General features: G+C 38.8%; 4 protein-coding genes across 5 annotated transcripts in view; 3 read left to right on the forward strand and 1 right to left on the reverse strand.

Annotated features, from left to right (window-relative positions):
• The first annotated feature begins 5,741 nt into the window (after positions 1-5,741).
• LOC136233227 (DNA repair protein UVH3) lies at positions 5,742-20,827 on the forward strand. 2 transcript variants are annotated; one of them, XM_066022842.1, is made up of 20 exons: positions 5,742-6,005; positions 6,098-6,348; positions 6,670-6,857; positions 6,938-7,055; positions 7,862-7,933; positions 8,034-8,084; positions 9,578-9,693; positions 9,766-9,867; positions 9,937-10,054; positions 13,447-13,524; positions 13,629-13,682; positions 13,928-14,112; positions 14,259-15,951; positions 16,683-16,877; positions 17,128-17,213; positions 17,439-17,736; positions 17,846-17,982; positions 18,605-18,689; positions 18,922-19,458; positions 19,997-20,827. In XM_066022842.1, exons 1-20 carry the CDS (start codon positions 5,918-5,920, stop codon positions 20,639-20,641), a joined length of 5,097 nt encoding a protein of 1,698 aa, XP_065878914.1. In that variant the 5' UTR covers positions 5,742-5,917; the 3' UTR covers positions 20,642-20,827. The 2 variants fall into 2 exon arrangements, with proteins under 2 accessions (XP_065878914.1, XP_065878915.1); XM_066022843.1 differs by lacking the exon at positions 5,742-6,005 and having other exon boundaries at positions 6,210-6,348; positions 6,946-7,055.
• A 244-nt stretch (positions 20,828-21,071) lies between these two features.
• LOC136233228 (WAT1-related protein At5g40240-like) lies at positions 21,072-29,823 on the forward strand. Its single transcript, XM_066022844.1, has 5 exons — positions 21,072-21,404; positions 21,482-21,809; positions 21,895-22,053; positions 22,451-22,602; positions 29,524-29,823. The coding sequence occupies exons 1-5, from the start codon at positions 21,154-21,156 to the stop codon at positions 29,654-29,656; spliced, it is 1,023 nt and encodes a 340-aa protein (XP_065878916.1). The 5' UTR covers positions 21,072-21,153; the 3' UTR covers positions 29,657-29,823.
• A 37,090-nt stretch (positions 29,824-66,913) lies between these two features.
• LOC136231957 (WAT1-related protein At3g28050-like) lies at positions 66,914-69,689 on the forward strand. Its single transcript, XM_066020993.1, has 7 exons — positions 66,914-67,270; positions 67,354-67,419; positions 67,505-67,618; positions 68,398-68,635; positions 68,721-68,879; positions 68,964-69,115; positions 69,194-69,689. The coding sequence occupies exons 1-7, from the start codon at positions 67,080-67,082 to the stop codon at positions 69,348-69,350; spliced, it is 1,077 nt and encodes a 358-aa protein (XP_065877065.1). The 5' UTR covers positions 66,914-67,079; the 3' UTR covers positions 69,351-69,689.
• Positions 69,690-69,929: 240 nt separating this feature from the next.
• LOC136231955 (protease Do-like 9) overlaps positions 69,930-71,718 on the reverse strand; it is a 5,887-nt gene continuing 4,098 nt past the window's right edge. Inside the window, exons 6-9 of the mRNA XM_066020992.1 lie at positions 70,862-70,963; positions 70,684-70,734; positions 70,497-70,601; positions 69,930-70,419 (exon numbers count right to left, since the gene is read on the reverse strand). Of these exons, the coding sequence (XP_065877064.1) occupies positions 70,321-70,419; positions 70,497-70,601; positions 70,684-70,734; positions 70,862-70,963 (357 nt within the window). The 3' untranslated portion in view covers positions 69,930-70,320. The remainder of the gene's footprint in view (positions 70,420-70,496; positions 70,602-70,683; positions 70,735-70,861; positions 70,964-71,718) is intronic.

The raw sequence follows: 71,718 nt of genomic DNA on the forward strand, positions 1-71,718 counted from the left end.
AATTTAGCACAAACTAAATCTTGTTTCTATTTAGTCAACGCATGATGTATCTAGCCAAGAGTGAGAATAAAAGCAAAATTATTTCTCATTTGTATAATTTGTTTTATGTAAAAAAAAAAAAAGATATATGAGGTATTGTCTACATCTTACTTTGAAAAAGATAATAATTATATATTTAGATAACTACTTAATTAGATAAATGTAACTAATTAGGTAACTAATTACTAATTGGGTTGTTTAAAATATAAATGCATTATTGGTCACTGAACTTTTATGATTGTGTAAAAATGGTCACTCAACTTCAGTTTGTGTCGATAAAACCATTTAACTTTGAACACTGTCTCAATTAAGTCACTCTGACGACTTTAAGAGCAAAAAGACATTGAAAAAGTAACATGTTTACCATATCAATAGTAGTCAACTTTCATGGCCGTTGAAAATGACACTTGACTGTCTTCAAGTTGACACATGACTGCCACCTAACTGACTTAATCGACATGTGTTAGTTAGATGGAAGACATATGTTGTTTCGGCCAGTTAGGTGTAAGACACATGTCTTTCAGCCAACATTTGACTACTGTTAATGAGGCAGCTACGTCATCCGGTGTCCTTTTGCTTTTAAAGTCGTTGGAGTGACTTAATTAAGACAAAATTCAAAGTTTAATGATTTTATTGAGACAAATTAAAGTTGAGTTACTATTTTGAGACAACTATCAAAATTCAGCGACTAATGGTGCATTTAGTCCATTACTAATTAGTATAGTTGGATAAAATATAATTATATATAAAAAATATAAACGTAAATAAATATATATATATTTTAATATTAATCATAGGTAGAGATGAAGCTAGCCAATGTGAAGAGAAGAACTTTGGGCCATGGATGCTGGCCAAAAGGTCGATCCGAAGAAAGCCACGTGCTAATGCTACTCGGAATCAAGTTCCAGATATCAGCAAGGAGATGAACTCTCTCCAGATTGCTTATGAGATTAAGGCTAGGCCTCCTGTTATTAAGAGTGGTGCTGGTGTTGACTCAGTTTCTGGTTCATGATCTAGATTCGGAGCCCTATCTCTTGAGGATGGCCATGATTCAGATTTACCTATTGAGCATATGGAGTTAAGTATGCCTGGCCTTGAGTCTGCTGAGCCAGCTACCATCCTCAGTGACTCTATTAATTCTCTCTTCGATCCCAAAGCTTAGGCTAAGGGGAAATCCCAGATCACTGGCTCGACAGGGAAAGCAAAGCTTAATGAGGTTAGTGTCCTGCATCCTCTTGTAGATCCCTTAATTGGTAAGTCTATAGGAGTTAATAAGTTACCTTTGAAGAAACCTAAGGCTAACCTTAAAAAGAACTTTGGTTCTTTTGATTCTTGGGATAAAAGAGGGCCGGCTGGCACCTCTTTTAGGCTCTCAGGAGCCCCGAATAAATACCTGCTCTAGGGTTTGGGCCTGTGATCAGTTGTCTTCCTTCTGATGGACTTTTTTGTTTAGAATGTTAGAGGTGCGGCTAGCAAGGCGACCCGTATCCATGTTAATGATCTTATTAAGCAATTTAATCCTTCTTGTTTTGCTCTTCTGGAAACCAAGGTTAGTGGTTCTCAAGCAGATGAGGTGGTTAAAAAGTTTAAAAATTGGAAGTGTGTCAGGTCGGAGGCGACTGGTCGAGCAGGGAGGATTTGGCTTTTTTGGAAGCCAGGTCGTGTTAATATTGATATTATTACTATCGATAATCAATTCATTCATAGTAAGGTGTGTTATCCTAGCAACAATCCTTTCTTTATTTCCTTTGTCTATGCCGATCCGGTCCTGACTAACCGAAAGAGGCTTTGGGAGATCCTGTACTCTATTAGTACGAACATGGTGGATGCTTGGTTGGTTGCTGGTGACTTTAATGATATTGCCCTGATGAGGGATCAGAAAGGGGGGGGGGGGGGTAATCATTATATCAACCGGTGACTTAACCATAAACAGAATATGGATCTTTGCGGGCTGTCGGACCTGGGTGCGGCTGGCCACAAGTTTACTTAGAAAAGGAATAGCGTGTTTGTTCAGTTGGACAAAGTTTATGCGAACGTGGCTACGATCTATAGATTTCCCGAGGTAAACGTGCTGAACCTCCCTTTTCGCCACTTTGACCATTGTCCTATCCTTGTTAAGCTGGTTAAAGGTCATTGGCTCAAAGGGAATAGACATTTTAGGTACCTTGTTGCTTGGGATACCCATCCTGAGTTCAGAAATTTTGTTAAAGATAATTGGCAACCCCATTCTAATGTTCTCCTTGCTGCTGAGGAGTTTAGAAGGAATGTGGTGGGATGGAATAAAAACATCTTTGGCCATATTATCCGAAGAAAAAATAAACTTTTAAGGAGGATGGAAGGCATTCAACGCTGTTTGGAGATCCGTTTTGACCACAGTCTAAATTGTCATCTTAGATCTCTCCAGAACGAGTTGGAAGCGGTGCTTAGACATGAAGAGCTCCTTTGGTTCCAGAAATCTAGGAAGGCTTGGATTAAGGACGGTGACCGAAACACCAGATTCTTCCACATTTCTACTATTATTAGAAGGCAGAGGAACCAGATCGATGCTATTAAAGACTCCAATGGTGACTAGATTTATAAGGAGGAAGATATTCGTCGCCTTGCTCTTGATTTCTATAAAGACCTCTTTAAAGAGGAAGATGTGGTTCTGGACAAAGCCCATTCCGGGGTCACCTTTCCTAGGCTGGAGGAGGATGCTATTAAAGAAGCTTTTCATCCTATCGACCAGAAAGAAATTGATATTGCCTTCACCAGTATTAGAGCTACTAAGGCTCCAGGGATCGATGGTATTCCTGCTAGTTTCTACCATAAACACTGGGACACGGCGAAGGAATGTGTCTACAACTTTATCTTTGGAGTTTTCCGCGGTTCCAACGATATTAGCCTGGTGAACAAAACCCTCCTGGTTCTGATCCCTAAGGTTGAAAAGCCCTCCTCCTTTTTACAAATGAGGCCGATCAGCATGTGCAATGTGTTATACAAAGCTATCACTAAGATTGTGGCTAATAGGCTCCGGCGTATCCTTCATGAGATTATTAGCCAAAATCAAGGTAGTTTTGTTCCTGGTAGGCAAATGATGGACAATGTGGTTATTGCCCAGGAGATGGTTCATTCCATGAAAATGAGGAAAGGTAAGAAAGGGATCGTGGCTCTCAAACTTGATCTGGAGAAAGCATATGATCGTTTAAACTGGAGCTTTCTTATGGATAGCTTAAGGAGAGCTGGTATTCCTGAGAACTGGAGGAGATTGATTGAGGGTTGCGTTTCTTCTCCTGTTTTCCAGGTTTTGATCAGTGGAGATATGTCTGATGAGTTCTCTCCTTCAAGGGGTATCCGTCAAGGAGATCCTATGAGCCCCTTCCTTTTTGTGATAGCTATGGAAAGGCTGGCTCACCTAATTCAAGAGGCTGTGAGTAAGGGGATTCTCCATCCTGTGTCCATTAACAAGTTTTGCCCTCCTATTTCCCATTTGTTCTTCGCTGACGATGTGATGATCTTTGTGGAAGGGAATGAGGAGCAAGTAGGTGTGGTCATGGATATCCTTAATTGCTTTTGCGCCGCTTCTGGCCAGAAGATCAATGTCCACAAGTCTCGGATGCTTTGCTCTAAGAACATGGATAGAAGCATTTGTAAAAATCTTAGCGATCTTTCTGGCATCCCTCTTACTCACTCCTTGGGCAAGTATCTTGGGGTCCCCCTCCACAGCGACAGAGTTTCCAAAGCCTCCTTTAAAGAGACTCTGGATAAAACTAATGGGTTGTGTGCTAGTTGGAAGGCCAATTCTCTCTCCTTGGCAGGCCGTCTAACCGTAATTCAGTCTGTCAACTGCGCGGCTCCCAATCATATCATGCAAGCCTGTAATTTGCCTGAGCCGGTTCTCAATGAGCTTGAAAAAATCAACCGGCGTTTCCTTTGGGGAGAGTCTGGAGAGGGAAGGAAGATTCACCTTGTCTCTTGGAATGAGATCTGCCAGCCTAAAAGCAGGGGGGGTCTTGGCATTAGACAAGCTAAGGACAACAACAAAGTTTTATTAATGAAGCTCCTCTGGAGAATGTGGCAAATCCCTTCTTCTCTTTGGGTTCGTCTGCTTTGTGGCAAGTATCGAAAGGACAAAATCTTTGGGGGCCCTAAGGAGAGAATTGTCAATTGTTCTTTCCTTTGGAAAGGGCTCAGTGCTGTGTTTGCTGAATTCTGCTCGGGGGTTGGCCTGGAGGTGGGTAATGGTAAGTCCATAAGCTTCTGGTATGACACCTGGATCGGAGATAAACCACTTATAGATGTTTGTAGCTCTCCCCCGCATAGCAATATCCGCAACTGGAGGATTGCTGATGTGGTGGACTCTGATGGGGACTGGATTTGGTCTAAGTTTGATACCTTCTTGAGCCTGGATACTTTCCTCATAATCAGGGGAGTTAAGATTAGTAATCTTGAGGAGGACAAGGATAGGCATTGCTGGGCCCTGACTAACAATGGAGCTTACTCTTGCAAATCTTCCTTTGAAGCCTTTACTCTCGACAGATCCGGCCCTCTCTCGGATACTTGGAAATCCATTTGGGCTTTGAAAATCCCTTACCGAATAAGGAGCTTCCTGTGGCTAGGAGTTAAGGACAGGTTGCTTACTAATTCGGATAGACATAGACGACATTTTGCGGATTCAGGAGCTTGCAGTAGATGCAGAGGCCAAGTTGAAACTCAAAGGAGGTTTGGCAGAAAGTTCTCCCGCACCACATTCTCCCCTCCTTCTTTGCCCACTCTGAGAATGACTGGTTCTCTAATGGGGTTAATGGAAAGTTACTGGCTAACATGGAGCAGAGAAACATTTTCTTTGCTATTATCTGCCACCAACTCTGGAAATGGAGGAACGAGGAGATCTTTGGTGAGAAGATTGTTTTTATTCAGAACTTAACCGAGTTCTTCTCGAAAAAGCTCCTTACTATTACTGAGAGCTTCAAAGGGGACCCCCTTGCCAAATCTACCTAGAATAAAGAGGTTCACCTTGTTGGTTGGTGCAGGCCGAAGGATGGGATGGTGAAGTTGAACACGGATGGCTCCTGCCTCAACAATGGAAGAGTCGCGGCTGGAGGTGTTCTCAGAGACGCGGGGGGTGCCTGGTTGTCTGGGTTCACCCATAACCTGGGTTTGGGCTCATCTTTTTCAGCGGAGCTTTGGGGTATTCTTTCTGGAGTCAAGCTTGCCAGAAATCTGGGTATTAAAAGGCTTGTTGTGGAGTCTGATAATAAGGAGGCAATTAGTATGATCTCTAATAATCATGCTATTTGTCTTAGTAGCCAGAACCTTATCAAAGCTATCAGAAGTCTTGGCTCCTCCTTTGAGTCCTTAGAGTTTAGCCATATCTTCAGAGAACAGAATCGGATTGCGGATCGCTTGGCGGCGGCTGGGTATGAGGGGATGTTAGTTGTTACCACCCTGATCCTCCTATCTATCTTTCGTCTCTCGTTTTAGAGGATAAAGTTGGGATTAACTGCTGATCCACGCTAGTTTTGTTTTCGTGTTGTTTTTTCTTTCCCCGTTTCTACCCAAAAAAAATTGACATTTGATCGGTATAGCCATTAATAACTGTTTTTAAAATTAAAAATCGTACGGTTAACTTTTTTTTTGTTTTTTTGTTCGAGTTGGTTTTTGGGTTTCTCGGATGGTTGAATCACGAACAGAACGCATCATAGTCTAATACGGCGTCGTTAGCAGAGATGCGATGACCTCCAGACTTCTCGAGTTCCAAAAACCTTTCATTATTTGGCGGCAATGATCAATTCGGCATAAATGTGTAGGAGGCCAGCGGTGATCGATCTCATTTCCTCACCCCTTCAGAAGAAATTGTAGAACAAGAAGAAGGAAATAGAAGTACAACTGAACACATATGGGAGTTCAAGGTCTGTGGGACCTTCTGGCTCCCGTCGGCCGCCGGGTATCTGTCGAAACCCTCTCAGGCAAGAAGCTCGCAATTGGTGAGCTTCCAGTTCTCTTACCACTAAACAACATTAATAAAAATTTACAGAATCCCCATTTGACTTATTTGTTTTGTTTGACCATCTTGAAGATGCAAGTATATGGATGGTTCAATTTATGAAGGCGATGAGAGACGAGAAGGGAGAAATGGTAAGGAATGCGCATTTGCTAGGATTCTTTCGACGAATTTGCAAGCTCTTGTTTCTAAGGACGAAGCCTGTGTTCGTCTTCGATGGTGCCACCCCCGCTCTTAAGCGGCGTACTGTGATTGCGAGACGTAGACAGCGTGAGAATGCACAGGCTAAGATACGGAAAACTGCTGAGAAATTACTACTTAATCATGTGAGTTGATTGCATCTAGTAATGAGCTTCAGTTTTGATCAAGCAAATGTGTAGTGTGAGATTATTTGCTAGCTATTTATTTAGAAATTGACTTGGCCGAACCTGTGATGAGGATGCAACTATTGCCTTCATTGGGTGTCATGATTGTTGTAGTTTTGAGGAACATAAACTTGACCTGCTCTGTGTATCACTGTCATGTTGTTCATTGTCTTCTGGCTTCTTGCTAGCTTATAATTTGGTAATTTTTGTTATTCATCTTAATTTGATATGTCCATTAGCAATTCATTTTGTCCTTTTTTTGTCTTTCATTTTTGTGAATAGCTCAAGGCAATGAGACTTCAAGATTTGGCAAAGAGTCTCGAGAATCAGAGGAAAAATCAGAAGAATGATGCTAAGGGAAAGAAGATCCTGGTAGAAGACACCCGTGTGGAGGATAATAATATAGATGAACAAAGCAATACAGAGTTCACTGATGAAGAGATTAATAATCAGGAAAAATTGGATGAAATGTAGGATATTGGTCACGCTTTTAGCAAAATTTTGACTATGGATTAAAAATCTTGTTGACCATTGTAATGAGTTGGTTTAGGTTGGCAGCATCTCTTGCAGCTGAAGAAGATAGGCACTTAAATAACAATTTGTCAACTGCAGCTGTGGTTCCTGATGGGGAGGAGAGAGATAGCGAAGAAAATGAAGAGATCATATGGGTAAACTAATGTCATATTTAAAGCATGATATATTCATATCTTTTTCCTTATCATGCCGTATGTACTTCTTTGTGGTTAAAACTGTTGTTAGATAGACCTGCTTAAAGTGGCTGAATTGTTTTACTGTTTCCTGGAATTGTTAATTTTTGTTTGCTGTATAACTTTTAAATGATTAAGCTATAAAACATAAGCCGAATCTCCAATGATGCAGAAGGTTGAAAAATGATGAATTGTTGGATATTTAATTTGTTTAGTTTCTTAAGCAATTAATTTTTCTTTTATGGAATATTAAGGTTTATAGGTGATCAAGGTTGTTAAACTTTCTTGTGCCCCTGTACTGTATAATTGAGGGGTTCATAAACTTGTATTGTAAAAAGCGAGGTTTTAGAAACCACATGAAATCGTTTTTGAAATAAAAAGTAACATACGGAATATGTTGTCTATGCGTATTTATATAACAGCTCAAATAAATATTAAGATATCGGATTTGAATTTTAAACTAAATGGGTAAACTCATAACACGTATAGAGTTTACTGTTTGAAAATGGTGTTCATTACGCATCTAAATGGTTCTAAATTTTATGTACTTTTGGATCATTTATACAATTAAAATCTGTAGAACAGTAAAGCTCAAAGTCTGTGTATTTTAATAACAATGTGGAGGGTGCTTGCCGTATCATGTGCAAGTTTCTGTTTGAGTGGCAGAAGTGTATTTTTTTTGGGGTTGAAAGAGAATAGGCTTATATGTTAGGAAGGCATTACTATTTCATAGTTGCTGCACATTTTTATTTATTTCTTTTTCACAGCCAGCAATAGATGGCAGTGTGGATCCGGCTGTCTTGGCTTCTTTGCCCACAACTTTGCAATTTGATCTTATGGTAAGTCAGTGTAAGTAAGTTTGCAGGTCCTTATCTGTTTTTTTTTTCCAGCTTTCTTTGCTGACACTTCTGCTGGTTTGGGCGAATCTGATTGTCATAGATGAGAAAGAGGTCAATGGTGGATAATGGAAAAAACAATGGAGTCAATAAGGTTGGTATTTAAAGATTTACATGTACTCAGAATTGAATTGTTCTTAATATGAAATATGTATGCATGATGGCGAAGTGTGAAGATAAGCTGCAAACTCTATCACTGTCACTGACATTACTAGAATTGCATTTTGGATTTGATTTTAGCATCACCAATTTATGTGATTCCTAGTTTTGTTTTTTGTTCTTTTTGTGTTTGCCTTGAATTGAAACTTTATCCAATGAAAATTCAGCCCTACACAGTGATAGTTTTTGTAAGGTAAGTGATGGGATATGGGTTTGGATGCGATAGGGATCTTTTTGACTAAAGTTATCAATTCCATGCTTATATTGTTTTATTAGCATTTTCATTTTATTCTGATGTTCCAGTCATTTTTGGGAGGTTGGATGTATTGGTATTTGGGAGACATGAGAGATTCCCTTTCTGCTTCTGCATCTATGGGTTTATTTCTGAATTCTACTTTATCACCCATAGTTTTTAAAGGCACACTAAGGCACAGGTGGGAGCCTAGAACCTAGGCATGAGGCTCAGGCATAGGCTCACTAAGGAAAAATAATAATAAAATCATAAATAACAACAATTAACATCTCTAAAATGCAAAAAAATAGTCAAATACTAAAGCTCATCCAATTATCCATAACCTTAATCACACCACAACAACAACAACAAAGCCTTAGTCCCGAAATGATTCGGGGTCGGCTAACATGAACCATCATATGAAACCGTGCAATCAAGTCGTGTCAGCGACACAAATTCTCTCCCTCCACTCTGTCCTATCCACTACCATATTCTCCTCAATCCCTAATAAACTCATATCACTCTCGATCACCCTCCTCCAAGTTTGCTTAGGTCTACCCCTACCCCTTACCACTACATCCCTTTGCCACTCTTCAGTCCTCCTAACCGGCTTACATGGCCAAACCACCTTAGTCGGTTTTCCCTCATTTTATTCTCAATAGATGTAACCCCTACTTTTGTCCTAATTATTTCATTACTCACCCTATCCTTTCTCGTATGACCACACATCCATCTCAACATACGCATCTCCGCCACCGACATCTTGTGAATTTTGGCTATGTTGCACCAGCTATGTCTATTTGACTGATTCTCTAATTTTTTGTTTCTTTGTTTGTGCATAAACAAGATTGGCTTTGGCATTACTTTATTTAGCATGTATGCTTTGTTTATTGGTCATGCTTTCTGTATTTATGCGTCTGATACTATATACTTTCTCAACATGTCAATTGCTCCACGTATAGAGATTTATTCGCGTGAAACTCTTGCATATCCTATTTCTCGACCTAGTTTGTTGTTTATAATAGTACAGAACAGCAGAAGATTGCATTAGGTTATGCATTCCTGTTCTTTTTCTTTTTTGGAAATTTATATGATTCTCTTGGTAGCCTTGTCTTATTTTGTTTCTTTGAGTCTTATTTGCAATACACATGCTGATTTAGTTTTGTACTCTATCGCCAATGAATATTGGAAACTAGGATGAGGAACGAAAAGGTAATCCAAAGGTTAAGGAGTTTTTATCCGATCAAATGGACATGTTGGAGAGGGATAGCGTGGTAGCAAAGAGTTACAACCAAGGAAAGCTTGATGAAATGTAAGGTCCTTGTGGTATTGTGGTTGCCTTTTTTTTTTCGTTTCGGCAATTAAATGCTTTATTTTCATTTAGGTTGGCAGCATCTATTGCAGCTGAAGAAAGTGGGAGTTTAACTAAGATCGCATCAACATCTGGTGCTACAGTTCCTTCGAATTTAGAAGGTGTTGATGAAATGTAAGATCCTTGTGCGGTTGTGATTGCCTTTTTTTTCTTGCGGCAATTAAATACTTTATTTTCATTTAGGTTGGCAGCATCTATTGCAGCTGAAGAAAGTGGGAGTTTAACTAAGATTACATCAACATCTGGTGCTAAAGTTCCTTCGGATTGGGAAGGTGTTGATGACGATGAAGAAATGATACTTGTGAGTTTTTGCGGTGAAGAGATATTAGAATAGCTTTTAAATGAGAGTCAGTGTTGATCATAGCTCTTATGTCTATTTAGGTGTTAGTTTGGCTACTTTAATTGATCCATTTGTTTGTTTGTTTGTTGAGTGTTCCAAAAGATTAGCGAAGTTTGGGAAATGAGTTTATGTCAAGAGGACAAGTTCGCAATGTTGGATTCAAGTTTTCTGAAAATGATACATGGACCTGATAACTTGGTCTGGTTGATAAACTTAATAAAGTCTTTGGATAGGTTCATGACTTTGATACTTGTACTTGCTTAACTGAAAGCCAAAAATATGTGCACATGCACATTTGTGTTTTTTGTGCTTTGGTGTCATTTTGATAAAATTGAAAATTAAATACAACAACAACAACAACAAAGCCTTAGTCCCGAAATGATTCGGGGTCGGCTAACATGAACCATCATATAAAACCGTGAAAATCAAGTCGTGTCAGCGACACAGATTCGCTCCCTCCACTCCGTCCTATCCACTACCATATTTTCCTCAATTCCCAATAAACTCATATCACTCTCGATCACCCTCCTCCAAGTTTGCTTAGGTCTTCCCCTACCCCTCACCACTACATCCCTTTGCCACTCTTCGGTTCTCCTAACCGGCGCATCAAGCGCTCTACGTCTCACATGGCCAAACCACCTTAGTCGGTTTTCTCTCATTTTATTCTCAATAGATGTAACCCCTACTTTTGTCCTAATTATTTCATTACGCACCCGGTCCTTTCTCGTGTGACCACACATCCATCTCAACATACGCATCTCCGCCACCGACATCTTATGGATGTGGCAGTGTTTCACTGCCCAACACTCCGTACCATATAACAATGCTGATCTAATTGCCGTCCGGTAGAATTTTCCCTTCAATCTATTAGGCATGCCGGGATCACAAAGGAAACCCGTAGCACTCTTCCACTTCGACCAACCAGCTTTAATCCTATGGGCAACATCTCCATCTACTTCTCCATCCGTTTGGATAATAGATCCTAAATACCGGAAGCAATCCGAGGCCTGAACAACTCTCCCATCTAGGGTGATTGTCCCTGCCTCCCTACTCCTACGACCGCTAAACTTACACTCCAAATATTCTGTCTTACTTCGACTCAACTTAAAGCCTCTAGATTCTAGAGTTTGCCTCCATAGTTCCAACTTCATCTCCACTCCTTCTTTCGTCTCATCAACCAACACAATATCATCTGCAAACAGCATGCACCATGGTATACCATCTTGAAGTGAACTTGTTAGTTCATCCATAACGATGGCAAAAAGAAATGGGCTTAGTGCGGAACCTTGATGCACTCCAATCGTAATAGGAAACTCTTCAGTTTTCCCAACACTAGTACGTACACTCGTGCATACTCCCTCATACATGTCCTTTATGATGTCAATATATTTCCGCGAAATGCCTTTCCTTATCAAGGCCCACCAAAGTACTTCCCTTGGTACCTTATCATATGCTTTCTCCAAGTCAATGAAAACCATATGCAAGTCTTTCTTCTTATTTCGATAGTGCTCCATTAATTGTCTCATTAGATGGATGGCTTCCATAGTTGATCTTCCCGGCATAAAGCCAAACTGGTTTTCCGAGATCTTCACCGTCCTCCTTAGCCTTTGTTCAATCACTCGCTCCCAAAGTTTCATAGTGTGACTCATTAATTTGATTCCCCGATAGTTGGCACAATCTTGGACATCGCCTTTGTTCTTATACAAAGGGATTAAGGTACTTTTCCTCCATTCTGATGGCATCTTATTGTTTCTCCAAATTTTGTTGAAGAACGTCGTCAACCATTCGATTCCTCTTTCTCCCAAACATCTCCAAATCTCAATAGGGATGCCATCAGGTCCTACTGCTTTCTTCAACTTCATCTTACTTAATGCCATTTTGACTTCACCCTTTTGAATTCTCCGCAGGCATTCATGATTTATCATATCGTGATGGATACTTATATCTCCAACATCTTGTTGGCGATCTCCATTAAATAAGTCATCAAAATAGGACCTCCATCGTTCCTTGATATCCTTATCTCCAACTAGGACTTTCTGGTCCACATCCTTCACACATTTAACTTTTCCGAGATCTCGCGTCTTCCTATCTCTCATCCGAGCAATTCTATATATGTCTCTTTCCCCTTCTTTCGTATCCAATCTTGTATACAGATCCCGATTCACCTTTGCTCTAGCATCTCGTATGACCTTCTTTACTTCCCTTTTAGCCTCTTTGTATTTTTCGTAGTTCTCGTCACTCCTACATTTCCCCAATAGTTTATAGGATTCTCTCTTACTCTTTACTGCTTGTCGTACTTCTTCTGTCCACCAAGATGTGTCCTTACCCGGTGGCATGCTACCTTTAGATTCCCCTAGAACTTCCTTCGCTACTTCCCTTATACTATGCTCCATCTTATTCCATATTGAATCTATATCTGAATCCATATTGCAAGTCCAAAATTGAAAATTAAATGTTGAAATAAAAATAAGTATCAATTTTATGTATTGAATATTTTCAATGCTGAAATTGTTGGCTGACAGTTTTTTGGTAAACAATGAAAATAAAGTGCTGAATGTGAGGTTATAAAGGTTTTTCAAGTTAACAAAATGATTTTTCAGAAGATTTTAATGAGACATGGTAATCTATAAATGTTTTCGAAGGGTCCATAAATAATTTTTGTTATAAAATTCTATAACATTATTATTGCTAATCTTCAATATAAAATTTAGGTTAAATATATTTTTGACCTATTAGATTAAGTGATTTTCTGGCCTATTGAAATGTTTAAATTATGGTTATTAAACAAGTTAAAATATAATAAGCACTTCAATTAATTTTAAGTGCTGAATGAAGTTATCAAATAGCCCCTTAGTATCTTTTTAAGTTCAGTTCTGAAAATTGTACTAGTAGTGTTTGTTTACATCTGCCCTCTTATACTATAAAGGGCGGCCCGGTGCACTACGCGTCCCCACTAAGCGAGGGTCCGGGGAGGGGTCCCACCACAAGGGTGTACTGGGGCAAGCCTTTCCCTGCCAATTTTTTTTTGGCAAGAGGCCGCTCCTAAGACTTGAACCCGTGACCTCTCGGTCACACGACAACAACGTAATTTAAGTTGTCTTTTTAGTTGTAGATTGTAATAAGAAGGATCTTATTGATACAATAATAAAAGTATAATGAGCTTGGATAGACAAATATGAAGTGTAAGGATGTTATTATTCATTTAGGTGTGGTAGGTGAAATGAACCTGAAAAGTGGGCTTCTCTTTTGCGATCTGAAGTTAGGCTTGTGTGTTACACTGTGTGCATATATTGCTGGGATGCATTTTAATAATTTAATGTTTCACTGTACCTGGAATCAATCTATTTTTGCAGCCAGCATTTAGTGGGAAAGTTGATCCAGCTATTTTAGCAGCTCTGCCCCCATCAATGCAACTTGATCTCCTTGTTCAGGTAAATATTTTAATTTTACATATTTACCTCTTATGAGATGCAAGTTTTCTTTCTGCTTAATATTTTTTTCTTATTGGATTAGTTCTTGATTTTCCACTGCATAGATGAGAGAGAGATTGATGGCTGAAAATAGGCAGAAGTATCAAAAAGTCAAGAAGGTCAGTTCTTTAATTCTTGTACATTAATATGTTTCATATAAATGCATCATTGATACTTTATATAGTTTTAAGAATCTCAAATAGGTGTTGCTGAAAACTTCTTAAGTTGACAATTAGTTTTCCAATATTTCTATGATTTATTTCCTTCAACATGGGGTTCTACATTTTAGTATTTTTAGTTCTTTTTGCCTGATATTAATCAGTTGTTCTTCTTAAATCTTTTGGTTCTTTTTGTGTTCATCTAGGCTCCTGAAAAATTCTCTGAGCTACAAATAGAGGCTTACCTTAAAACGGTTTCTTACCGCCGGGAGATAGTTCAAGTGCAGAAAGCAGCAGCTGGGAAGGATATAGGTGGTATTCAGACTTCACGAATAGCCTCTGAAGCCAATAAAGAATTTATTTTCTCATCATCCTTTACGGGGGACAAGCAGTGAGTAATTCTGTTTCCATTGATTTTCAACCAGGAACCCACAAAAAGGAAAAGAAAAAAACTTTAGAATTCTACTCTTTTTTTCATTGTACTTATAATATGATAACGTTTGATTTTTATTGTTTATTTATTACATAATATGATAGATTGCTGACATCAGCTGGAGTGCAGCAAAGTGGAAAAAAGTCTTCAGATTCTGTGGATAACATTGCATCCACCAGCAAGTCTAGTACGGTTACAGCATTTGTTCAGGATGAATCCAGTAGGGCTTTTGATGAAGATGTTGAAACATATGTGGATGAAAGTGGTCGAATTCGGGTCAGTCGAGTGAGAGCTATGGGGATGCGCATGACCCGTGATTTGCAAAGGAACTTGGATTTAATGAAGGAGGTTGAACTAGATAGGATGCATATCAAGACTGCAAGTGCTCGTTCTGAGTTCTGTAGAAATGAGATTGGTTCTCAAAAAAGTATTCCTAGTAAAGAACATAATCCAGAAATTTCACATGACAACAATGCTAATGCTGTTGAATTGAGTGAGAGAAATGCACAGCCCATCTTAGATACCGAGAATTCTATACAGATATCATTTGAAGTTGATGGTGAAAGTAAACGAATGGAAAGTGATGATGACATATTTACTTCTTTAGTTGTAGGACAACCTATTAAGATCTCTTCGGATTCTGCCTCCGATACTGATTGGGAGGAAGGCATTATCGATAGAAATGATGGAGGTTCTTCTAAAGATGTGACACTAGAAACTAATGCCTCTCTTGGGGGGAGCAACATCAATGATGACAGTGAAGTGGAATGGGAGGAGGAAGTTTGTGATGTTCATGAAAATTCCAAGTCCCCGTATGAATCAGGAAAACCACCTTCCAGAGGTAACTTGATGGAAGAGTTTGATTTGCAGGAGGCAATAAGAAGAAGCCTCGAGGATTTTGGGGTTGAAGAAGTCAGTCATACACAAGCTGCCCATGGGGAAGTAGCGAAAACTTCCGAAGTTACTCATAAGAGTGTAGAGTTCCTTGATACAGAGGCTAAAACTGATAAGCTAAATCTGCTCGAGAGAGACAAGAACGGACAAAATAAACCCTTCTCTGAAATCTTGGCAACTATGAAGTTTGATGGTTTGGGTCCAAGTGATAATTCACATCTCTTTTCTCCTTCACAGGGGCAAATGAAGTTTTCTGAAGTGCACGATACCAATAATTTGGGCATCCTGACCAATACATCATGCCCACATTATCTGGGGTCAGATGCTAGACAACCAACCAACATTATGAATATAGTGGGGAATCTGGGTGTAGAAAACCATTCTGCAGACTTGGTTGAAGCAAAGGAGATTGACATGATTGTGGAAAGACCTCTGGATGGTTCTGTTGAGGATCTTGGGTTATCTACCTCAAGCAAGATATGTCCAGGGAATGTTTCTGTTGTTCATAGGACAAGTTCCCATGACATGAATTTTTCTGCATCAGTTGATGATGAGAGGAATAAAATGAAAACAGAAAGATCTTTGTTTGTTAACGAGGAGAAAAAATCTGATACACCATTTCATGCAGTTGAGTTGACCAACCCCAGTGAGCCATCCAAAGATTCAAGAATGAGGACTTGTGTTGAACCTGTTTTGGAAGGAGAAAAAAACCCTGTTCAGTTTAATGAGAATGGTGTGCATAAATTTGCAAACAATGAGAATCTACAGGCTGATTTCTCAGAGAACAATTTGCAGGAGGAAATTCTCATTCTTAATCAAGAACGCATAACATTGGGACATGAACAGAAGAAGCTTGAGCGCAATGCAGAATCAGTTACCAGTGAGATGTTTGCAGAGTGTCAGGTATGTGATTCAACTTCAGTAGCACGGCTTGCTCGTTCCCATAAAATATTTTTATTCAATTTGTTGGATGATTTGCTTTTTTTCTTAAGCAATTGCTATTCAATATCTTAAACTGATGTAAGCATATTTTAACTTTTTTGACCATATGTTTCACACCTTCATCTTTGTTATTGACATTTTTACACAAACCACACAATTGTTGTATAGTGTGCATGGGATGATCAACATCTTATGTGCGATATTTTTAGATGAAAAATGTTGAATGAAACATGAAATGACTGTTAAATCAGTGCTTTGAACACACCATCTTTCAGTTGTTAGATTTTTGCTTTGATCTTGTTCTTTATTTCTCTGAAGGATAAGTTGAGCAACCTGGTAGAGACCATATGGCTTTCTTCGTATGGCAATGAGCTTTGATAATTGTCTACAATGACAAAAACAATTCCCTTGGGAATGGATGTCTAGGTCTCCATTTTCACTGTTTGTTTGTGTTGACGGTGGGGGAAACTCTAATTTGGATTTGTTATTTTGGCTCAATTGTGGCCCATTTCTTAATGAGAGTAATTTGATTTCTTATTCCACATTTTGGGCTTATGGTTTGCTGTTTTGATTTCAATATTGTAGGACTAACTGTTTATGGGTCTTTTTGCCAGTTATATTTCATATAAGGTGACACTACTAATATAATTCAGAAAATAACAATGATATCATTGTTTGTTTTATAACCACAGGAAATGCTGCAGATGTTTGGTATACCATATATTATAGCACCAATGGAAGCAGAAGCGCAGTGTGCTTATATGGAACTTGCAAATCTTGTTGATGGTGTTGTTACTGATGACTCTGATGTGTTCTTATTTGGTGGGCGAAGTGTTTACAAGAATATATTTGATGATCGCAAATATGTTGAGACATACTTTATGAAGGTTTGTATGACAGAATAATTGAAGTATCATTGTTCCATCTCTCTAACACCCTCAGATTCTCTTTTAGAATGATTGGCAATTTAGAAACTTTTCCTTTTTTATTATATAATTCACAAACCTCGTCTTGGTGATACACATATATTATTTGTTTCTTTTGCTCACGTCCATACTGAATGACTCTGCAATTAAGGGTTCTACTTCACTCAGCCGCTTATAAACTCACATGTTCTCATGTGGTTTACTCTCTCAGGATATTGAGAAAGAGCTAGGCTTGACCAGAGAAAAGTTAATTCGCATGGCTCTACTTCTTGGGAGTGATTATACTGAGGGCATTAGGTAATTAACAGCAAACTATTTTGGTCTCCTATTACTTGAAGAAAATGCTAGACATTGTTCTAAAGTTCCAGTTTTTGTATACATGTGTTTCTATTGATAATTCTTTTTGTTGAAGTATCGTATGCTATTGTATCTGGTTATTATGGTGATAATGTAAGAGCTTTCTTGTGTTACTAGATCTGATGTTGTGTATGTGAACTTAAATGAGATGGATTTTTGGTGTAGTGGTATTGGCATTGTTAATGCTATTGAGGTTGTGAATGCATTCCCTGAGGAGGATGGCCTTCAGAAATTCCGAGAGTGGATTGAATCACCAGACCCAAACATTTTAGGAAAATTTGATTCACAAACGTGTTCGGGTCTGAGAAAGAAAGGGGCAGAGGTTGATGGAAATGATTCAGATTGTGCAAATAGCAACATGGAGGGAATCAATTTTTCAGGCCAGAAAATTCGCCAAACTCATGATCAAGAATCTTCTGCTGATCACAATCAAAAGATGAAGCAGATTTTCATGAATAAGCATGTAAGAACTCTGTCTCTGCTGCAAGCCTCTCCTTTTTGGTAAATACTTTGTAGTGAACTGGAAATTTTTCACATCCCTGTCCATCTAACTATTATCATAAGCTACACAGAGAAATGTGAGCAAGAACTGGCATGTTCCTTCTTCTTTTCCAAGCGAAGTAGTCATATCTGCATATATTTGTCCACAAGTGGACAAATCAACTGATCCTTTCGCATGGGGAAAGCCAGATATTAATGTTCTTCACAGGTATGCCTTGTTTGCTCCAGTGTTCATCAATGTTTGTAACTAGGAATGGAAATGGATATGCCTGTTTTTATCAAGTTATTGCATGCTCTGTTTTTTTTAAGATAGTGTGTGTCTGTATTTAATTTTGTACTCCTCCGTCCCAAAACGATACTCTATATTTTTATTTTAGTGCGTCTCAAATTATAATACACTTTCCTTTTTTAAACTTTAGTTAATTTTTGAGTTTCTCAATATAACCTACTTGATGTACATTGTTTGTTGCACACGATGAAAATACATTTATTAATTTATACTTGGAACTATAACTTAGCCAATGGTTATCAAATCGAAGTAGGAACATACAAGGAAAATGATATATAAAAAATTGTCCTTAAACCATATCAACTATATTTTCTTGAACATGTAAAGCCTCAAACTGGACTATCTTTTTAGGATGAAGGGAGTATCCTTTTTCCTGCATTGTTGCAATGGTTGTGCTGGTACCGTCTTAAACATGTCTTTTTTCTATCTTAATGCAATTATTGTTGCCATACCTGTTAACTTCCTGCTTGTTTAATGATTATGAAGGCTTATGATTATGATTATCATGTTCTGTTGAACTGACTACTTTAGTTATGCACAGGCTTTGCTGGGAAAAGTTTGGGTGGGGCGTCCAAAAGTCAGATGAGTTGCTATCCCCTGTTCTGAAAGAATACAACAAGCACGAGGTTGGAATCAATCTCTTTCTTTTCCTATTGTATTTATACATGCAATAGCCTCTCAACAATGAACTTATATGTGTTGGAGCATACTAAAATAAGCACTGATCACCAGGGCAAAAAATAATCTCCATATGTTTGCTTTTCTTTTTCTGTTTGTGAATGTCCAATTTTTTTACTATAACTTGTTCTGTTATTCACTAGAAGATGCTGATAAATGTTGTTGTTTGTTCTATTGGAGACTCAATTGCGTCTAGAAGCATTTTACACTTTCAACGAAAGATTTGCAAAAATTCGCAGCAGTAGAATCAAGAAAGCTGTTAAAGGGATAACAGGAAATCAGTCCTCGGAATTGATGGATGATGCTGTGGAAGGATCTTCTAGAAGTAGAAAGAAGAGAACTATTAGACCTGGTGAATCTGGTGCTGACAATACAGAAAAACCTTCAATGAGAGCGAAGCGAGGTGGTCACAGCTTTAAGACTGACCCTCTGGAGAAAACTACTAGAAAGCAGTCCAGGAGAAGAACTGCTGGAGAACCTGTTTCATCTGAAGTGGGGAATACAGAGTCACAGCACTTAAGCACCAGTAAAGGATCACATGAGCATGAAAGAGGTAGAGGGGGAGGCCAAAGAAGAGGGAGAGGAAGAGGAAGAGGACGGGGAAAAGGAAGTCTTGATTTTAAACAATCTGATTCCAGCTCAGTTGATGTGAGTGGTGAGGATGATAACCTAGAAGTTTGTGTTGAGAAGTCAGAAAAATCAGGAGGATCACGAAGGGTAACAAGCCTAATCTTTTTCTCATTCTCTGCATCTATAGAATAAATATATACTATCATTGTGGAAAGTCATTTAAGCACACAAGTTGAGCTGGTTTCTAGTTCTTACTATGAGGTAAATGGATTTAGTTCAAGTCCAAAGCTAACTTATCTTGTTGGTGATACTAGAAGTTTAAGTTCCCAATGGTTGTTTTGTTCTATGTTTGCCAATATCCAGCTTGAGGGGTAAGGTTGTTACCAATTTTAAAAATCCTACTTTGTAGTTGTAACTGTTGTATGTGTCGTAAAAAGGAGTCTATTATTTCCATTAGGTGAGTAGTAAGTTTTTCCCTTTGAAATTTTTTACCAGGTCCACGTGCCAATTGGATTTTCCTGTATTGCTTTGGGGGTGAGATAAAAATTATCCTAGTTTAATAAGCATAAGATCTCTTCAGGCAACTACCATAAAGTCTGGTCCTTTTGTGGGAAATGGTTGGTAGTATTATCTAAATACATCAATAATTTGGCTTTTCACCCAATCTTTCTCTTTGTAATTCCAGTCAATGCGCACGAGGAAGCCTGCAAAGTACGTTGTAGATGACTCAGCATTTGATGATCTGGACAAGTCGCTGGACCACGATAGTCAAAAGTCAGATGATGAGGCAATGGAACAATCAGGTGAAGGGGTATGCAAAGATACTGGTATGAGCCTCAACTGCAAGGAACATCAAAATGTGGAAGGACCTTTGCAAGAAGACTTGTATCTTCAAACAGGAGGATTTGTGAATGAAGATGGAAGTGGTAAGGCTGGTGCAAGCCAAGATAACTGTCCTCATGAAGCTGGTTTATCTGAAGAATACCACCTCAAAATGGGAGGTGGGTTCTGCATGGATGAAAGTGAGACGGAAGATGCAGCATGTAGCCCATCTAATTCGGCTGCAAGGGACACAGCCGATGCTTCTTTCTTCTTTAGTGCTATGGAAGAAGATCATTTAGGTAAAGGTTCAGTTGGATCCGCTTTAGGTGTCAAAGAAACTTTGGATAACATCCAAGAGTTGGTAGGGACGAATCCTGCAGATGCAGTAGATACCGGTGATTATTCTAAAGTCGGTGTCGTGTCTTTGCCGAATATCCCTGATAGTAACACTGGGCTTTCGAGTCTTAGTGCAATGCCTTTCTTGAAAAGAAAACAGAGAAAGAGTTGAAAACCAATGGTTAAATTATTGAACTGGATCATCACTATAGATGTTTGTCTATTCTTTTTGTTGCTTCTTCCTTGTGAAGGTTAGAATTTAATTACAAATTGTATACATACTGGATTCATATTACGTTTTCTAGTATCGGTTAATTTATAATCCTTATATAATCTAAAATTATTAAATTTTGGCTCCATGGTTAGAAAAAAATTTAAGTTACTCATTTAAATGTACATGTTTTGGCTTCTTAAAAAAAAACAACTGGCAACAGTAGATAAAGACTTCAAGTTATTAGAAAATAAAAAAATATAAAATTGATGGCAGCATTAGCATATAAATGATGAAAATATTCTAATTTAAGTGGGTTTTGATTGAAGTTTAGTACAGTGGGGTATGTGTGTTTTAGTTTAAATAATTGATGAGCAGTGTAAAGCATCTTTACATGAGATGGGGCCATTAGATAGCGAATGAGAAGTATAAAGTAGGAAGCTGACTCAGAAAAGAAAAGAGTTAGGAAGGAGATGGGTTGTCCATCATGGATATGGAAATTGGCACCATTTGCAGCAATGGTAGCAGTAGAATGCACAGATGTGGGTGTTTCAAGTATAAGTAAAGTAGCTTTAGCACATGGAATGAGCAAATATGTTTCTGTTGTTTATTACAATGCTCTTGCTACCTTCTTCCTTGCCCCTTTTTTCTTCTTCAACAGGAAAAAGAGAGCTCCCATCACTTTCTCCCTTCTTCTTACATTCTTCCTTCTTGCCTTAATCGGGTATGTATACATATTTACCCCTGCTTTTGCTTTAATTATAGAAATTTAATGGAAGATTAATCAATGTTGTATTGCAGGAGCAGTGGGCAGATAATATTTTTAGCTGCAGTGAAGTTGAGTTCTCCTACTCTTTCATCTGCCTTGGCCAATCTTATCCCCATTTTCACTTTCCTGCTTGCACTCCTTACCAGGATGGAAACTGTGGATTTGAGAAGATCAAGCAGCCAAGCAAAATGTTTGGGAGCCATAGTATCAGTAGCAGGAGCATTCATAGTTACTCTTTACAAAGGACCTGCACTTTTTCTCAATTCTGCAAAAGAGTCTCACCAGAAATCTGAATGGATTTTGGGAGGTTTACTTATGGTCATTGTTTGCCTTTTGTCTGCAACTTGGAATATTGCCCAGGTATGTATATATATTAATACATTATCAAAATTCATTATCATATACTATATGTTTTTATTCATGTGATGCGTTTAATTAATTACAGGGAGCCACAGTGAAGCAGTACCCAGAAAAAATCACAATAGTTTTCTTTTTCACCTTATTTATTACAATTCAGAGTGCAGTTTTCTCCTTTATTTTTGAAACAAATCCAAATGCATGGATACTCAACTCTCGGATTGAAATTGTTGCCATTCTCTTCACGGTAAGAAAGAAATTAATTTTAACTATAATGTTAATTAGTGTCAAGTCACACCTACCACAGACATTTTAAATAAAACAAATTTAGTTACCTTCATAATTCATATATTATAGGTAACATGTCGTTATTCTTGCAATAATGAGGTTTATTTATTTAATTATGCAAAAATTATATAATGAAATAGAAAAAGAATAGCTCATATGTCAATTGTTTGTACTTTTGTTTTGTTTTTAAGTTGGACCACTGATCATGATAATAATGTATATAAAGTTAGGAAAGGCTAATTAATAAATATTAAACATTGTTTGGCATGGAGATAATAATGAGAAATTTTATTATATTCAACTATTTTTTATTGGTCGGATGTACTATTTCGGAAGTATTCTATTTTTTTTTTCAGGGAGTATTTGGGAGTGTATTTCGAATAGGAATACACACATGGTGTTTGGAGGAAAGAGGAGCAGTATTTGTAGCAATGTTCAAGCCCTTAGGGATTGCTATTGCTCAATTCATCACTTTCATCTTCCTTGGCGACATCGTTTTTGTCGGCAGGTATCATTTCTCCTCGTCTATTTTAATTACATTCTAGAAATTATACTATGCTCTCGATTTTGTTAGTCATTGACTCATTTTTTTTTTTACTTTATCTTCATATTATAATTTTTTAATTTACATATTAAGATTTTAATCTTTTAATTTGATATATATACTAAATCTTTTATTACAAACGTGTGTATGACATGCATTTTTAAAAAGAGATTTGGTAATATATATAATGTAGTTTGTTATTTTTACAAACATAAAATCCATTAAACACAAAAGTCATGAACCTCAGTTAAGGTTGTGGGAAAAAACATGTCATTTCTCCCACAATAGCAAAAGGTTCCACATGCTTTGCAAGGTTATGGACACTCACATTTGTATTTGTCCTATCATATACAAAACAAAAACATTAAAAGTTGCAACAGACATACGATTAAAAAAAAAAACTAGAGCTTGGAAAGGGGAGAAGCCGGCCGAAAAATATTGTGAAAAGATTTTTTTCAAAATTTTCTATAACGTTCTCTGCATTATAAATATTTACTTATAAAAATAAAATTTAAAATATTTAAAAATTAATTATATATTATCAAATATTAAAAGAAAGTTAATTGGGGTGCTACTTGTCGCTGGGCAGGTCTAACCCGAGCCAGCAATCTTGATCACATGCATCTTAATGAGCATGTAGAATTTGCTCATTCACCGTTAGATCTAGGCTTATTAGAATCCTAAGGTGGAGATTCAAACCATCCTGAAGCTTAGATTTAATAAGCTTATATCTAACGATGAATAAGCAAATTCACTTGCTCATTAAGGTGCATGTGAAAATTCCTGCCCGAGCCAAAACCCCATGTGGCGCTCAAGTCTCGGTCAACCAACTCCTATCGAAGGAGGTCTATCCCCTTTAAGCGTCTCGTCGATGCAAATGTCAGTATTCCGTTTCGGAGGGTCTTTCAGTGATTAAACCTCGACACACACTATGGGATCGTTGGGCCTACAGTCTCCATAGAGTTCCCTTTTATGGAGAGAGAGAGAGATATGTCTCCCTTCACAAAGGACGTATACTCAACTCTCCTGTTCCTAGTAGATCACTTAAGCCCGTTCCGATTACTGGTCTAGGAGGTGGCGGAGATCCAATGTCAAGGTAGTTCCTGTCCCCTATAGTGTTCCTTATACCAACTCCGCTTCTTCCATCAGCTTCCGTTGATATGTCCCATTCGCTACTCCATGTTGAAGCCTTCTCGTAGCTTTACTAATGCTTGGGGTTCAATTTGTCTATGGCCGAACTTCCCCCTTTACATCCTCCCCCACTTAGAGGATCAACGTCCCCGTTGATCGGGCTCGTCTCATCTTGTGAGAGATTCACTTTCTACTCGAATGCTACTGAGGCTCCAGCAAGCTGTCAGCATTCTTGTTTCTAACTGATCTCCGCTTGCACTTAAACTCTACTTGAGTTTCCACGTTGTTTGCTTGTCACTAGAGATGGTTTCAACTTCAACCATCATTCCGTTGTTTATGTAGTCTGCAACTTGAACGTCTTTGACCGGAGAACTTTTCTTGCGTTGCAATTGTAAACTCCATTCCTTGATAATGGCAAAAGTATTTTTCAAAGGTTTTGAAATTTCGAAAAATTCTTTTCTATCATCTCGGGTCTCCCATCCAAGTACTCTTTCTCTAAGGATCTTCCTCCGAGTATTCTTTCCTTAAGGATCTTCCTCCGAGTCTTCTTACTCTTCTATAATATACCATAATATATATTAATATACCATAAGAGGGGGGGGGGGGGGGTCCATATAGGACCTATTTTTCCCTTATGTACGCTCCCCCACTTGAGGTCCTACGTCCCCGTTGAGCGGGAGAAAGGTTTGGAACGTCCACGAAGGCTATTGATATCGATGAGCCAAATAAAAACTCGCTTATATTTGCTTCAATTTCTACCTGTTCACCTTCATTGTTCTTGATCCTTTCCTTTCTTTCCAATTTGCATCTTGCAAAAAGGACAAAAAGGAAAGCCACAATATCCGTAATATGAAAATGTGAATGTTGGTAGCCGAATACTTTTAAGGTAAGCCTACCAACATTCATAATGGAAGCAAAATATCAAGACAATAATATTGTCGTTATTATTCACAAAAGAAAGATAAAAACTCTTAGACGATTTATCTAAGTATTTAAATATAAATGTACTGCAATATGGATGTTGATACACCCACTGTTTAACCAACATCCACTCGTCATCTGTAATGGCTAAGGAGGAAACACAAGGTAAGTTTGGACTTGTCTACCAACAGTTCAAACTTTGCTTCATTTCTGCCTCCTTTTGTATCAGACTTTTCCCTCGATTGTCACCATTGGGTTGCTTCGCCTCCTCCATCGAGATGAGTTCGAAGTTGAAGTTGAAACCCAAAACTAAAAACCATGGGGTTTTTCCATCGATGGTTTTGAAACCTGCCTCCGTCACATTAGATCAAACTCTTGTTTTTGCCAATCTTTGCCTTCATAGGATCTGATAGGATCTATTGCTTGTCTCACTTTTTAGCTCACTATTAGAACGCCACTTATTTGGTTGGATGTCCACAGTTTGCTACACCCTTTGCTTGCTAACTTGTTAATCGTCAATCTCGTTTGCCCAAAATGCTCATCTGACTCGGCTTTTCAAAATCAAAAGAGCGATTAGTTTTAACAAATTAATGGATTTTGAATCACCTGTCACTATTTTGATTCGCCTTGGTTTATGCTTGCACCAATGTTTTGCTCTGTTTGTTCACACATCTTTCATTCCTCATAGTATGATCATCACACTTTTTGCTGTTGAGACTCCTCACTTTTCTCAATCTTATTGGAGTTTAAATACCTGTACAAAACACGTTCTTTTTGTACATGAGTTGTTTTGGACGTCCCCTCCACAAAGCTCATTACGAACAAGGATAAAACCTATGAATTATTTCAGGCGTCCCCTCAATACATTCATAGTATGATAAATGTTCATCTCCACACAAGGAGGTCTTCATGGGTATCTACGATCCTGGGTTACCGCAACCCAAAATATCATCAATTTCATAATGGCCTCTGCCAGAATATTTCTCAAGTAATCACGACCTTCTTTTCTCTTTTTTTTTTTTGCATTAACGGGTAACCACAATGTTTGTTCATTCTCATCTCATGACCATCTATGGATCAGATGACAATTTTGCAATGTTATTCGACGACCTTCTTTGGTCAAATGAATCTTCCGTAATTTTTATCTCCATAAGACCTTGTATGGCCAAAGAACTATTCCGCTAGGTTTTTCCTACCCGATATTTGCAATTACATCCGATGTCTATATCCTTTGCCATGATAGATTAGGCCAGCATGCCTAAAAATTCCCATAATTTTCCTTGTACGGGTTCGTTTCCATACGATGGACAATGTCCATGTAATATGAAGGTAACTCGATAATGAGTTTCCCTCGACTTCTAAGAAGGTACACGCAATTTTCCGCTGAATCCTAATAGGACGGAATTCGGATTATGCTCGTATAAGCCTGCATCGCCAAACAAGAATTCAATAGTCCATTCATGTCCTTCCTTCTAAGCCCTCAAATTCCGCTTGGATTTTCTCGACTAATGGAAGAGGACAAATAATGTCTAACCGAATTAGAATGATTCAAGCACAAACTACGCCTCGATAATTTGGCTATGACAACCACCAATTTGATAGATCACCACTATGCTACTTCACATGAGTGTTGGATTCCAAATATCAACTACGAATTCTCCCTCCTTAAAAGGATTGGATCACGTAAAATTCCATCGCCTATAATCATATGAGAGTATGCATTCACTTTCTAGCATTCACATGCATTCGAAATCACAGTTCCTATTTGCTATTTCTGCACTTCCACATACTGGGTAAAGTCTCGCAACAATGGTCCTGGTAAACCACAAGCTTTAATCAAACCGAAAAGTATCACAAAATATTTTTAGGAAAAACATCGTAAATTTCCATCCGTCAATTCGTTGGGGGAAATTTAGGATCTTTAGTATCCCTAGCCCACATCTCGAAGGACTCGCTTAGTTAAAGCATTGCTTGCTCATACCATAAAGAACTCGGTTAGTTAAAGCAACTTTGGATCACACCACGAAGAACTCGCTTAATTAAAGCACTGTTGGCTCACACTACGAAGAACTTGCTTAGTTAAAACTTGCACGCTCACACTACGAAGAACTCGTTTAGTTAAAACTTACTTGTCCACCTCACAAAGGTCTTGCTTAGTTAAGAGACTACCGCATACTTCGCATGACCTTTGCTTAGTTTAGTCTCTAATACCAAATGTCACGGGCCCAGGTCTAAGTGAGGTCAAAACCCCATGTGGCGCCTCGACATTCCCTAAGTCTCGGCCAACCAACTCCTATCGAAAGGGTCTATCCCTTTTAAGCGTCTCGTTAATGCATATGTCGGTATTCCGTTCCTAAAGATCTCCCTGTGATGTTCTCCATGCTCTTCTATGGATTTGGTTCCAAGGTTTCCACCATCGGACCGTTTTCATGGGCTGCCAGATTGTTTTTATCACAATTACAACAAACACGTAAAGGATCATTTGTTATAGGGACAATAATTTCAAATTGTAAAAGGATTTTACATGGGCTTTTAGATGTCGAAGTTTTTTTTTCTTAGGAGATCTGAGAATGAGGTAGCTCATTTTGTTGCTAGAATGATTGTCAACACTTTTGGTGGAGAAATTTTAGCTCCATCTCCTGTTTTTTTATATGTGTAATCAGCATCTTACTATTATTTATTCTTAATGTAATGACCTGGTGCGGAGTGGGTGGCACCGGGGTAGAAAGCCTGAGCAAGGAGCGGTCCTAAGGGACGGCGATGGGGACATGAATGAACTGAATCCCACATCGGAAATGGAGAGGGAGTGATTGGGGCTTATTATTATGGAATGAATCCAATACATGTAGACGCGTTTTAAAGCCGTGAGGCCCAATGTGTTGGAATTGGGCCAGAGCGGACAATATCTACATGGTATTGGACCAGTGTGTTACAATTGGTATCAGAGCTGCTCCACGTACGATGTGTGGTTCGGGGACGAACCAGACGGAAGCTGGTGGGCCTGTAACTATCCGGTCCGGAGTAGGTGGCGCTGGGGTAGAAAGTCTGAGCAAGGAGCGGCCTTAAGGGATGGCGATGGGGACAAGAATGAACTGAATCCCACATCAGAAATGGAGAGGGAGTGATTGGGGCTTATTAGTAAGGAATGAATCCAATACATGTAACGCGTTTTAAAGCCGTGAGACCCAAGGTGTTGGATTTGAGCTAGAGCAGACAATATCTACATGGTATTGGGCAGGGTGTTACGCTTAATGAATTTGCTTGTCGCTTAAAAAAAATATTTGATGAACCTCACTTCATCAGTATTGAAAAGGTCCAAGAGAACAACATCATCCTAATCGGAGGAATAAAAAAGCTTCAAACTTGAAATTGAAACTTGCTTAAGAGAGTTAGGAAGGACTGATTCAATGCATGGGTGAGATGAGTAACGCAACCAATTTTCCATACCAATGCGAACAAAGGTCCCATTACTTATTTTCCACCTTTATTCCTGAAGTAAACTGTCACGTGCATCCAATATCCATCCCCATCATAGGCCTAGTCAAATGCCTAATGCGCTTGTAGAAAAGGTCTAGGGGAAACTAGTCATTTTACCGCTTTTCTGGACTAGGCGAGATAAGAAAAGTCACGGGGTATGTGGGATGACAAGCATCGGGGCGGAGGCAACCAGACAACACGCAAGTAACTTTGGGTTAAAGTGAGTGTCCTCCCTATAGTGTGTCCTATATCGAATGGCAAGACTGAATGCTTATATGTTCCATCTACTACTAGTTCACAATAGAAGCTACATAGGTCCAATTAGAACCGAACTTTGTGGGTGGACTCTATCGGGCCTACAACTTGACCTTAAGCCAATTAGAACCAAACTTTGTGGGTCCATGACAGATTGCATAATGGTAGGGTCAAATGAAGAGGTTGTAGTGACTATAGTTCAAGTCAAGCAAAGGGTAGAAGAGGCTGATCCAAGTCAAGAGATGTCTTAGTCGAAATCAACGGCATGCTGACAAAATGTGAATTTTCCGTAACTGATACCTTAAAGAGGTTCAAGGAGATGGAAATTATATATATAATTTGTACCATTAAATTATTAACCATGAAGGAAATTTATAATGAGAAAAAAAAATATGAATTAGAATTGTTATCAGAGTGAGATTTTTCATCCTCATTGGGATCTATATCGATGGAGATGAAAAATCCCGAAAAATTTATCCACACACGGAGATGGAAAACATACTTTTCCTCGAAGTTGGGAACGAGAAATATCATCTCCGTCTCGTAGGTTCTCAGTCCTTGTAGAGATCTCTAAAATTATTAATAAAACTATATTTATATTACTTTTTATACTTTATAAATTTAATAATAGCACTAGTAAAAAATTTATACATTATGTATACCTAATTAAAATGATGAATTATCATAAGTATAATTATTTTATAAATTTAATATTTATTTAACAATTATTTTTATTTAATATTTAAAATAAAGGTAGAATCATGGAAAAAAATTTCTTCCCTCATATGTGGGGACATGAACCATTCCCCTTTTACGAACTTACATGGAATTGGTATACTTTGTCTCTTGTCCCCTAAAGTAGGGAACCATTCTTTTTTAAAGCTTTGATATAACATCAAAGTCTCTTAGATCAAGTGGTCGATGGTTTAAAGATAACCTTATTTATGATGATGTTGAAAATGTGTTGTATACACTCCAAGCTTTGGCGATATTTGTACACAGGTGTGTCAAATATTAATAATAAAAACTATCATTGGAATGTATACGAAGAAAAAGGTAAAAGATTGATGGCCATATGATGTTTAAATGTGTTGATTGCAGTGTGATGGGGTCAGTAATAATAGCAATTGGATTTTATAGCGTAATTTGGGGACAAATGCAAGAGAAGAAGCAAATGCCTAATTCATCCATCCTAAAAGCCCCTCTTCTTCATCCAACTAATTCTAACTTATGATGCTTAATTACTTTTTTATTCCTGATAATCACATGCCTTTACTTAAGAAACAATTCACTATAATTTTATAATTTTATGGAGATATATAATGCAAAATTATAACTTCTCATGTTGATTTCTCATAGTATATTTCACTGAAATTGAGCAGTTTTCATACTTTACTAAACTTTGATTTGTTTGGTTTGGCTTTTAATTATTGTTTTTCTTCGATCTGTAAACTAAATGGCTAGAATTTTATGTTTTTTTTTTAATTTCTTAATTTCATTTGAAGATGAAATATTTTAAGTTTGACGAAATATTTAGATTTTAATTTTTGTTATCATCCAACACGAATAGAACACGAGATGATTTTTTTGACTTTTTTTGTCTAGCAACGACAGATTTAAAAGCTGAAGATATTATAGAAGGTGGATATACCGTGGAATTATAATTGCACGTCTTAATCTAAAAGTTAACTAACAATACATGGAAGTTCCTATGCAACCCATATCTAAGTAACAAAATCTTATACTCGATTTCAATTTGAAAAGGAGACCTTAATTAGCTTTTATTTTCTAATGTTCTACCCTACAAGAGTATCATCAAGGATTTGTAATGGCTTTGGATGTACTATTCAAAGCCAATTAGTTCCATTCATAAATGAGATCTAAGATTATATAATTAATTATTATTAAACAATAAATTATTAATAATAAACAACATTAAATATTCAACACATAAGTAGTAATAATAATAATATCCAAATAACTTCAAAAACTAACTAATAAAGTTTGTTAAAATGCTATTAACTAATTAATAGCAATTATTTTGACTGAGATCAACATATTGACCTTTTTATATAAATCCATCAGAAATCAAACAAATTCTCATTTATACCACAATGCAAACAAAAGTTTTATATGTTTCAATGTCGTACAAGATAGGCCCACATGAGTTGTGACTCGTAAAGTGCTCGACCATTTCATAATTTTATTATGGCTCATCCATAATGGTTTTGGCTTTCAAATCATTATGAAATTATCAAGTGCCTTAACACTTTTGTTGGATGAGTTCCTTCAAAATATTGAAGAGATTTTCCTATGGCGGGAAATTTTGGCCCAAATGCATTATTGCATCAACTTTTGCATTTTAATCACGTGAAACACTATTAGTTTCAACTCGTGTCATCTTAGCTCAAAATCTCTAATAATAACTTTTGCTTTAAATGTAATAGGAATATTCTCAAAACCATTGGCGGAGTCACAAATGTTCTCACTTAAGTACTAATCTTCTTAGTCGATCATTGCCTTTTTGATAGAAATTTTCTATACATTCAAAGCCACATATTATTTAAAAAAATTCAAAAGCCTTTGCAAACAATAGCTTTTATGCAGCTGAGACGAACATATAATCTATAGAAAAACGTGGCCATCAACGATATATCAAACTTAGTGAAGTTTGAGATTTATTATATCAACGTATGATATTTTATTACACTTTAAAATTTTAATTTCCTTTCTTAAAATTTTGTACCCTAGCTAACTTTTAAGAAATTGAGCAATACACCAATTCGAATTAAAATTTTATAATTATCGTAACATATTAAAAATAATTAAAAATATTAATGTACGGTATACAAATATCTTTAATTGATAAAAACATATTTATTCAATTGAAGTTTTAATAAAATTGCTCCCAATTTTTTTTGAGGGAATTTTAAAAACAATTTTCATAATTTCTAGGTACTTAAAATATTGTCTATAATGTTTAAATACTGTTAGAATATTTAGAAAATAAACAAATAAATATTATGTCCACCAAAAATTTGAATAAAAATATCCAAAAATCAGAAAAATTACAACACTCGAACTGCCAAAGAAATTGGACCAAAACAATGTCGAATAGACTCTCCGCGCACAGAATGGAGGAAAGTCGCCATATGTCGCATAAAGATTGGCAAGTGTGACAGACGCGCAACATATGGCGAATCCTAATTCATCCACATGATGGATGCGTGTCACATAGCGGTGAATTGATGTGTGATACGTGGCCTGGCGCTATCACCGCATGTTATAACCGTGGGTAGCATGTGCGTTGCCTTCTGGATCTTCGTGGGCCTTGAAACGTTTACTGGTTTTGAGCTTTTGGAGTGGTTGGTCACTTTGTGAAGTTCGTTTGTCAATATGACGAACATGAGCTAGGGTTTGAGAGTCACACACTTTCTATAACGATTGGGATTCGTTAATTCCGAATAAAAAATCCCTGAACACAAACTACGTACAATCTATTTATGCGATTGCAATCCCGTTTTCAGTCATGAAAACACATAATCATGCCTAGTAGTCATATATTTAATACATATATTAATTATAACATGCAAAAAAAAATACATATTTCTTCATATTTGTGGACCAAACACAACTAAAAGGCTCTGAGACCAATGTAGATGAATTCATACAAATACATATATAATAACGATTTCTGTTTTATCTCTTGTAGCACAGAGATTGTTGATTTGATTGCAACAGAAGAAAAAACTAAGATTGCGTATGATCAATTACGAATCAACTGCACCGAGATACACTAGGAGAAGAGACAATCATTTACAAACTAAGAAAGAACGATTGAGGGGTGAGATGGGATGGCGGTGCCGATGGCACAGAAGAGGAAGAGAGGGCCATTTTTTCGTCTCTATGGGTTCGTAATTATAACTATGAGATTAAGGTTAGGGCTAGGGTTAAAGCTATCTAACTAGTAATTGGATTTTAACCCTAATACCCACATAACCCTTATTCAACCCATTTTCTTTACGGGTGGTAATATTCGACATGTATCGGATATTCCTAACACACCTTATAATATTTAAGCAAACACATAATAACATTTTTAAAAAGGGATATAGTCTAAATTTGTCCCTATCGCTTATGGGGAAGTTTGTATTTGAATGGAATAATTTGACTGTAATTTAATTATCACATCAAATTTTACAAATATCAATTATATCTAAAATGTTTACATTAATACCAATATCTAAGTATGTCAAAAATATTTATTATGTTATTAATATAAACAACTTGTAACAACAGCTAAGTATGTCACGTATAACACAACAAATATTTTTAACATATTTAGTTATTAGTATTAATAACACAGGTAAAAATTAAAAAAAATGTTAATAATATATGAATTTTTTTTATCATATAGAAATATAATTGATTTCGAAACGTTAAAGTAAATTTGTATAATTTTATATATCGAAAGTGAATCTGTATTTTTTTTTAATGATACAAGAAGATTTCAACTTTCTTTAAAAAATATTAAACTCTTATAAAATAAAATATTTCAACTTTCTTATAAAAATTTAAAATAGTTGCTTTTAGTACCAAAAAAAACAAAAAATCAATTAACATATATATTAACTATTTAATTAATAACAAACATCAAAGAAAAACCAACATCAAATGGAAAGAAGAGAAACAAACCGGCTCAACAATAAATATACTAAGAGATAAAGTGTAAAAATACATCTAATATTTAGAGTAAAAAATAATTTTATTTTTAAGGTTTAAAATGGTACAATTTTAGCTTTAACTTTAGCAGCCAAAAGCAATTTTACTCACAACGTTATCAAGTTGGGTCAATTTTAGAAATAATTTATCAAACTGGCTTTTCGGTTATAAATCTTGTCATCTGCACTATACATTTGAGTCATTTTATTACTCATCAGTGACAGATCATAAATATATGATTAGACGTGAAAAAAAAATCAAAATATACTATCTATTTTACGAGTTGGATAAAAAAAATTCAAAATATTTTACCGAATTAATAAATATTAACTTCCAGTTCTATTATTAAATCACATAAAATATGAATTTTTTTATACGAATTGGTATAATTGGTGCAGAATAAGGAATATAATATAAAATATCTGTGTTTTATAATAATATCTGAAATCGACCCAACTAGATAACATTAAGAGTAAAATTATTCTTAATTATCAACATTAAAAGTAAATTATATCATTTTAAATTTTAAAGAAAAAATTGAACATCGGAGTCACGTTATCCCAATATTCAATGGTGAAGGAATATACAAATCCAAAGCAATGATATATAAATAAAATATTTTAGCTTTAGAATTTTATATTTACGTATTATTTAGGGGAAGATCTAAGCAAACTTGGAGGAGGGTGATCGAGAGTGATATGAGTTTATTGGGAATTGAGGAAAATATGGTAGTGGATAGGACGGAGTGGAGGGAGCGAATCTGTGTCGCTGACACGACTTGATTTTCACGGTTTTATATGATGGTTCATGTTAGCCGATCCCGAATCATTTCGGACTAAGGCTTTGTTGTTGTTGTTGTATTATTTATGGGATGACGTGGCCCACAGTAAGTAACCCAATAATTAGGTACATACTACATGTTGATAATTGGTAATGGTCCAATCCTGACGTGTGGCTTCCACACGATGTGAATATTATTCCTTTTCTATTTTTCAATTATTTCTTTTTCATAAGAGAAGTTGTTCTTTTTTGGAGTTTCTTTTTATTTTGGATATTGAATATATGCTTTTATTTATTTTAAATTTGTTATTTATATTCATAAAATTCAACTAAATATATTACTCGGCCATTCATTTCATTTTCTCTTGTTTTCACATCACTAAAAACATTTTAGAGAATTAAAATGGCAAGATTAATATAAAGGCTCGTTTGGTTCGCGGAATAGAAGGGGAATAGAATAACTATTCCTAAAGAATAACTATTCCTAAAGAATAGCTATTCTCACCTTTAGTTCAATATTTTTGATGGAATAGTTATTTCATGGAATCCCTATTTCTTGTTTTCATGGAATAGCTATTCTTCAATTTATCCTAATATTATATTTTTATAATTTACAAAATTACCCTATATTAAATGCTCAATCTTCTCTCTAGCCAATTTTTCAAATCCTATATATTTTGATGAATCCATAATTTATACGATAAAAAACGTGCAAAATAGAAAAATGAGGAAAACATTGAAATTTGTAAAAATACGAAAAATATGAAACACGAAAAACATGAATAACTTAAAAACGTTACAAACACGGGAATATGCACACAAAAAAAGCGAAAAACATGAAAACGTGAAAAACAAGAAAACGCAAAAAAAAAAACACACAAAAAAACAAAATATGAATAACGCGAAAAAGTTACAAAACACGAAATGTACAAAAACGTGAAAAATACAAAAAACACAAAAATGTAAAAAAAATACGAAAAACACAAAAAATGTAAAAAATGCTAAAACACAAAAACGTGACAATACATTTAAAACGCGATAAATGCGAAAAACGCAAACAAAACATGAAAACATGAAAAAATATAAAAAAACGTGAATAACACGAAAAAGTAACAAAATACTAAAAATACAAAAACGCGAAAAAAATCGAAAACGCGAAAAAACGAAAAAAATACAATAATGTGAATAACACGAAAACGGGACAAAACGCCAAAAATAAGAAAATGTGAACAAACGCGAAAAACAAGAAAACTTGAAAAACACGAAAAAACATAAAAATATGCAAAAAACATGAAAATATAAAAAAACGTAATAAATGCATTTTTCACGTTTTCGTGTTTTCGCTTTTTTTACGTTATCGTGTTTTTCACGTATTGTCATGTTTTTCTGTTTTTAGTATTTTTTACTTTTTATGATTTTCGAATTTTTTCACTTTTTGTGTTTTAAACAAATTTGCACGTTTTTTTGTGTTTTCACGTTCTTCTGTTTTCCGTATTTTTTCAGATTTTCGTGTTTTTAAAATTTTCGTGTTTTCCACATCTTTTCACATTTTTTTTTGTGTTTTTTTGCATTTTCTTAATTTCATGGATTTTTTCTACACGTTTTTCCTATTTTTGCGTTTTCATAGCTTTCCACGTCTCTATTTCTTTTTGTGTTTTACCGTTTGCATATTTTTTTGTGTGTTAACATGTTTATATTTTTTTTCGTGTTTTCACCATTGTCTATTTTTATTTCATTTTTTTTTTGTTTTGTGTTTTTAATGTTTTTTTTTACGCTTTTACATTTTATGTTTACTGTTTTCTACCTATTTTTTTGTGTTTTTACAATTTTCTGTTTTTTATGTGTTTATTGTTTTTTCGTTTTTAATGTTTTTTTCTATTATTCGTATTTTTTCCGTCTTTCATATGTCACAGTTTTCTGTGTTTTTATATATTTTTTAAAATAATATATATTAAATATTTGAATAATTTATAGTAATAATTAAAATTTTAAAAGAAATAAGACATTACATTTGAGGGTAATATTGTATTTAATTTATTTATTCTATTCTATCTTATTCCACCAACCAAACATAGCAATAACTATTCCTATGAATTTATATTCCATTCTTTGCTATTCTATTCCTTTAGAATAGTTATTCTATTCCATTTCATTCTATTCCGTAAACCGAACGACACCTAAAATCTATAAATGAGTTTTAACTATCAGTTTGAGCTTTTAACTAACTAAGTTGACATTGCTGATGAAATACTAAATTTTTTAGAAGTAAAAAAGTAAACATTTCGTGTTTTGTTAACTTTGTTGGCTGGATATTTTATGATTGACATATTTACTTCTTGATGTAAGAAACCTCATATAATTGGTTGATATTTCATAATTATTAAGATTATCCTATCCAAAGGTGGTATGTTTGTTACCATTGGATATAATTGAGCATTATTGCAATTTTGATTCATGACTTTTGACCATTCCCTCACGGAACTTGCCCATTTATAATCATGTGAAAGATATTAACATCAAAGTTAATTAATTCTGAAGGGTTAATATATCTTTATCTCTCTCCACTTAAAAAAGTTAACTATCTAAAAGTTGTATTTACTCTAAAAACTTGTTTAAAATGATCAATTAACTATCTAATAGATAATTATTGATGTGGTTAAATTTTAAAAGTTGACTTACTACCTACAAATAAGGTCAAAGGGAGGACGTTTATACAGAAAATCCACTTCGATACCTAAGTCAGTTCGTAGAGAGACTGAAGGATGATCACAATTAGTATATTAAAGCTATAATGCAAGCTTAATGTGTGTATGTGTATATATAAACTTGTTTACCTCGAGCTAAACTTACTCTACTTATACTGGTTGAGCTGTAGAAGACGGTTTACAGATTGAGGAGCGAGATGGACCACAGGTTTCCTATTGATAGGAGGAGGTGAGTTCATATATCGAAGGTCTAATATCCCTCAAATTCATTTGGCCTGTGATTCCCAGGATCGGGAATGATTACGATAATGGCTTGATTTTTGACTAGGCTTGGCAAGGCTTTCCAAGTCAATCTTCTAATACACAGTCGTTTTGCTGTATTTGAGGACAATGGGACATTGTGCATTTTATCTTTAGTTTGACGTGACAAAGTTATATTTGCTTGATAACAGATGTATTCTCTGAGGCTAATTTATCGTTCTTCAGGATGAGAAAGCATTGGCTTCATGGATCGTTGTATTTGTCATTTCCTGATAAGGTGTTAGAGAGGAATTTGCATTTTGGTATTTTTGGAAGTTTGTTGGGAAATGGAGAACTAATAAGGAGATTATGCGTGCTCTTGACGGTTGATTTACCTTTCTCATGCGCTCACAAATGCAATTGTCAAGACACATTTTTTTGTGCTTCTGAGAGTCTTTCGAGTTGAAGATGACTTCTCCTTGTATGCCACGTGGCGCAATACTATGATTTTTAGTGTAGTGTGTCAGAGGCATTTAATGCCCCTTTAATCATTACAAATAAGTAATGATAACGTCCATCATTTCGACTATCTTTCCAACAGTATAAAAAGGTAGGGTTTTTGTTGTTGAGGGTTGTTTTCCACTCTCTTTCTTATTTGGCCTTTTGTTGGAACTTTTCTTAGTAATTTCGACTTTCAAGTGTAAGTGTTTCTTCTATTCCATTTTCCATTGCTTTCCTTTTCCTAGTTATGTCTCCTAAAAACAAAACAAACAAAACCTTAAGAAAACTTAAGAAAACCTCCAAAATGGACAAATCCGCTGGGAAGAAGAAGACGGAGAAGGTTCTTTTACATGCTGAAGAGCATCCATGATTGAGGTGAATATTAGATCATTCGTTGAAGATTATCCCGATCTTCAAAGGATGGACATTCATACCTCTTCCCCCAGCTATCGAGTAGGTACCGACTGCCGAGGTTATTTGGATTTTTATACCCAATATATGGAGATGAGGTTATGCTTTCCTCTTATGAGGGTGTGGAGGATGTTCTGCCAGAGTTCGCTCTTTGTCATTCTTAGAGCTCCTCGAACTCCTGCATGGAGCTGCTTGTCTTCACCAAGATTTATCATGACTTTGATATCCCGTCACCGTCTCTATAACCCTACGTTAATGGTCATTGATGATCTCACCATTTGGGATATGGATATGACGGACTAACTTTCCAATTAAGAAGAATGATAGCTTCAAGTTGAAGTATTGTTAAAAATGATATGTATTGTAATGTCTTAAATAGTAAAATTCAATTGTTTATATTATTTTTAAAGAGTAAGTTAACAGAAAAATACTCCTAGTTTCTCAATTCAAGAGTTTTAGAAGTGAAGACTAAATTATCCATAATATATATATATATTAATTGTAAAAGTTGAAATCTTAACAATCATCAATTCAATTGTTATAATTATTTTTTACTATATATATGTAATATAATAGGAAATGTAAAAAAAAAATATTTGGGTTTCATCATTTATAATTAAAGGATATTGATATTTTTATTTGTAAAAGAGAAAATATGTTTTACACTGTTAGTGAAAAAATAATATTATTAGTCTTTAATCACGTAATACATTAATTTATTGACTCTGTTAAAAAATATTAACTTTTACTAATATGTCATATTGACATGATGTTATATCATGTTGAATTGATAATATAACTTTTGACTTTATAGTAACCTCAGTAAATCCCGTGCCTTATTTTATAAAAAAAAAACATCACATTTTTATATTTGTAAATAGATGAAAACAAAGTATATTTTTTTTTTCCTTTGAACTTTTCCCATACTGTATATTTTATGACGTAAGAGTAAATCCTTACAATTATTGTAACAAACAAGAATAACCACAAAATCAGCTATCACACTTCACAATAACAAAAAAATAATTAAAATTTTAGTTCTCTTCTCAAAGATCCCTTTCACACTACAAGCGTTTTATAATAATAATATGAGTGTGCCCATTGAAATTAAATACTCTCAAAATAAAGAAAAAAAAAATGTCACTTACAGCCCTCATGAGATTTGATATAATATAAAATAAAAAAGACAATATTTTACATATAATTTTTCTAAGTTATTTTTCTATTTATTTTATTATAATATGAATGAATAAGTATTAAATTATTAGAATACTGAAGAATTAAATAATAAAAATACATTTGAAATATTGCTGACGTGGCTGGACAAAGGAAGCGATTGGCGATGAAGGAGAAACGGGTTAAGGATAGGTCATCGGAAAGGGGTCCGGCAGGCGGAGGAGGGGAGCGGCCTAGGGCGGGGTGGTCGGATCGGGAGGCGGGGAAGGCGGGGAAGGCGGGGGTTGAGGATCTGTGGTCGGATAGGGAGGGGGAGGTAAGCCGTGGGAGATCGGCGGCCTTGTGTGCTGCCGTTTTAGGCGACGCCAGTCTGGTTGGGGATGGTGTGCGCCGTCCGGTTTCTATGCAGGGGGGTGAGAGAGAGCCGCAGGGAAGGAGAGGCGAGGGTGGTGGTTTGCCGGAAGAGAAGGGGGCAAGGCAGAGGGGGGGGCGAGGGCGGTGTGGTTAGTGCAGGGGAGGTGGCGTTGAAGGAAAGACCTGTGATGTTGGAGGCTTTGGATGTGAGTAGTGGGATAGGCACAGAAGGCGCTGGTTCCATGCCAATGGGAAGGGAGAGTGAGCTGTTGATAGTGCAGGAGGCGAGCGGCCTGCGGGCTACGGGCAGAGAAGAGCTGGCGGGTGCTAGAGCAGGAGGGTCTCAGGCCCCGGCCAGCGGTAGAGAGTTGGATGGTTATCTGACTAGTAGGGGGGCTCATGCTCAATTTGACGAGGGCACCGTCAAAGGCCCGTCTGTGGGGAATGAGTCTCCTAGGTCTAAGAATGTGATAAATTTTTCTGCTCCAGGAATAGGGGGAATGTCATGGAAGGATACGGTCATGGGAGTGGTAGAGGAGGAGCCGTGTTTTGAGGAAGGATTTATGGAGGATGACTCAGATGAGTTCTGTTCTGATTCTGACGAGGAGGGTGATGGAAATGACGATCCGTTATGCCCTGTGATTCGTCTATCCTCGGCAGATAAGCGGGCTTTTAGGGCGAAATGGAAGTTATCCTTAATTGTTACGGTGCTTGGTAAAAAGATCAGTTTTAATTATTTCGCCCAACGAATCCAGGCTCAGTGGGCTAAGAAAGGAAAAGTCAGTATTACTGACTTGAAAAATGATTACTATGTGATTAAATTTACCCGGGCGGAGGATTATAACGCGGTAATTAATGGTGGACCTTATATTATTTCCAATCAAGTGTTGGCCTTAAGGCTATGGACCCCTAACTTCAATCCTTATGATTGTTCGGTGAGTAGAATTCTGACTTGGGTCAGGTTTCCTAACCTACCAATAGAATATTATAATGAAGCCTTTCTTAATACGATAGGGGGGTTAGTGGGCAAAGTTCATCATGTAGATAAAACTACTGTTGGAGCTGTCAGAGGCAAGTTTGCAAGGGTTTGCATTGACATTGACCTGGCCAGACCCCTCTTGTCTAAATTCTGTGTTTAGAATGCGGTATATTTTATTGAGTATGAAGGGTTATATAATATTTGTCATGAGTGTGGTATGTTTGGACATACGTATGAAGGTTGCCCTAAAAGGGAGAAGATGAGGGAAGAGGTTATTGAAACTGTTAAAGCGAAAGAAGGAGGGATCCAAGGAGATGGGAGGAATTTTGGCCCCTGGATGGTGGCTAAGAGATAGGGGAGGTGAAGGACACGTGCATCTGTGGATCAGAATCGTCCCCCGGATTTCAACACCGAGTCTGCCCCAATCCAGTTGTAGACACCGAGTCGGAGGACCTGTGACGAAAACCTGAAATAAGACGGTCGAAGCGATTGGTTCCGGAAGTTTTTGAAAAAAAATATAAAGAATAATAAGCAAAGAAAATTAACGGCAGGGCACAGGTGCTTAGCGGCATCCTGCACGCGGACGACAATGGTCGAACGCCCGCTCGGCGGCACGGGACGTGCGCTCGGCGTCCGTCGGACGCATCGCGAGTGGCACGCCCCTGACGTCCGAATAATGCCCGGGTCTGGTGGCACGGTGCGCGCTCTCGTGGGCCATTGAGCGTGCGCGCCCGGTGGCGCGAAGCGCGCGTTCGGCGGCCGCGACGTGTGAGCGTCCGACGGCGCGATACGCGCGCTCGGCGGCCGCGGGGTGCGCGTGCCCGATGGCGCGAGGCGCGCCCTGAAGGTCGTCGGGCGAGCGCCCAACCACGTCGGGCGAACGCCCAACGAACATGGGGCGAACGCCCAACGATGGTTGGGCGCGGGCGCCCCAACGTTGCGTTGGGCGCTCGCCCAACACCGTTGGGCGATCGCCCAACAATGTTGGGCGGCCGCCCAACTTAGTGTTGGGCGGCCGCCCAACATGCCTTGGGCGGCCGCCCAACAACTTTGGGCGACGCCCAATTTTATTTGGGCGTCGCCCAAAGTTCCGGGACCCGTTTCCCTATATAAGGGCACGGATCCCAAGGAAAAAAGGGGGAGGAGGCCTTTTTGGGGGAAAAACTTTCTCACTCTAAACATTTTTAGAGAGAGAGAGTGGATTTTTTTTGAGAAAAATATTTTTTTTTCTCAAAAATTCCAAATTTCCTAATTTCAATTTTTACTAAATTTTTATTAAAATCGAGAGCTCGCGGTTCGTGGAATCAATCGGCTTCGACTGTCAGATACCGAATCAAAGGTATTATCCGAGGACTAGACTCTTTATTTTATTTAATTTATTTCTCTCCTTCTATTTATTTTTATGCTATAGTTTTTATTCCTTTAGTCATTTATTTATTTTGTCACGTTTTATTTAGTTAGCGTATTTATTTAATTTTCGTTTCGCGTTAAATAAAATTCGGTTTTGTTTTAAAATAAAAACCTCGTTTTGGATATCCCAATACGAACCGTGATCCGATAAAAAGGTAGTTCGGGTATCGAAAATGTTGTAATTATAAGTTTTTTTAATTTAAAAGAGGTTTACAAATAACGTTTTAAAATAAAAACATCGTTTTAGGAACTTCCGTTTTCGACTATGATCCATCTTTGGTAGTTCGGAAGTCCAAAACGATTGAATTAGATTTAATTTAAAGGTTTTGAACAAATCTGGAAAATATGGGAGTGCTGTTGTAATTCACCAATTCTGTCACTAAAGGCTGTTTACCAACGGATTTTCCGTCGTAAATCTGCCAAAATGTAAAAAATACCATTTCAGTCCATTTTTCTTAACTTTTAGACTTTTAATCCTTAATATATATATATATATAATTATGTAATATATTCTTTTCAAATTGTTTTAAAACTTTAACATATATAATTATTTTAGGACATTGGTATTCCATTTTTATTCTAATTTTTTATATAGGTACATATTACTTTCTTTTTTTATTATTATTCATTTAAATTACATTAAATTCTATTTTAAATGTTATTTACTTGGATATTTTGGGAGATAATTAGTAGATATTGGGGGATGAACATATAGTCTTTTTGACATTAGGATTATATTAGTTATGTATATATATAGTTTTGGGGTATATTTGGGTTATCTTAATTATTGTTAAATAAAATTGTTTTGAGTGATAAATGCTATTTTCTTATTTATGAATTTCATTCACTATTTTCTTATGTTTAAAGTATAAATATATTATTTTCATTATTCTTTCTTATATATGTATTAGATAGTATATTTTCTTTTACTCTTATTTTATGTCTTTTGGGCTAAAATGTGTAAATATATATCTATATTATTTTCTTTATTTCTTTTGGTCATTTATAAGTCCATGTTTCAAATGGGCTTCACTTGGAAAAATTAATTTTTGGGCCTAAATGTGTTTATTGATGTAATTATAATAGTTAGAGAGTCCATTAAATAAGTGGGGAAAATAAGTCACAAAAAGAGAATTTTCAATTAAATTATTTAAGCTAATGAGCTTTCTTAGATCTCTAATGTAGATAAATAGAGTCATTTTGGTTGATATTTCAAATCGTCTTCAAAACACCACGTTTTAAAACCTTAGTCCGTTCCAACGACGGATTAAGCGAACATTGTAATCAAAATCGTTTTCTTTGTTGATAATGGAGATTTTGAATCGCTTTCTTAATGAATTTGTACAAAATAAAATTGACTTGTATGTTTAACCACGTTTTCTTATTAAAAGGCTTTTACTTTAACGTTTTTAATTACTCGAGTCGTTCCAACGGCGATTCGGGTAAGCTTCATCAAACGGGGTTTTAAAACGCACCTAAATCGTTCCAACGGCGATTAAGGTGCGAACCATGTAATAAACATCGTTTTGGGAAAATAAGTTAATGTAGAATAGACACACAATATAACATTTAAATACGGTTGTAAATAAATCACTTCTTTCTTCCCCCTCTCTGTGTATGTATAAACATAAATGGGTGATTCTTTACTGATGTGGCTTTTTAATATCATATGCTCAAAATGGTTTCCAAAAAGAGAAAGAAAAGGGTTTCAAATGAATTTTAAACTTAAAGAAGTATACGATTAGTCCGTTATCGCCTAACATGCTGAGTAGGAGGCCGGTGGTTCATAACCGGGCGATGTCGGGGTGCCTAGTAGCCTTTCTCCGGAAAGGAGGTAGCCTTCTCGGCTCGTACCCAAGTTTCCCGAACCCACACCGGTCTCCCGCAAGGGATCGGTGTTCATTTTCCCATTCGTGGGTGGCGACTCTTCCATATCTCCGAGCTCCGGCCCTGCCGAGCAGCTTGATTCCACGATTGGTTGCTTTCGGCGCCAATCACCGCTTACGTCGCCATGAGGTTGTCCACCCCCCCCGGTCCGCCCGGGAGATTAGGCCGCGGCACCTCGTCTAACAAGTGGCGACTCTGCTGGGGAAGCGAGAAATTTGATTCCGGAAGGCATGCACTAAGCCCTTAACGGGGACGGATCGTTTTACTTCTTTTCGTATGCATTCACGAGCATTATTGCAAACCCTTTGGGTAATTTCCGCGAAACCTCTAGCGAGAGTCCATTCGTCGCTCGAAAGAGGATAGCGTAAGTTCCCCCTTACAGTAAGGCGCCAGAGGGTCCCCATCCATTCGTTAGGGGCGAATCTGTGCGGTCCTGTGAGGTCCCGCGGTCAGCCGTGTCAGCATATAGTAGCCTTAGAAGTTTCCATAGGATTACCCGTTACTATTTTTGATGTGATAAATGAATCAGTTCGTGTTTTCAAACCGCCATGATACGTGTCTAATCCTAAACTATGTAAAGAAAATGAGACGATGCGTTAATATATACTCATGAATCGACATACTAGTTACCCTAAAACATCGAAATGATTTGAACTAAAGACGACTTAGTCATCTCATATGAATGAACATATACGACCCACCTTGTCCCTTTCGATGTCCCGACGAAGGCACGTGTTCAGGAAATACGTTATTACGTAAGCACGTATTAGTATGAATCGGTTCGGTGTTAAGGATAATTACATTTCGATACAAAAGACTATATTAACGGTAGCCGTTATTCACATTCTTTAAATAAATTAGGATAAAACGAGATCACGATGAAACGAAAACGAAGGACATTTCTGTTTCGAACGACCTTATTGTAACGTGAAAAGTTTCGCACAAGTAGCCCGTCCCTTCCGAATGAAAGACAAGCTTTTACGTTATGCCTCGTGTCGTTCTTAAGAGAAATGGATGTGCCCGTACAAATGACTAAGAAAATAAAGAAAAGAAAAATGAACTAATCGACCAAAATCATTCTGAATCTACGATATATGTTAGTCCCGCGAGTAGTTAAAGAAAATAAACCAATACCGTTGAATACGTGCCTCGAACGAGTGTATACCCCGTTTAAAATCTCGAAGCCGAATCAAGCCAAACCATATAATTGCGCCATATGGATGAGACTGCGGGTTTTTGACTAACGACTCGATCATTTCGACCGTTACCAAAACTGCAAGAAATATGGCCCGATGTACGTGTTTGCTGAAATCGTGCCTAAAGGAAGGAAAACGGTGATATCCTCGCCTCGAATAAACACGCGATTCAACGAAACGTTTATTTTCTATAACCACACTGAGATGATATATCCCGTGGATTGGGAGGAACAAAGAGTTGTAATTAGCCGAAAGATTATCGTGCGCTCAAAATAAGACTCGCCGTCTTTTCATGTAGCAAAATGAGCAAACGAATTCTCGACGCTAAGAACAAACACGTTACGCGATGAATCCGTTCCCTAAAATAAAATCCAAAAGTGATTCCATCACTAAATAAACACGTGGTTACGTCTCTCGATAGATCCAAAAGGTCCCGTTGTAATCCAAAAATCGAGACACGAACCCACGCGAACAAAAGGGAACGAGTCATTGACAATCACGAACGATTGGACTAGAAGAATAACTCGAACCACGTCTAAAAACTGAGATGCGCTCAAAGGGAGTCAAAACCCGAATTAATGCGTCTCACGAAAGGACGACAGACGAGTTATTCTGAAAGAACAATTCAACTTGGTCGATTTCTTAGTCACTGAACGTGGATACGTCAAAACGAACTGTATTGTCTGATGAATGATTTATTTTCCCGCAATAATCGACGGCATCACGCGTCCCCTGGACCGCAATGTGAGCCAAAAAACCAAAATCCTAGGAAAGAGACCTGGACCAACGAGTGTGTGGAGGAATAAGGGTGGAAGAGAGATGTTGTGATACATGTAAATAGAACTAACGTTTGTTCTTCTTATCTTATAATCGTAAATAAATAAACGCACACACCACGAATCATGCATATGAAATCATGCATACATACTAATGGATACCGTTCGCGCAGACGTCATCATTAAGCGGTTGTGGTTTTGCAAGAGTAATCGGCTTGTCAGACAGTTTGATCAGCTGCGAGTAGACAGTTCCGAATCAGTAGTTGTGGCTCCTGAATCATCTTCATCCGATTATACTCAGTCTTCCGTCAGTATGTCTGCAACCGACGAGAAGGTGGCTGAATTAGAGAATTCTGTGAACAATATCAACGACCAGCTGGCCGCAATCTTGGCCCAGCTAGCTGAGTTAGCACTGAAGGACAATAAGAGTGGTAGTAAGCGTGCTGAGAATGAGGTGAACGATGGCCCTCGCTTTGGGAATGAGGAGGATTATCAGGATTATGTCCGAAAACAGTTAGAGAAGGAGAAAGCTAAGGAAGAGGAGTGGAGGCAACACATCACACATGAAGTGCAGGACTTGCGCGGAGGAAGCTCCGGAAGTCAGGATTTCTATAACTTGAAGAATTGCTTGACGGCAACAGCTTTGCCTCTGAAATTTCGTCTCCCCGACATGAAAAAGTTCGATGGAACTGGAGATCCCACCGCTCATATGAATCAGTACGTTGCGGTAATGAAGCACACGATCCTGATCGAGGATCAAGTCTTGGGGCTGTTTAACACTTACCTGGAGGGGGCTGCCCTCACATGGTTCCATGCGCTGCCAATGGTGACAAAGAAGGATTGGAAGGAGTTAGCGAAGTCATTCATCGCTCAGTATAGTTTTAACACCATGTTGGAAGTCACTTTGAAAGAGTTAGAGAGCACTAAGCAGCAGGCTGGGGAATCCCTTTCAGACTTCGTGAAGAGATGGAGGGCTAAGGCCGCGGTCATGAAACAGAAGCCGCTTGAGCAAGATCAGATCCGAATGGTGATTGGCAATATGTTGCCGTATATTAAGAATGAGTTGAGATATATGCCGTTCACAGATTTCAATCAGATGTATAGTTGTGCCTTGACTGTCGAAGGCGATGGGGAGCCGAAGAAAGCTTATACCAAGTGGACGAAGTCTGGATATAGTGCCGGAGGGCCTAGCGCGAGTACGGAATCTGCGGCAGTGAAAGTGGTTGATCTTAATGCTATTGAAAAGAGGCGGTTCGCCAAGTTCGATCAGACCTATGCTAAAGTTTTCGAGCGTCTGCAGAAAAAGGGATTGTTGAAAGCCCTTACCCCGTATAACAAAGCTCAACCTACTCCGCAAATTCAGGCTAGAGGGTACTGTGATTTCCACAGCAGTTATGGACATACAATTGAGAATTGCGAGAGGCTGAAACACGAAATCCAAGATTTGATTGAGGAGAATAAGATAGCTGATCCTTCGTCAGCAAACCCTTCCGTTAGGCGCAATCCATTGCTTAATCATAGGGTGAGCGTGATCGGAGTTGGTTTGACGAAAACTGTAGTAATGGAATCTTTTGAGGAAGATGTAGAGGAGTTGTTGGACTCCGTCGAAAGAAGCAATATGGCAAATGGTTTGTATGTGTCCTTCTTGGGTGAGGAACAAGAGGAAGAACCAATGGAGGAGGGATCGGATGGTGGAGCACCATACGACGAGGATAGTGCCGAAGAGACCGGTGAAGGGGCGTCTCGGACTATCGTGCCAAATTTGGGTTTGTTCAGTGGAGGAAGGGATCCCAAAGTGCACTTGCGTGAGTATATGCACGACATGTTGATTGAATCCTTCGGGGTAGATGAAATTGCTCAGTGGTTCCACCATTCGCTGGTAGGTGAGCCTTTGCAATGGTTCCATTCATTGCCCGACTCTTGCAAGCACGATTGGGATCGGTTGTCGGATTTGTTTCTTGAAAAGTATCAGAGAGCTGAGGATAGAACCGCGGAGCACTTTGCAATGCAGATTGGACCCATCAAGCGTCCATTGCCAAGGGTGAGCAAGTATAACGGCAATAAGGACCCTATGGAGCACCTTCACTTCTATTTGTCGACTATGACAGCCTTGGATTTCAAAGAGGAAGAGATCACTAACTTGTTTTGTAATTCATTGATGGGTAAACCGCTGATGTGGTACATGTCGCTGCCGATGTATGTTAAGACCGATTGGGCAGCTATGACGAAGAGATTTATCAAGGAACATACGGTATGGATGCTAGCAGAGCAAACTCCTGATTCCCCGTCTTACCAAACACCTGATGCGGTGTTAGCAATGCCTAGGTATGGTGGATACCGGGATCCTGTAGAGCATGCGAGGATATTCCGCGATCATATGTATAACGCTAGATTCCCACAGTGTGAGTTGCATGAACATTTTCCGAAAACCTTGATGGGAGAAGCCTTATTGTGGCATCAGGGTCTGTCGGAGGAAGAGATGTGTCATTGGGTACCACTCAGAAATGCCTTTGTGGCGAGATACGAAATGTACATTCCGTGGACGGGATCCCTGGATGATTTGGACAGGATTAGGCAATTCCCCGAGGAACATTTTGTGGATTATGCTAGGAGGTGGAGGCACCGTTATGAGCAGTGTAATGAGACAATGAGCGATAAGGTGCAGCTTATGTGCATACAACGAGGCGCTATTCCGTTGGCCGCAAGGAGGATGAGCCGGGTGTCCCTCCGTGACTATGACGAGTTGATAGGTTGGGCCTTGTATGGATCAGCGGATCCCTTTTTCCTGAATCCGAGTGTTCCTCACGTCATGGATTTGATGGTCGTAGACATTTGGGCGAGTTCCTCGGACGAGGAGGATGCCAATCGGAAGATCCCTATCAACATTTGGGACGAGTCGGATGATGGGCTGGAAATTGCGGTAATGACGAGATTTGGTCGTGTGGCCGAGGGAAAGGCACCAATGGTAGAGACTGAGATTCGAGAAGGGTCGGCTCTTAAGCCCGACGACCAAGTGCTTGAACAGTTGAAGAAGACGCAAGCTAAGTCTACGGTCTGGGAAGTTTTATGCCATTCTAGGTACCATCGTGAAAATCTGATGAAAGAGTTGCAGAATTTGGTTATTTCCACCGATACCGAGCCGACAGCACTAGTAGGGGCAATTATGGCCCGAAAGAGGACTGAGATCACATTTACCGATGAGGATCTCCCAGAAGAGGGGAAGGCTCACAATAAGCCATTGTATATCCGAGCGGAAATCAATGGGAAGAAGACTAGCTGTGTTATGGTCGATGATGGATCGGCCATTAATGTTTGTCCTTTGAAGCTCTTGTCCAAGTTGGGAGTGGAGAGAGGAGATTTGACAGCTTCTGAAACAGTGATCAGAGCATACGATGACAGCCGTAGACATATTGAAGGAGTTTTCAAGGCCAAATTGAAGGTAGGGCCGCATGAGGAAGAGACTGAGTTCACAGTATTGGACATCCCGGTAACTTTTGCTGTGTTGTTGGGACGCCCTTGGTTCCACAAGCTGGGAGGTGTACCCTCCACGCTCCACCAAATGATTAAGTTCCCCTTCGGGGAGGAGATAGTTACAATTAGAGCTGAGAAACTGAGCTCGGTGGCAGCATTGGGAATTGAGCCTCAACTTTTCTCCGGATTCCAAGTCTCTGGGATTTACGAGTCGAGCATGACCACCGATGTGGTGAAGATGATGAAGGGAGGTTTCATCCCGGGAATGGGATTAGGAGCACACCATCAAGGGTTGTCGGAGTTTCCGGATTTTAAAAGTCAGAAAACCCAGAGGGGTTTGGGATATGAGCAGGGGAGTCCATCCAACATGAGTGCAGAAGGAAAAATAGGCTTGAGGAAGCATTTTGTAAGCGAGGGGCATGGAAAGCCATATTCGGGAACCTCCGAGTCGTGGACTAGCACGGAAGGAAAGATTCTGCCAGGGTTTGAAATCTTCAATGACGTCGCCGACTGGGGCAAAGGAAAGGCAAGCTGCTTTGTCGAGGAGATCATGATGCTGGATTCGAATGCCGAGGAGCAGGTCATTACCATTGAAGCGACTACAGGAGCTGAAATTGAGCCTAGTACCTCGAGAGTATATGAGAAGTCCGAAGATATTGAGGATGAAAATTGTATTACTGCTTTGTTTGAGTCTGATGATGTAATCACCCACGCTATCAATGAAATGAATTCTGATTTTGCTTACTTGCTTGATGTTGATCATGATCATTCCATGCATTCTCATTCATATAACATGCCTACATTTGAAATCAATACAATAGAAATGTCAACTTTCAATCTTGGTACGGATGAAAATCCTAAACTTATACAAATTGCTCAAGAATTAACTATTGAAGAGAGAAAAGAATTTGAGAGAATAATTAAAAAATACGAAATTGTATTCGCGTGGACATACGAAGACATGCCTGGAATCGATCAATCAATCGTAACTCACCGTATTCCAACATATCCCGAGGCGAGGCCCGTAAAGTAGAAGCTCCGACGTATGAGACCCGAATGGGCAGATAAGATCAGAGAGGAAGTGAAGAAGCAGTTAGAAGCAGGATTCATCGAAGTGATCGACTACCCCCCTTGGGTCGCAAATGTAGTGCCCATTGCGAAAAAGGATGGCAAAGTGAGGATGTACGTGGATTACAGAGATCTTAACAAGGCATGCCCCAAGGATGAGTTCGCCTTGCCTCATATCGATGTATTGATCGACAGTGCAGCATCAAGCGTCTTACACACAAATGTGGATGGTTTCATGGGCTACATGCAAGTTCAGATGGCCGAAAAGCACAAAGCGAAAACCTCGTTCACAACTGAGTGGGGAACATACTGTTACAGAGTGATGCCGTTTGGTTTGAAAAACGCCGGGGCAACCTATCAGAGAATGGCCACGGCACTGTTCCATGACATGATACACAAGGAGGTAGAAGTCTACGTGGATGACATGATGGTCAAATCAGAGACAAGAGAAGGGCATTTTGCCGCACTCGAGAAGTTTTTGGCCCGAATTGCAGAATTCAAGCTAAGGTTAAACCCGAAGAAGTGCTTTTTCGGCGTTTCGTCGGGGAAAATCTTAGGCTATGTAATCGAAAATAAGGGAATCGAGGTGGATCCCGATAAAGTGAAGGCTATAAAGGAAATGCCAACGCCGAGAAGTGAGAAGGAAGTGAGGGGGTTTCTGGGGCAGGTTCAGTATATCAGCCGGTTCATAGCAAGACTCACCGCAATCTGCGAGCCAATCTTTAAGTTGCTAAGGAAAGACCAACCCGTCGTTTGGAATGATAAGTGTCAACAAGCGTTGGAGAGTGTCCGAAGTTACTTGTCTAATCCGCCAGTGTTGAGACCGCCTAAACTGGGAAAGCCGCTTCTCCTCTATATAGCGATCGAAGAGCGATCTATTGGAGCAATGTTGGCCCAAGAGGGAGACACCGGTGTGGAGCACGCGGTGTATTATTTGAGTAAGAAGTTCCTAAAGTATGAGCTCAAATACAACATGATCGAAAAGACATGTGTGGCAGTGGTGTGGTTGATGAAGAAACTGCGGCACTATTTCCAATCGTATAAAGTGATCATTATTTCTCGGATGGACCCCGTGAAGTATCTATACCGAACTCCATCCTTGACGGGGAAGTTAGCCCGATGGTTGTTGCTTTTGTCCGAGTTTGACATTGAATATGTGACGAAGAAGCGGAAGAAGCGGAAGCGGAAGAAGTAAGCTATGATTTCCCCGATGAACATTTGAACGCAATCGAAGTCACACCATGGAAAATGTTCTTCGACGGAGCAGTTAATTCGAGTGGAGCCGGAGTAGGAGTACTACTTATCTCACCGGAAGGAGAAAGAATCCCGATGGCGAAGAAGTTATCCTTCTCTCTTACTAATAATATGGCCGAATATGAAGCGTGCATTTATGGTTTGGAGTCATTAGCAGCACTGGGAGCATCATATGTCGAAATTTGGGGTGACTCCAAGTTGATCATCGAACAGGCACAAGGGAACTGGGAAGTGAGAGAAGAAAGGCTACGTCCGTATCTAGATCAGCTAGGAGGGTTGGCACAAAGATTCAAGGAATGTCGTTTCTATCATATTCCTCGAGCACAGAACCAGGCGGCGGATGTCTTGGCCACTTTGGTGTCAGTTTGGGACAACCCCCGGAACCTTGCTTCGAAACCATTGGTATTGAGAAGATCTCACAAACCGTGCTACGAAGACGTAATGCTGTTAGGGGCAGATGAAAAACCGTGGTATTTCGATATCGTGAACTTCATGAAAGATGGAACATATCCGGCAGAGTCGGAACCTAGGGATCAAGTTGTGATTAGAAGGCTAGCCCGTCAGTTCGTCATCCATAACGACTTGCTTTACAAAAGGCACATTGATGGATTACAACTAAGATGCTTGGATGCGGGGGAAGCCCGCGAGGTGATGGAATCAGTACATTCGGGAATTTGTGGAGCCCATATGGGAGGAGCAGTACTAGCTAAGAAAATTATTAGGCAAGGCTTTTATTGGCTCACCATGGAAAGAGATTGTAACGAGTATGCGAAGAAATGTCACGATTGTCAAATCCACGGCGATTGCAGTCATCTTCCGGCCATGGAACTACATGTGCTAGCACCTATTTGGCCATTCGCTGCCTGGGGCATTGACATCATCGGCGAAGTAAGGCCTAATGCTTCAAATGGACATAAGTTTATTGCAGTCGCCATCGATTATTTCACTAAGTGGGTAGAAGCAGAGTCGTTTAGCAAACTGGGATCCAAGCAGATGAGAAAGTTCATTGAAAAACACTTGATCACCAGGTTCGGAGTGCCTCATCACATGATCACGGATAACGGGGTCCAGTTTCAGGGGGAAGTAAGGAATCTTTTCCGAGAATATGGCATTGAACATCACAGGTCTTCTCCGTACCGTCCACAGGCTAATAGGGCAGTAGAAGCAGTTAATAAGAACCTTAAAAGGATCCTCGTAAAGACGGTGGAATCACATCGGAATTGGCATGAACACCTCCCACTCGCGTTATGGGCTTATCGCACGACAGTCAGAACCTCGACTGGGGCAACACCATTCTCCTTAGTATACGGAACAGAAGCAGTCCTGCCGATTGAGATCGAAAAGCGATCGTTGAGAATCGCAGTGGAAGCAGAAATTCCCGAGGCGGAATGGGTAAAGAGGCGATGCGAGTAGTTGGCTTTAGTTGATGAGAAAAGGATGGAAGCCCTTTACCATGTACAGTTGTATCAAAGAAGGATGGCTCGGGCTTTCAATAAAAAAGTCAAGACCAGCCCTATCAAAGAAGGAGATTTGGTGCTGAAACAGATCCGTGTGACGCACACCGACCCGAGGGGGAAGTTCAGGCCTAACTGGGAAGGACCATTCGTCGTGAAGAAGATACTAAGCAAAGGAGCGGTGAAGTTAACCACAATGGACGGCATGGAATTCTCCGAACCTATCAATCTGGATAGGCTTAAGAAATACTTTTCGTAAAAAAAAAAGAGAAAAATAAAGAAAAATTCCCGATAGGTCGAAAACCCGCAAAGGGCGACCTATGCAACAATAAGGGAAATCCCAATGGGTGAAAACCCGAAAGGGCACTCATTTAAAAATTCCGGGATAGTAAAAGGAGAGGAGGAAAATCACCGGGATCCGAACACCGAAAGGCGGGTCCTGGTAACAATAGTTATAACTTGAGCAATTACAAAAACAATGTATAAGAGACTAAGTATTTCTGTTGTTTATAAATAAATAAAGGCATGAATATATTTGACGAGAATGATTGGAATCATCATAATCTACTGAATGCATGGTAATATGAATCACGAGTTATACATTTCCTATCCTACTTTTCACAAAAAGCCTACCTACTATCCACCTCACTCCCTATACATCAGCTGTACATCGGAGAAACCCTAAGAAAAGCTACAAAGCAACAATGAAAGCTACGAGCCTAATACGGAGGGAAGTCCCAATAGTTCTCAAAATCTCTCAGGTGAGATGCCCGCTCCGTAGATAGTGTCTCCTCGGCAGCACGCGCTCTCTCATCAGAAGCTCGCGCTCTCTCATCAGAAACCCGTGCTCTCTCATCAGCAGCTAGTGCTCTCTCCTCTGCAGCAAGGCGTCTGATCGACTCATCACGTGCCCTCTCCTCGACGGCAAGGCGACCCTCAGTCTCCCATCGCATCACCCCCGACCAGTGGTCGTTCCTCTCTTGATACACACGACCAACTCGGGCATCAGCTTCCCGCACTAGCTCACTCTGTCTCCGCTCATGGGCATGAAGATCACTCTACAAAAAAAAAAAACAAACAAAAAACAGATAAGAGGCAGCATAGGCAAAAACATAAATCATACATACATGCATACATTTCACTACACTAAAGTACAATAATGATACATACCAGGTGGTCGGTGCAGCGCAAGCTGAGGCAATCTCGTAGGAAGCCGGATAGATCCACGTAGTCTGTACAGGTCTCCCTAGTGGTCAGTGAAGCGTCCGAGGGATCAAACGGGACCCTCGAGGAGAAGATAGGAGGGGCCGCCTCGAATCCCGCATAAGGTGTCCCAGACTCATCATAGCGGATCGTAGCATAATCCCTCTCATAGCCTGGTATAGGCACGCCTATGGACGATCTCTCCGGTCGGGCTGCGCTGGAGGACTCGCCGATGAAGTAGGGCTGCTCGCGCGCTGGTGTCTGAGTCTGAGTGCCATCAAAAAAATCAGATAAGTGGGCACTCCTCCAAGATCCCTCCTGCAAAAAAAAACACACAATAAAACCTCCGAGCATATCATGAATAAAATGAAAAGAGGGCGGAATCACTTACCGGAACCTCCGCCTGACCAAAGACGGCCTCGACCGCCTCTCTCGAAAACACGTCCGCCACTGGATCTACCTCCATCGCTGCCGCCGGGGCATCCCTCGCGCTCAGTAAAGTAGACAAATAAGGCTCGCGGCCCCCGACATGAATCCAGACCACTCTACCGACAAAACGGCGGGTCAGATCTCGACGAATGGTCGATAAGGGCAGAGTCCGTACCGCGAACATAGAGATGGGGATCTCACCCGGCGTCCAATGAGCGTCTCTAACCCCGGTAATGCCTCGATCCCCTAGATACCACGCCCGCACGCAGGGGCCGGTGAGCACACACTGCTGCTCCCGGATCATCGACACGTATGCATACTCAGGGCCGAAGTCGAGGTTATCCCACCTGAACTGAATCTAAAGCAAAATACACAAAGAGAAAGTCAGAATGGCTCAAACCAAAATCTGGCACGATGGGGCAAAATCTACCTGACTCAGGGTCAGCGAGTCGATCCGATCCAGAAGCCGCGACACGGTCCGACTCCTCTCAGCGCTCAAGTCGAAGTCCCTCCATCGAGTCATAAATGGCGGCCTCGGCACTCTCGGTCGAGGTCGAGACCGGCTAGGAAGGATGTGTCTCTCGTATGCCCACACCTGCGGTAAAAACAAGGACTAGGAGTGTGAAAAATGCGAAAAAGATAAGACGGATAAGTCAAGAAGGCGTCACGTACCAACAGGGCAAAGGTATAACCGCCGAAGTCCTTGCGCTTCCGGCAAGTCAGATCCAAGAACTTGTAAAGAAAGGCTAAGCCTGCCCCTGCCCAATCATAAGAAGCCGCTGCATCCAGATCGCTAAGTGCCTGAATGAGACCTGCGTGTACCTTCCCGCCCTTCGTGCGGAAAATCATCTCACTCAGAGCATATACTAAGAAACTACGAACCGCCAGGTCGGTAGCGTCAGTCTCGCAGAAATCACGTCTACTCAAGAGGCTCGCGGTAGAGACAAACTTTGCCGGAGTAGACTTGGCGCATAGACGAACTCCCGGTCCAATAAAGGTAGCAAGCCTAGCAGGGTCGACCCGGGGTCACATCATACCAAAGTGGAAAGGGACGGGAGTGTTGCTCCCTCGCAATCCTGTCAACAGCGAAAAATCTCGAGGCGAGATGGTCATCTCCCCAAAGGAAAGGTGGAAGGTGTGGGTCGAGTCAACCCACCGCTCGCATAAGGCCCGTAGGCCAAAAGGATCGCATGCCCCGTTGGTGCGGGGCAGCGCTGCAATAAAGGGCTCGAAGCCCAACTCCTGCACACGGGCTCTCACCGCGGCACCTAGCCTATCATACCATGAGAGAACCTCGGCGGTGGTCCCCGAAATCTCAATGAACTAAAAAGGAACAAGATAAGAAAATTTAAATACAGCTCCTAAAGCAGGCAATTGAAAAGAACGCGTTAAGACTAGGTATTCTTCCATTTTTCTATCCTAGAGACATCCGGTCAGTTAGGACCAATTTTCTGCAAAAATCTCTCATGCAGGGTCCTTCACGCAAGGTTGAGTCAATTCTTTGATCCACTCTCGTCTACGGCGACGAGGAGCATAGATTAGGTTCTACTATTCACGTGTATTAGCTAAGTTTTTACTATTCACGTGCACTATTCACGTTTTACTATTCACGTGCACTATTCACGTTGTCACTATTCACGTGCACTATTCACGTTTTTACTATTCACGTGCATTAGCTAAGTTTTTACTATTCATATGTGTTAGCTAAGTTTTACTATTCACGTTGTCACTACTCACGTTCTACTATTCACGTGCGTTAGCTAAGTTTTTACTATTCACGTTCTACTATTCACGTGCGTTAGCTAAGTTTTTACTATTCACGCTGTCACTATTCACGTTTTTACTATTAACATGCATAAATTCGTAGTGTACTATTTACATGCATATAGCGCGCATTCTTACAAAAACAAACAGGTGTTACGTGTAAATAAAGGAATTCACGTTTTCTAGCTAAAGTCCTCTAAGGCAGTCTAAGAGTTAGCATGCAAATCATGTTCGTATAGGAGTGCTAAAGCCTAGAGTTCAAATCAAATAAAAGTGAGAAACCACTTACCTCGTTGCAGCGTGTCCTGCTCAAGTGTGTCGTAGGGTCGTGGAAGGTATCCACTCTATCCACGTTTACATAAACCTCGTCCATGCCTCTGGTGCCATCCCATTCGTCTAAATCCATCCCGAGAATAATCCAAATTGAAGTCTAGTGAGAGAAAGAGGAGAGAGAAGGTGTGGGGTTGAAATGAAACCCCACCACCTTATATAGGAAAAGGGAATGACATTCCCGTAAATAGTGAAAAAAGTACGATTTGACATAAAGGTAAAAAGTAAATAATTAATTACCATGTGCACAGACCTCCGATTTGCAGTCCGTTTCAGCCTGCATTTCTCTCAGACAGTGACTAACATTGTCAAAACATCAATTCCAGACAATAGCTAATTTTTATAGAACAGTGACACCAGTCAAAATACAGACGACAGTCAACAGAAAAACAATCAGTAGTCTATGTCATTTCGGACTAAGACGTGTGCCCATCGAATCGTCGAGATGATAGCTCTAGTGAGAAAGTACAGACAACCGTGTGGTAAGAAAATCCAGAAACAGAACCCGTTTTTTTGCCATTTGACTCTCGGTCGCAGACCGGAGTTGCTTTTGAGCCATTTGACTCTCGGTCGCAGACCGGAGTTGCTTTTGAGCCATCTGACTCACGGTCGCAGACCGGAGTTGCTTTTGAGCCATCTGACTCACGGTCGCAGACCAGAGTTGCTTTTGAGCCATCTGACTCACGGTCGCAGACCGGAGTTGCTTTTGAGCCATCTGACTCACGGTCGCAGACCGGAGTTGCTTTTGAGCCATCTGACTCACGGTCGCAGACCGGAGTTGCTTTTGAGCCATCTGACTCATGGTCACAGACCGGAGTTGCTTTTGAGCCATATTTACCTAAGATCGTAGACTAGGGTAGCGGTTTAGCCATTATCCCCACAGTCATAAATCAGGGTAGCTGTTTAGCCATTATCCCCGTAATCTTGAAATAGGATAGCAGTTTAGCCATTATCCCCGTAATCTTGAAATAGGGTAGCTTTTTAGCCATTATCCCCGTGATCTTGAAATAGGGTAGCTGTTTAGCCATTATCCCCGCGATCTTGAAATAGGGTAACAGTTTAGCCATTATCCCCACAGTCGTAAATCAGGGTAGCTGTTTAGCCATTATCCCCGTAATCTTGAAATAGGGTAGCTGTTTAGCCATTATCCCCGCGGTCATAAACTAGGGTAGCTATTTAGCCATTATCCCCGCGATTGCGAACTAGGGTGCAGCCCGAAGCAGAGTCTGATGCAGTCAGAGAGCGACGCCAGAGCGCGCAGCGCAAAGGTCAGGTATGTTTCCTCCTACTCGTTACGTGTCTTTTACTTTTATATGTTTTACATTGCATGTGTTACGTTAGCAAAAACGTTTTCGAACCACACACATCACTGTCAAAATAGAAAAGTAGGGGCAACTATAGACCCCGAGTCGGAGGACCTGTGACGAAAACCTGAAACAAGACGGTCGAAGCGATTGGTTCCGGAAGTTTTTGAAAAAAAATATAAAGAATAATAAGCAAAGAAAATTAACGGCAGGGCACGGGTGCTTAGCGGCATCCTGCACGCGGACGACAATGGTCGAACGCCCGCTCGGCGGCACGGGACGTGCGCTCGGCGTCCGTCGGACGCATCGCGAGTGGCACGCCCCTGACGTCCGAATAATGCCCGGGTCTGGTGGCACGGTGCGCGCTCTCGTGGGCCATTGAGCGTGCGCGCCCGGTGGCGCGAAGCGCGCGTTCGTTGGCCGCGACGTGTGAGCGTCCGACGGCGCGATACGCACGCTCGGCGGCCGCGGGATGCGCGTGCCCGATGGCGCGAGGCGCGCCCCGAAGGTCGTCGGGCGAGCGCCCAACCACGTCGGGCGAACGCCCAACGATGGTTGGGCGCGGGCGCCCCAACGTTGCGTTGGGCGGCCGCCCAACAATGTTGGGCGGTAGCCCAACTTAGTGTTGGGCGGCCGCCCAACATGCCTTGGGCGGCCGCCCAACAACTTTGGGCGACGCCCAATTTTATTTGGGCGTCGCCCAAAGTTTCGGGACCCGTTTCCCTATATAAGGGCACGGATCCCAAGGAAAAAAGGGGGAGGAGGCCTTTTTGGGGGAAAAACTTTCTCACTCTAAACATTTTTAGAGAGAGAGAGAGTGGGTTTTTTTTGAGAAAAATATTTTTTTTTTCTCAAAAATTCCAAATTTCCTAAGTTCAATTTTTACTAAATTTTTATTAAAATCGGGAGCTCGCGGTTCGTGGAATCAATCGGCTTCGACTGTCAGATACCGAATCAAAGGTATTATCCGAGGACTAGACTCTTTATTTTATTTAATTTATTTCTCTCCTTCTATTTATTTTTATGCTATAGTTTTTATTCCTTTAGTCATTTATTTATTTTGTCACGTTTTATTTAGTTAGTGTATTTATTTAATTTTCGTTTCGCGTTAAATAAAATTCGGTTTTGTTTTAAAATAAAAACCTCGTTTTGGATATCCCAATACGAACCGTGATCCGATAAAAAGGTAGTTCGGGTATCGAAAATGTTGTAATTATAAGTTTTTTTAATTTAAAAGAGGTTTCCAAATAACGTTTTAAAATGAAAACATCGTTTTAGGAACTTCCGTTTTCGACTATGATCCATCTTTGGTAGTTCGGAAGTCCAAAACGATTGAATTAGATTTAATTTAAAGCTTTTGAACAAATCTGGAAAATATGGGAGTGCTGTTGTAATTCACCAATTCTGTCACTAAAGGCTGTTTACCAACGGATATTCCGTCGGTAAATCTGCCAAAATGTAAAAAATGCCATTTCAGTCCCTTTTTCTTAACTTTTAGACTTTTAATCCTTAGTATATATATATATATAATTATGTAATATATTCTTTTCAAATTGTTTTAAAACTTTAACATATATAATTATTTTAGGACATTGGCATTCCATTTTTATTCTAATTTTTTGTATATGTACATATTACTTTCTTTTTTATTATTATTCATTTAAATTACATTAAATTCTATTTTAAATGTTATTTACTTGGCATTTTGGGAGATAATTAGTAGATATTGGGGGATGAACATATAGTCTTTTTGACATTAGGATTATATTAGTTATGTATATATATAGTTTTGGGGTATATTTGGGTTATCTTAATTATTGTTAAATAAAATTGTTTTGAGTGATAAATGCTATTTTCTTATTTATGAATTTCATTCACTATTTTCTTATGTTTAAAGTATAAATATATTATTTTTATTATTCTTTCTTATATATGTATTAGATAGTATATTTTCTTTTACTCTTATTTTATGTCTTTTGGGCTAAAATGTGTAAATATATATCTATATTATTTTCTTTATTTCTTTTGGTCATTTATAAGTCCATGTTTCAAATGGGCTTCACTTGGAAAAATTAATTTTTGGGCCTAAATGTGTTTATTGATGTAATTATAATAGTTAGAGAGTCCATTAAATAAGTGGGGAAAATAAGTCACAAAAAGAGAATTTTCAATTAAATTATTTAAGCTAATGAGCTTTCTTAGATCTCTAATGTAGATAAATAGAGTCATTTTGGTTGATATTTCAAATCGTCTTCAAAACACCACGTTTTAAAACCTTAGTCCGTTCCAACGACGGATTAAGCGAACATTGTAATCAAAATCGTTTTCTTTGTTGATAATGGAGATTTTGAATCGCTTTCTTAATGAATTTGTACAAAATAAAATTGACTTGTATGTTTAACCACGTTTTCTTATTAAAAGGCTTTTACTTTAACGTTTTCAATTACTCGAGTCGTTCCAATGGCGATTCGGGTAAGCTTCATCAAACGGGGTTTTAAAACGCACCTAAATCGTTCCAACGGCGATTAAGGTGCGAACCATGTAATAAGCATCGTTTTGGGGAAATAAGTTAATGTAGAATAGACACACAATATAACATTTAAATACGGTTGTAAATAAATCACTTCTTTCTTCCCCCTCTCTGTGTATGTATAAACATAAATGGGTGATTCTTTACTGATGTGGCTTTTCAATATCATATGCTCAAAATGGTTTCCAAAAAGAGAAAGAAAAGGGTTTCAAATGAATTTTAAACTTAAAGAAGTATACGATTAGTCCGTTATCGCCTAACATGCTGAGTAGGAGGCCGGTGGTTCATAACCGGGCGATGTCGGGGTGCCTAGTAGCCTTTCTCCGGAAAGAAGCTAGCCTTCTCGGCTCGTACCCAAGTTTCCCGAACCCACACCGGTCTCCCGTAAGGGATCGGTGTTCATTTTCCCATTCGTGGGTGGCGACTCTTCCATATCTCCGAGCTCCGGCCCTGCCGAGCAGCTTGATTCCACGATTGGTTGCTTTCGGCGCCAATCACCGCTTACGTCGCCATGAGGTTTTCCACCCCCCGGTCCGCCCGGGATATTAGGCCGCGGCACCTCGTCTAACACCAGTCTATTCCAGGAGTCAAGGAGATGCCTCGGCCTAAGGAGTTTAAAGGGTTAGGGGATGCTTCAATCATCGCCTCAAGGTCCAGATTTGGGGCTCTCTCTATTGAGGATGAGCATGTTGCTAAACATCCAAAGGAGAATATTGATTTGAGCATGCCAGGGTTAGAATCTGCTGAGCCAATGGCTATCTTGGTGGAGGCAGTTAATCCTCTCTTTGTTTCCAAAGAAGAAGCACAGGAAGGCAACAAGATTTACACTTCAAAAGCAAAAGAGAAGAACAAAGAGGTTAGTATCCCTAAACCTTGTGTTGAGTCCAGCAAGGGGGGTTCTATGGGGGTTAATAAAATGAGTATGAAAAAACCGAAAGGTAATCAGAAAATGAACTTCAACCATATGGATTTATCGGACAAGAGAGGGCCTTCGGGTACCGCTTCGAGACTCCTAGGAGCCCCTAATAAATACCTGAGTTAGGGTTTTGGGCCGGGGATCAGTAGTCTTCCTTTGTGATGGATTTGTTTGTGTGGAATGTTAGAGGAGCGACTAGCAAGGCTACCCGTATCCATGTGAAAGATTTAATCAAACAATTTAACCCGTCTTGTTTTGCCTTAATGGAAACTAAAATCAGTGGAGTTAAAGCAGATGAGGTGGTTAAGAAGTTTAGGAACTGGAATTGTGTCAGATCGGAAGCTACTGGCCGGGCTGGTGGTATTTGGCTTTTTTGGAAGCCAAATCGGGTTCATATTGATATTGTTACCTTGGACAAACAGTTCATTCACAGTAAAGTGAGTTACCCTGGTAATAAAACTTTCCTATGAACCTTAAATGAGTATTAACTTAAATGAGCCTTGGTTTGTGGCGGGGGATTTTAATGACATTGCCCTCATGAGTGATCAAAGAGGGGGTGGTAATCATTATATCAATCACTGCTTGAACCATAAAAAAGTGTATGGATTTGTGTGGTCTTTCGGATTTGGGTGCTGCTGGTCATAAGTTTACTTGGAAAAGAAATAGTACCTTTGTTCGTTTAGACAAAGTTTATGCGAATATTTTTGCCCAGAGTAGATTTCCTGAAGTTTCAGTGTTGAATCTTCCATTCCGTCACTCTGATCACTGTCCTATCTTATTTAAGTTGGTCAGAGGGCATCAGCTGAGGGGGGTAGACCTTTTAGATATCATGTGGCTTGGGAATCCCATCCGGAGTTCAAAAACTTTGTTAAAGATAATTGGAAACCTCATTCCAATGTCCTCTAAGCTGTTGAGGGTTTTAGGAATAATGTAGTAGGTTGGAATAAAAATACTTTTGGCCATATTATCAAAAGGAAGAATAAAATTTTGAGAAGAATAGAGGGCATCCAACGTTTGTTGGAGATCAGATTTGATCACAGTTTGGATGGGCTTCTGAGAACGCTCTGAAATAAATTAGAAGCTGTGCTCAGACAGGAGGAATTACTTTGGTTCCAAAAGTCTAGGAAAGCTTGGATCAAAGATGGGGATCGCAATACCAGGTATTTCCATCTTTCTACTGTGATTAGGAGGCAGAAGAATAGAATTGATGCCATCAAAGATCCTAATGGAAATTGGGTTTATGAGGATGAGGACATTCGCCACTTGGCCCTGAATTTCTATATAGAGCTGTTCAAAGAAGAACATGTGGACCTGGATAAAGCTCTGCCTAGGACTTCGTTTCCCAGGTTGGAAGAGGATAAAGTTCGGGAAGCCTTACATCCTATTAACCAGAAAGAGATCGATCAGGCTATCTTCAGTATTGGGGCTACTAAGGCTCCGGGTGTTGATGGCCTACCTGCTGGTTTTTATCACAAACACTGGGAAACTGTTAAACACTGGTAAACAAAACCCTTCTGTTCTTGATCCCTAAGGTTGAGAAGCCTTCTTCTTTTATTCAGATGAGGCCTATTAGCCTTTTTAATGTGTTGTATAAAACTATTACAAAGATTGTGGCTAGTAGACTCCGGTGTATTCTCCCTGATATTATTAGCCAAAATCAAGGCAGTTTCGTTCCTGGAAGACAGTTGATGGATAATGTGGTTATTGCCCAGGAAATGGTTCATTCTATGAAAATCAAGAAAGGAAAAAAGGGTATTGTGGCTATGAAATTGGACCTGGAAAAAGCTTGTGATCGTCTGAACTGGAGTTTTCTTATTGACAGTCTAAAGAGAGCTGGGATTCCGGAGAGTTGGATGAGGTTAATTGAGGTCTGCATTTCTTTTCCTGCCTTTCAAGTTATGATTAATGGAGATATGTCTGAGGAGTTTTCTCCCTCCCGAGGTATCCGCCAATGGGATCCTATGAGCCCCTTTTTATTTGTTATTGCTATGGAAAGGCTTACCCACCTTATCCAGGAAGCTGTCAGTAATGGGGTGCTCCGCCCGGTGGCGATGAATAAATTCTGTCTCAAGATTACCCACTTGTTCTTCTCGGATGATGTTATAATCTTTGTTGAAGGAAACGAGGAGCAAATGGGTGTTATTATGGATATCCTCAACTGCTTTTGTTCTGCTTCTGGCCAAAAGATAAATATCCAGAAATCCCGAATGTTATGTTCAAAGAATATGAGCCAGGGTTCTTGCAAAAGGCTAAGTGATATATCGGGAATTCCTCTGACTAACTCTTTGGGGAAGTATCTGGGGATTCCCATTCATAGTGACCGAGTCTCCAAAGCTTCCTTTAAAGAAACATTGGACAAAACTAATAGTAAATGTGCCACTTAGAAAGCTAAGACTCTTTCGCTTGCTGGCCGCCTTTCGCTTATTCAGTCAGTTAATTGTGCGGTCCCTAACCACATTATGCAGGCTTGTCGGTTGCCTGATCCTGTGCTCAATGACCTTGATAAGATTAACCGCCGTTTCTTGTGGGGGGAGTCTGAGGAGGGAAAGAAAATTCACCTTGTCCCTTGGGATGAAGTCTGTCAACCTAAAGATAAAGGGGGTCTGGGGATTAGGAAAGCCAGAGAGAACAATAAGGTCTTACTAATGAAACTTTTGTGGAGGATGTGGCAGCTTCCTTCTGCTCTTTGGGTTCAACTGTTATGTGGTAAGTACAGAAAAGATAGGATCTTTGGGGGTCCTAAGGAGAGAGAGTTAGTAACTGTTCCTTTCTTTGGAAAGGTCTCAGTGCTGTCTTCACTGAATTCTGCTCTGGGATCAGATGGGATGTGGGCAATGGAAAGTCCATTAGCTTTTGGAATGATATTTGGGTTGGTGGGAAACCCCTCTTAGAGGTTTGTGTTGACATTCCTCCTATAAATATTCATGATTGGAGGATTGCGGATGTGGTTGATTCTCAGGGTAATTGGATTTGGTCGAGGTTTGAGTCTTATCTCAATCTGGAATCACTCCTGAAAATCAGATGGATCAAAGTGAGTAGTGAGGAGGAGGATAGAGATGGGCATTGTTGGTCTTTGACTAACAATGGGTTTACTCCTGCAAGTCCGCATATGAGGCCTTTAATCAAAGCTTGGAGACTCCGAACCCTGAGTTGTGGAAAATTATTTGGGACCTGAAAGTTCCTTACCGTATTAGGAGCTTCTTGTGGCTGGGGGTAAAGAATAGGTTGCTTACTAATACGGATAGGAGAAGGAGGCATTTGGTGGATTCAGGAGATTGTAATAGATGCAGTGGGTTTGAAGAAACCATTTTCCATGCTCTTAGGGACTGTGCTAAGAGCAAAGAGGTGTGGAGGGAAGTTATCCCAGACCAGTTGTTGCCTGCTTTCTTATCCCATTCAGATCTCGACTGGTTTGTGGATGGTATTAGTGGGAAGCTGCTGGCTGATCTTGATCATGGTGTGACCATTTTTGCAGTTGTTTGTCACCAGATTTGGAGATGGAGGAATGAAGAGATTTTTGGAGGAGTAAATGTTGTCACTCACAATCTGTTTAATTTTTTCTCCAGAAAGGTTTGGTCTATTGTGGATAGCTTCAAAACAGACACTATAGCTGGGTCTATTCAGAGGAAGGAGGTCCTTCTCTTTGGATGGAGCAGGCCTGGTGAAGGTTGGGTTAAATTGAATACTGACGGCTCTTGCCTAAGAGATGGTAAATTTATGCTGGAGGGGTGTTAAGAAATGCAGGAGGCGGCTGGGTGTATGGGTTTACTCAAAATTTAGGTAAAGGGTCTTCTTTTTCGGCGGAGCTCTGGGGAATTTATTCTGGTCTCAAATTAGCAATTAATCTGGGTTTGAAGAAGTTGATCGTTGAATCTGACAATATGGAAGCTATCAGAATGATCTCTGATATGAATACTACTTGTCTAAGTAGCAAGAACTTGATCAAAGGTATCAGAAGGTTTTGTTCTTCCTTCGAGACCATCAATTTCTGTCACATCTTCAGGGAGCAAAACAGGGTGCTGGACCGCCTTGCAGAAGAAGGCCACATGAGGAGTCTGGGAGCTTCTACCTTCTCTTTTCCTCCTAACTTCCTTTATTCTCTTCTGAGGGATGATTTGGTTGGGGTCGGTTTTCCTGGACTGATCCCGGGCTAAGTATTTATCTTTGTGGTGGTTTTGTTTTTCCTTTCCTATCCTACCAAAAAAATATTAGAATTTTTAATTATATTTTATGTTAAAATCATTGAATAATTATAATGTAGTTTGTTAATTTGTATTCATAATAAATAAAGGATATATTATTCAAAATAAATAAATAAATAAATAAAGGATGTATTAGGAAGATTAATAAATAAACTAATTTTATAAAAGAAAAATCATTGGGATAGATCCAATTGTAAAGTGGTCTATTGATTTGAGATGAAGAGAGAATAATCAAACAATTTATAAAAGAAAATAACTAAACATGGAATAAATAATTTAATAAATAAAAGGATTGATTTAAGTGAAATCTAGTTGCTTAAATTAGGTTTATGAGATAGAATCCTAATATATAAAATAAACCTTAATTGGAAGATGAATACTCAAGTTATTAATAACATTTATTTATTTAGAAATTGGAATATAGAAATCTTCAAACAAGGAAAAGGAAAGTAGAAAAAGAAAAGTGAACCAAAGTGACATGAATCATAACTCCATTTAAATAAAATAAAATAATTAATATTAGGCTTAATACATTATAAATCCTTGAATTTCTGCAAAATTTTTGATTAGTTTCCTAAATTTAAAAAAGTTTTGATAGTCCTCTCAATTTACTTAAAATGTCATAATAACCCTTCAACTTAATGTAATCAATCACTTACACATATTTAAGCCCCTGAACTTTACTTGTTTTAAGTATTAAGCCTTGATCAATTATTTTTCCACATTGAGCCATTAATCATTGATTTTGTTATGGATTTGACCCTTATTTAATTTTTTCGTCGATTTTGGAAGAGGAGAAGATCGATTTGACGATTTTAATGCTGAAAATCACAAAATGAGAGAGGAGAAGATCGAGTTTGGAAGAACATATTGGAAATTAATTTTTATAATTTCTTGTTACTTTTTACTCTCTATCCATCCTAGTTAATAAATTTTTATTTTTATTTGTCCACGTCAATAAGCTGAATCACCCTAACGATGCGTGTCACCCAAACTCGACAAAAAAGTTAAATAAGGGCCAAATCCATAACAAAATTAATGATCAATGACTCAATGTGGAAAAATAATTGATCACGGACTTGATCTTTAAAACAGGTAAAGTTTAGGAACTTAAATATGTGTTTTGTCTTACTAAAAGGCAAGATGTATTATATTATATACACCTTGAAATGTTATTACATGATTCATAGAATAGATTAAAACATAGTTGTTATTTATTGAAATATAAAACATGTTCTTTTTTCGTTTGACTTTACCAAAGTGCGTGCAACATACCTTCTGTTTTCCAGCTTATTTTTTTAAATATTCGGTGATTAATCAATTACATTTTAAATAAGTTGATGAGGTTACGGAGATACTTTGAAAGTTTAGAGTGTAAATAAAACTTTATATTATTATTGATGATATAAATGCGAGAGGACATAGTAAAGAGAAGAAACAAAAACAGTTTGCTGATAATCCAAGTCATCCCTCACCACAACACAACTATCATCAAACTATACATACATAGCATAGGGATCTCAGAACCCTTTGTGTCGGAACTCAGATCAGAGAGAACGGAATTAACTCAAACTGAGTCTGATCAAAGAGACGAAATGGCAGAAAGACAGTGTTACAGAGATGTGTTGCCATTTATAACTTTGGTGATAATGGAGTGTGTTAATGTTGGCCTGAATACACTTTACAAAGCAGCCACTTTAAAAGGAATGAATTACCATGTTTTTATTGTTTATGCTTATGCTCTTGCTGCTCTTGTTCTTCTTCCTGCTCCTTTCATCTCCCACAGGTAAGCACAGAAGCTCTTTTCTCTTGTTTTTTATGGTCAAATGGGTATTCCAAAAATCAAATCTTTACAAATGGGTATTGCAGATCAAGAGTGCTTCCTCCATTGAACTTCTCTATCCTCTCTAAAATTGGTCTTCTTGGGGTAATCGGGTACAATTTCTTCCAATTTTTATTATCTTTTTCCCCCCTAACTACCTGGATTTTTAATTTGTTCTATGGGATATACATGGAGCAGAAGTTCATCTCAGATCCTAGGCTACGCAGGCATCAATTATAGTTCTCCCACTCTTTCTTCAGCCATCAGCAACCTCACACCAGCTTTCACTTTCATTCTTGCTATCCTTTTCAGGTTATCTCTGCTTTTCTTTTTTATAATTGATTTAAGATTAATCTCTTTGATTTACTAATTACTAATTTCTGAGAACTCCGCCGTTTTTCGTTTGTTTTAAGCTATTTACAAAGTTAGACAGGACTGCCCAACTACTACACAATAATTTTCATTTGGAAGGAAGTACAGAATATAGTTAATAAAGTATAACATAAGATTTTTCTCTTTTTTGATTGTTAATTTGTATTAATTTCTTTTAATTGGTATTAATCAACTCAACTTTTTACTAACCATGTTGATTTTATTTATTTATTTATTTTTATAAAGAAGTGCACATATGACCACTAGGCTTGTTAAAGTTTATTAGAAGTTGACACCATCAAAACATAAAGTTTAGAGTTGGTAAATATAGGTTGAAATATAATCTCACCCATAAATAATTTGAATAGAAAAAATATACATAATTGATTTTGAGAACATTTTGGTCCAATTCTTTTGACAGTTTGAAGTTAGAGGGATTTAACACGTAACAACTGAAGACTACCTTTTTTTTATGTCTTATTTTTGGGTGTGCTAGTGCTAGCTTCCATAGACATAATTACTTGTTCTCGCATAAAATTCCAATTGATGATAAGGAAAACTCCTCCACTTTTTCTCTTTTTCCTCAAGTGGGTTGATTACGACTGTAATGGTAGTGTTGAATTTCTCAATATGGACCACTAGAATAGAATAGAATAGCTTTTATAAATATTCTTCCTGATTTCCTCTAAACAATTATTATTTCATTTTGGGCTGAAAAGGATGGAAAGAGTTTCTCTGAAAAAATCAAGTAGCCAGGCCAAAGTGTTGGGCACAATAGTTTCAGTAACAGGCGCATTTGTAGTCACTCTCTACAAGGGTCCACCCATTACCATTGCTTCACCGCCTTCCCTGCACTTTAATCATCAACCCCTTCAATCCCCGAACTCTAATTGGGTCCTTGGTGGTATTTTCCTCACATCTGAATACATACTTGTGCCACTTTGGTACATTGTTCAGGTATATGCTCTTTCTCAACCAACTCTTTTATGTACTACTTCCATGCCGATTGATTCCTAATGTCTGCGTTCGATTATGGTCACAGACGCAGATAATGAAGGAGTACCCAGCAGAGCTGACAGTAGTATTCTTTTACAATTTAACAGTAAGCATCATAGCAGCTATTGTTACCTTAATCACAGAAGGAACTACAAGTTGCTGGATAGTGCGGCCGGGTTTAGCATTAGTCTCCATTGTTTGCTCGGTGAGACAATCTGGGTTTGTTATATTTCTTGTAAGGTTTCTTCGGTTTCTTCTGTTCTAACCCCAAGGTGGTCTTGGATGTTAGGGGCTGTTTGGATCATGTATGAACAATACAGTACATACATGGGCACTGCATCTTAAGGGACCTGTGTTTGTAGCAATGTTCAAGCCTTTGTCTATTGCCATTGCTGTTGCCATGGGTGTCATGTTCCTTGGCGATGTTCTCCATCTTGGAAGGTACTGTACCGTTATCATCTTCTGGTATTTTAGAAATTCTGTTATGCTTATTGCTGACAATATCCTGCTTTTTAACAGTCTAATAGGAGCAACAATAATATCCATAGGGTTTTATACTGTAATGTGGGGAAAAGCTAAAGAACAGTTGACTGATGATTTTGGTAATACTAACCCGGAAACTCCAGCTACTGACAAGGTCCCCTTATTGAAAAGCTACAAAGATGAAGTAGTTTAGGGGAAACATCAAAGAGATATCAACAGTAGCTACATATTTGTCAATCATTGCCATCCGCTGTCAAAAAGCCGAATTCCAGAGTTGCAAGGAACGGATCAGATTCTGTTCACCGAGTCGCCTTGTCAATAATCTCAAATAGTTAACAGCACAAGGCACAAAATGTGATTTACCAAGGTCAACTAGTATATTAAAAGTAGACTATTAAAAAAAACCCAGTCTTTGTTGCATCAAAGCACAGTATTTGGTGCTTTAATGTTATCAACTGCTAACAGAATGTAAATAGAGTTGTCAAGTTGTACCTCAATGTTCCATTCAACTCTTGCTTTTTTTTGTCCATGCCATTCTGCTTTTGAATGAATATTTCCATCAAGGCATCTGCTTTTGAGTTTTAATGTCTCTGTCCATGACCAAGGATTAGGACAACCGCATTATCAAAATGTGGCAACATCTAACAATGTTAATAGATTAGTATAGAATTGAACCCAAGAATCTAATGCTGCCATTGGCTGCTCAGCTTGCCCAGCAGAATGGAATCAATACTTGCAATTTGAAAATGCACACATTCTAACTATTTCGGTAGAAAATTCAAAACAAGAAATTTATAATAATGGCACAGAATTCATGATGGCATATTCAAAAACCATCTATATAAGCAGCTACTATAAAACAAGCTACAATATTATACAGTTTCGAAGTAATTCTAACAGCACAAGATAATGGAAAACAAAGAATCTCCTAGACCTAGGAACACCAAATGTTAAATCTCTCCTTGTTTCCTTCTCCCTGCTGATATAGAATGAACACCTCATCTATTGTTGGATTTAGTTGTAACAAGGTAGTGCATGCCCCTCAGCAAGCAAATGAAAAGTTCTCTAGACGAATGTTTGCACAACTCAGATTCGGGGTCATTGAGCACTGGGGCAGACCTAAGATAGCAGAAAACTTCTGTCCCTGGCACTATAATCATTTCTCAAGTTTTTAGATCGTCAGACATAGCAGAAGGTATGCAATGTGTTGCAAGGATATCTGAAGTTGCTGCCTTGGCATTCTTGGTATGTAAGACCACAATCTTGAGGAAGAAATCAAGAGTTAGAAACATTCAATAAATAGAGTGGGCAATGAGGGAAGTGACAAAGGGAGGCCTACCTGTTGGTAGTCTAGATCAAACTTCAAAAATTCATCATTACAGCTCTCCACCATATCAGCCAAGTCCTTCAGATTCTCCACAGGCTTGCCATTCAAAGCAAGAACCTACATAACAGGCAGCAAGATTTTTGACAATGTCGTTTTGAGGTTCCTGTAGTAATGTCATGTCACCAATCAAGTACCATACCTGAGTGTTGACAATTTCTTCATATCCAATATTAATATCAGCCACAAGGACCTAGCAAATATTCAGAAACACATATGTACCCAGTGATTAATCTTCTATTACCTTCATCTAAAATAAAGCTACCTTGTGATTCATGATCTTGGAGAAAAACCATAGAGAGAGAGGGAGAAAGACACACCTGTGAGACAACAACCACCTGTTCATTTACAGATTGAGCCATCGCATGTAGATACTTGTCCAATAGTTTGACTGGAGCATCAAATTCATAGTCCTTCCCATACTGGAAGGAAGTCATCCAAACAGTTCAATTAGAAAAATCGCAAATCCTGTTAGCATGACAAACACATACTGCACTATATTCAGCATCTACAAACCCTGTTAGAAGGACAACCCAGATGCTAGGCTCATGGCATCTCACATAAGCTACCAATTAAATGCATTGCAAATGATATCAGTTGAATCATCCCATCACCAACCAATCCAACAACTCAATATTTAAATAAATAGATAAAAAAATGTTTTCTCGTTGCAGGCTGCTTGAGCACCTTTGCCAAGTACTAGTATGCATCATATGTGCCACCAGGGCTTTGCTCAATATGATAACAAATGCAAAGCCAAAAAAAAAAAATCTTTAACATTTTGGACCGGACAAATTATTCTAGAAATGATGGGGTGGCTTCCATAGTGCACATGACATAAAGCAAGTAATGACTATGGAGCAGATGCAGCCATTGAAAACTGTAGCTCCCTTATTGACAAAAGGAATTGTAGATGGTATTGGATAGAACTAGAAGAAACGTTTATAGGATATATAGAAGGTGACCCAGCAGAGGGAAAAAATGATATTTATAACTGCATCAAGTTCAAAGAACATAATATGCACTCACCATCATAAAAATATACATAAAGTTTAGCAGAACGTGAAAAGGAAAGTGTGATAGGAAACAGAAAAACAGAGATGGAACAATAAGCTATTATATCAATAAACTCGATGACAAAGAACCTTATATCTGAGAAGAAATACTGCAATTGAAA

Source organism: Euphorbia lathyris, chromosome 6 (assembly GCF_963576675.1).
Source record: "Euphorbia lathyris chromosome 6, ddEupLath1.1, whole genome shotgun sequence".
Classification (NCBI taxonomy): Eukaryota; Viridiplantae; Streptophyta; class Magnoliopsida; order Malpighiales; family Euphorbiaceae; genus Euphorbia; species Euphorbia lathyris.

Excerpts from the sequence above, each read along its gene's own strand:
- LOC136233228 (XM_066022844.1), top strand. The coding sequence starts at position 21,154 with ATGGGTTGTCCATCATGGATATGGAAATTGGCACCATTTGCAGCAATG. Across the intron at positions 21,405-21,481 it reads TTCCTTCTTGCCTTAATCGG|GAGCAGTGGGCAGATAATAT; the intron begins GTATGTATACAT and ends GTTGTATTGCAG. Across the intron at positions 22,603-29,523 it reads GACATCGTTTTTGTCGGCAG|TGTGATGGGGTCAGTAATAA; the intron begins GTATCATTTCTC and ends TGTTGATTGCAG.
- LOC136233227 (XM_066022842.1), top strand. The coding sequence starts at position 5,918 with ATGGGAGTTCAAGGTCTGTGGGACCTTCTGGCTCCCGTCGGCCGCCGG. Across the intron at positions 9,868-9,936 it reads TTAGAAGGTGTTGATGAAAT|GTTGGCAGCATCTATTGCAG; the intron begins GTAAGATCCTTG and ends ATTTTCATTTAG. Across the intron at positions 10,055-13,446 it reads ACGATGAAGAAATGATACTT|CCAGCATTTAGTGGGAAAGT; the intron begins GTGAGTTTTTGC and ends CTATTTTTGCAG.
- LOC136231957 (XM_066020993.1), top strand. The coding sequence starts at position 67,080 with ATGGCAGAAAGACAGTGTTACAGAGATGTGTTGCCATTTATAACTTTG. Across the intron at positions 67,420-67,504 it reads GGTCTTCTTGGGGTAATCGG|AAGTTCATCTCAGATCCTAG; the intron begins GTACAATTTCTT and ends TACATGGAGCAG. Across the intron at positions 68,880-68,963 it reads TAGTCTCCATTGTTTGCTCG|GGGCTGTTTGGATCATGTAT; the intron begins GTGAGACAATCT and ends CTTGGATGTTAG.